The sequence below is a fragment of the Chelmon rostratus genome, chromosome 18 (assembly GCF_017976325.1).
Source record: "Chelmon rostratus isolate fCheRos1 chromosome 18, fCheRos1.pri, whole genome shotgun sequence".
Lineage (NCBI taxonomy): Eukaryota > Metazoa > Chordata > Actinopteri > Chaetodontiformes > Chaetodontidae > Chelmon > Chelmon rostratus.
In genome coordinates, this window is record NC_055675.1 from 21,863,899 (window position 1) to 21,935,293 (window position 71,395).

General features: G+C 42.8%; 4 protein-coding genes across 10 annotated transcripts in view; 2 read left to right on the top strand and 2 right to left on the bottom strand.

The window, feature by feature from the left end:
* The window catches only part of hivep2a (HIVEP zinc finger 2a), a 103,429-nt gene extending 96,804 nt beyond the window's left edge, over positions 1-6,625 (bottom strand). For 2 of the 3 annotated variants that reach the window (XM_041958051.1, XM_041958048.1), the window contains exon 1: positions 6,313-6,625. The gene's annotated coding sequence lies outside the window, so the exon portion shown is untranslated. Of the gene's footprint in view, positions 1-4,477; positions 4,585-6,312 lie in introns of those variants that run through there. The other variant, XM_041958049.1, reaches the window with a different exon arrangement.
* An 11,284-nt stretch (positions 6,626-17,909) lies between these two features.
* Positions 17,910-36,529, top strand: aig1 (androgen-induced 1 (H. sapiens)). Of its 2 annotated transcripts, XM_041958693.1 has the most exons (6): positions 17,910-18,199; positions 22,064-22,219; positions 26,725-26,826; positions 34,587-34,702; positions 35,005-35,171; positions 35,925-36,520. In XM_041958693.1, the coding sequence occupies exons 1-6, from the start codon at positions 18,059-18,061 to the stop codon at positions 35,942-35,944; spliced, it is 702 nt and encodes a 233-aa protein (XP_041814627.1). In that variant the 5' UTR covers positions 17,910-18,058; the 3' UTR covers positions 35,945-36,520. The 2 variants fall into 2 exon arrangements, with proteins under 2 accessions (XP_041814627.1, XP_041814625.1); XM_041958691.1 differs by having other exon boundaries at positions 35,005-36,529.
* Positions 36,530-39,581: 3,052 nt separating this feature from the next.
* Positions 39,582-41,336, bottom strand: adat2 (adenosine deaminase tRNA specific 2). Of its 4 annotated transcripts, XM_041958858.1 has the most exons (7): positions 41,304-41,335; positions 41,096-41,215; positions 40,689-40,793; positions 40,281-40,431; positions 40,104-40,210; positions 39,899-39,971; positions 39,582-39,695 (listed from the first exon to the last, which is right to left on the bottom strand). In XM_041958858.1, exons 2-7 carry the CDS (start codon positions 41,189-41,191, stop codon positions 39,667-39,669), a joined length of 561 nt encoding a protein of 186 aa, XP_041814792.1. In that variant the 5' UTR covers positions 41,192-41,215; positions 41,304-41,335; the 3' UTR covers positions 39,582-39,666. The 4 variants fall into 4 exon arrangements, 1 of the variants encoding a protein (XP_041814792.1); XR_006007673.1 differs by having other exon boundaries at positions 39,622-39,695; positions 39,899-40,210; positions 41,304-41,336; XR_006007671.1 differs by having other exon boundaries at positions 39,622-39,695; positions 39,899-40,431; positions 41,304-41,336.
* Positions 41,337-41,826: 490 nt separating this feature from the next.
* pex3 (peroxisomal biogenesis factor 3) lies at positions 41,827-48,823 on the top strand. Its single transcript, XM_041958579.1, has 12 exons — positions 41,827-42,019; positions 42,899-43,030; positions 43,249-43,330; positions 43,622-43,665; positions 43,785-43,906; positions 44,619-44,685; positions 44,843-44,897; positions 45,025-45,163; positions 45,246-45,316; positions 45,403-45,525; positions 45,638-45,734; positions 46,412-48,823. Exons 1-12 carry the CDS (start codon positions 41,947-41,949, stop codon positions 46,493-46,495), a joined length of 1,089 nt encoding a protein of 362 aa, XP_041814513.1. The 5' UTR covers positions 41,827-41,946; the 3' UTR covers positions 46,496-48,823.
* Positions 48,824-71,395: the final 22,572 nt, after the last annotated feature.

Consider the following 71,395-nt stretch of genomic DNA (forward strand, 5'->3'; position numbering starts at 1 on the left):
AAACAAAGACAAATAAGATAAGATAAGATGGGTTAACGTGTTCTGGACCACTGAATGAAAAAATGAACTGATATCAGGATTTTCATCTGAATCTGAGCCAGCAACAACAGCAACAAATGTTCTGTTAGTCCCAAAATGTCAGAGCATTCACCTTAAAGAGCTTCTGGAGGAGTGGGACTACAAAATAGAGCCGTGTATCAGAAAACAACCCTGAGCCTTTTTCCGTGCTCGGAGTTAAGCCCGCTGTATTTGCTCTGTTAATTTATTGCTAATGCAAACCAGAACGTTCCTGCTGCTGCTGCTGCTTCACATGTAAAGCTTTCTTCTGAAGCAGCTACTGGAAAAGCATTAGCCACTGAGATTAGGAAGCCTGCTTTGTTAGCAATAGCCTACCGTTGTTCGCTAAACGTTGGTTTACATAACAAAATGCAGACATGCTTGGTGTCATTAGGTCAGCAGATTAGCTTAAAGATTGCAGGAAGGGACAACAGAAGAAGAGACAGCCAGAGTGAGCTGATGAGATGAAGAGCTGCAGGCGAAAACAACACTTGTGTTATTCAAATGGTGCACAAGTCAAACGTCCCTGTCAGTGATTCTCTGTAATATCTGATGTTTGTGGATTAATATTCCTGCTGTAGATGTTTCAGGTTGAGCTCATTTGAACTATTTTATGTACTGTTGGCTTGTTTAATCTACAGCGATGCATCATATTCTATAAAATCATCATATGTTTGCAGCCGGGCTGTCCTGTGAGAACCTCGTATCTCAGATAAACAGCCTGTTTTCAGCTTTGTGGTGATGCATTTTCCATTTTTAAATATAGTTTGTTTAGTTTAAGCAGCACACAAAGGAACACTTCATCCTCCAGTTTATTTACAACCATTTACATTCAAAATCACCACATTGGGAGTTACGTGGTTTTCACTGGACAGGAAGTGAATGAAAAATTGCAATCTGAGCAGAAAGTAGTCACTAAAGCTGACAGACAAATGTAGTGGAGTAAAAAGTGCAATATTTGTAGTGGAATAGAAGTAGAAATGCATAAATGTAAATATTCAATTCCCTGAAATTTGTACTTAAGACAGAACTTAAGTAAATGTACTTAGTTACACCCTGCTGCCTGCAGGTTTGGTACTGTGTATGATTTCTAAGCCATTCACAGGCAGACAGTACAGTAAAGGGAGAGCCAAATGATGGTCGTGTCAGTTGGGATTTTCTGATTACAAAACACTGATTTAGTTCTACTGGCTGATGCATAAATGCATGAAGTGAGACTAATTACAAGCTGTTGAGAAAGTAGGCCAGTTTGGGTAAAGGTCTCTCTCTCTCTCTCTCCATCTCTCTATCATCTCCCGATCCATTTAAATAGCCAAACACACACACACACACAAACACACACATAAACAAAAACACACACGCAAGCATCTCACAGGTGGGAGCTGAGGGTGAGGAAAACGTATATTTCCCATCTCGTCAAAAAGCTGCCGTGCTATTGGCTGGTGAGGAGCAACAGACTCGCCAGTTAGCAGCAAAGCATTCACTGATTGGCCGGGGGACAAAAAAATGTCCTCATCTACGTGTTGCATGGGGTAAGAGAGGGAGTCTCCTTTTGTAAAGCTGAGGACAACACACACACACGCACGCACACACGCACACACACACACACACACTCCAAAGTCCTTCAAATGAAAAGTGTGTCAGCAGCTGACAGAATAGACACACTCCACCTCAGTGTAGCTTGGAAATCTTTCATCCTGTCTCCTCTCCTCTTTCTGATCTCTGTTACTCCTCATCCTTCTCCTCCTCCTTCATCGCCCTCTCTTGTCCACTTCCCTTGTTCTCCCTCCTCTCCTCTCATTGCCTCTCCTCTCTTTTCCATTTGTTTGCTCTCTTCTTCTCTCGTCTCCCCTCCTTTTTGTTTCTTCTCCTCTCCTCGTTTCCTTTCCTCACCTCCTCTCTCCACTCCTTTTTCTTCCTCTCGTCTCCTCTCCTCTCCTCGTTTCCTCCGCCTCACCTGTTTACTCCTGTCTGCCTGTTTTCTCTCCTCTCCTTTCTTCTTGTTTCCTCCCGTCTCCACTTGCCTCCTCTCCTCGATCAGCGTTTCACCCTCTCCCTCCTTCCTTGTTCTCCTCTTGCTCATTCTTTCTCCTCTTCTTTTCTGATCGCTCTTCCTTCTCTCCTATCACCTCCCCTCTCCTTCAGTTTTTCCTGTTTCTTCTTCTACCCTTCTCTCCTCCCTCCTCTTTTATTCCTTCCTCCTCTTTCATCTCCACTTATTCCCTCACCCCTTACGCCAATCTTCCTCCCCCCTATCCCCCCCTTCCTCTTCTGTTGTAGGTTACTCCCACTTTTCTTCCTCTCCCTCAGGTGTATATACTGCATATTCAACCAGGTATAACACCAAACCAAAGAGGAAGAATTTATCAGCAGAAACCAGTCAACCAACTCATTAACCCTATGTGTGTGTGTGTGTGTGTGTGTGTGTGTGTGTGTGTGTGTGTGTGTGTGTGAGTGTATGTGAGTGTGTATCTTAATAATTTAGCCATCGCTGTCAGGACCTCGGTCACCGGAGTGCTCTCAGGTTCCTCTACAGCTCTCAGGTGTACACACACACACACACACACCTGCATTCCTTGCATTCAAACATGGCACAATCCAGTGAGATAAACTGGATCAGTTCAGTGTGAAGCTTAAAATCCTCTTTTAATGCTCTCTCATCGCTCTCCGGAGGAAGCCCATTCACGTCACGCTGGAGAATCAGTGAGCTCAGTGTCGCCGTGTTGCAGGTGCGCTAGGTTGCGATGCAGCTGCCATTTGTTGGTAATAATCCACTCTGAGGTGTCTGACATGTCACAATAACTGTGACAGACCATGTGAGACAAAGAACAGCGCTATACAACATGCAGCGACGTTTCTCTGACTGAAATCACCAAAACTGTAGTTTAAAGGGTGAAAATAGCTGAAAGATACAGCTGACGGACTCTTTTTTACTTCATCACAGTCTATAAAACACGCCAGCAGATCAACCCAGGCTTTAAAATTACTTATTTTCTTTCAATATACTTATTTTCAAATGATTTTTCAAGTGGTCGCACACCGATTTTCATTGTTACTCGTTTCAACACTTGATGCGAGATATTAAAAGCTGACGGTGTTTATCGCCGTCTGTCCGGAGAGACGTTACAGATTTGGCAAACACTTCACGATGCACTCCAGCAACTCAAAGCTGTAACGAAAGAGTGTGTGTTACTTCATCGCACCATGCCACGCATCTACAGTCATTTCAAATTCTCCAGCTATGATGTGAGCGCCATGTTAATTGACAGCAAATGCAAACCTGACACACCTGCAGCAAGCTAACTGATACACGGCCACGGGGGGCGCAGATAGCTACGGTTAGCGACACACAGGAAGCAACAGACACAGGTACATCAAATGGATTTTAAAGCAATCTAATCAATCTAATAAACAATATATCAACACAAACTGCTGCACGTTTTACTAGACAGCAGCATTAGTCCAAAGAGACTTCCATTGAGTCAAAAGTGTCCACAACAATGTCACAGATCAAGAGCAGACGTGTTGTAATGTAGCTAATCAAGGAGGCCGTTCGCTATCTCCACCATCTTTAAATAGAGACAGACGTTAGCATGACCCTCTACATACAACCATCTGTTATCACCTGACAGCTGAGCTATCTGCATGACGGATGAGCAAACCGCACTCTGAGGAGCCCGAGACGTGTGATGGAAAGCGCTGTTAAAGTCAGTAAGTGGTCCTTGAGTTAAGACTTTTTTGGCCAACTGATGTAATGTAATATCTGAATGTTAATACATCATGTTCTGTCACTTCTGTAAGAGGAAACACTTCTCACACACAGGTGTCATTTCAAACACACTGTCACTCAGGTCAGTGGATCTCAGTCAGTGACACACTAAACATTAAGAATTTACTTTGGACCCCACAGGTTGATGATTGTACCACTTATCAGATTGTTTAAGACCCCGTTGCCGGGTTGGAAACCACTGACTTGGGCGAACACGTTTGTGCTAACTGAGCTAGCGGGCTAGCCGTGCTGTGGGATAATGCCAGCCCCGCACGGCCAGTGTGGCACAGCTGCTCACACAGCAGCTTCCACACTGAAATGTGTGCTGTTTTTCACTCTGTATCTGCTTTTTGCTCTTCCTCTTTTCTCTTTCCTCCATATTCAACCATGAATGTTCGCTTTCATCTCACACAAATCGACACACAGCGCAATGCAAGCCCTGCATGGTGCAACAGTGATTACTGTCTCCATGGCATAGAATCAAGGATTGTTAGCACTCAAATCACTTCAGTGATCGTTTCAGCCGTGCTGGACGCTGCTGTCCAACTGAAGTATGCTATGTATTGGTAGGCGCACCTCACGCACACACTGAGTTCCCACAAGGCCTACGTAATAAATTAATTGAGGGTTTAGTGCAGAATATCAACTCACACTTCACACACGTTCTCCGAACGCCTATCCAGCCTGGAAACAGTGTGTGTGTGTCTGCATGGACGCTCGCTCCTACGCAGTACACCCCGATGGCCATCTGAGGTGGCAGCGGGACAGACGGTACGTAGGTCGGTCTTTCCCTGTGCACGCTCTCACACACACATTCACCAGAGACACGTGCACGCCCAGCCGTGCACAGCACGTGCCCTGACGGCAGAATACATACTGTAATGATCTCTTCAGCGACACGCTTATGACCCTGCAAACACCAACGCACACATTCAGGACAGGTTTCTGTTCTTTTGCGGCTTCCATGAACAGCAACAAAGCATTCACCGGCGTGCTTCTCCCTGCAGCTCATTTGTTTCTGTCCACATCCAGCTTCCATTTGCTTTAATCGTTCTGCAGAGCACACAGCTTGTTGTCTCTAAAAATACCATTTTTTCAGTGTCAGCCCGAGTTTAAAATTAGCTGCTTTCGCTGCCAGTGAAGTGACAACACATGCATGAAAATAAAGCCAAAATAACCTTTGATTTTATACTTGTTTTTATTTCCTATAATTTATGATAAATATTTTGATTGATTGATTAATTGATTTACCAAATGCCTTCATACAAGTGTATGCTTGATCTTTGTTGTTCCTTAGTGTTAATATGTCCTTTATTTGTGATTCCCTTGGCACATTAAACATCTAAGACACGCTCTGAGAACCTATTAGTCATGCATGTTGCCACCCTGCTGTTGTGTCCTTCCAGCATACAGTAGTGCTGACCCTGACCTTTGACCTCTGCCCTCTCTGTGGATGGGAGGAGGCGCAGGGAAAAGAGTTTCCCTGCAGAAACGAACAGCGGATCACAGGATTATGACGCACAGAAACACACGACGTGTTTTTTATGACGGGGCTGTAAATCTCTCTAAAAATGCAGCGAAAAACGACTGAAATATCTGAGAGAGAGCAGGGCAGAGCAGGGCCGGGCCGTGCGTCGGAGTCTCCCCGGCCGGGGCCCCTCTCTAGACGGCAACACGTCATGGAACATTCCCGGAACCAGCCAGCGCACCACCCACCATTTCTCTCACTCTCTCGCTCCCTCTCTCTCAGACACACACACACACACACACACACACGCGCACACACACAAACAGAGGAAACAAACGATGAGCATATGAGATAAAGTCACTCCCTTCAGAAAAAGAACTGCAGCCTTTAACACAGTTTGTATTTCAGACACACTCAACAACAACACACAGTGTCCCAACAAGCCTCTGTCACACTCATACTGTAACAAGGAAATACCACGGGGAGTGCGCTAAGGTCACCGCTTTAACTCACTTCTCAACCAGCACGGCGCAGTGATTAGAAGCACCTCGTACGGATATTAAATGGATCTGCAAGTGAACTTCTATGAGCCACACCACCCAGATGCGGGCAGGGCTGGTTTGTTGCTACACAACGCATATATGCAGAAAATCGACCTTCCAGACGCAAAATCACACCATCACACCTATCCGAGCTTCCACTTTCACAGCTTCATGTCCACCAACACTCCCCCTCCCTCTCGATCTCCCTCTACATCTCTCCCCGGCCTTGCAGCCAGCCTGGCCGTGCAGGCTACTGCAAATTCCTCAGGATATTACGCAACCCGGGTAATCTGCATGCAATGCAATGCGTGCCCGGGGTATTCCCCCTGCGTAGCCTTGCCCTTATAAGCTAAACAAAAGATCAAGTGCCGTTAAAACAGCACATAAGGTCCGTCATGGCGCAGAAAACCCCGCTGTCACTGTTTAATGTGTGATAACATGCCCGGTAAGGTTTCGTTTTTCATCCCCGCGCTTACCCTCTGTCTGCGCTCCGGCTGCGCGTCTCCGTCTCCGTGCGAAAATGACAACAAGCAACCCCGGTGACAGGAGATCCGATTCCGGGCGGGCTTGACACCTCGCTGATTGTCCGATAAAATGAGCCGGGAGGCGGTTGTTAGAAATCCACAACAGTCGAGGGGGAGCGGTGGAAACGTCGCGGCGAGGCGGCCGACGGAGGAAAAGTTGCGCGTAAAAATGGAAGGAATCCTTTCCGACCGGATTTCTGCTGCCGGAGCTCCACTACTGCAGTCAGACAGACAGTAAATGTGTGCGTCTGACTGTGTTATGAGTGTGTATGTGTGCGTGTGTGAGGGTGAAATCAGGAGACACATACACACGCGCACACACACTCATAGGCACACGGGGGTTATTCCAAACGCCACTTCCCAGAATAGCAGCATAGAGGAGAGGGAGAGAGAGAGAGAGTGAGAGAGAGACGGAGCGGCAGAGAGAGAGAGAGAGGGCGTGTGTATGTATGTATGTGTGTGTGTGTGTGTGTGTGTGTGTGTGTGTGTGTGTGTGTGTGTGCTTGTGTGACGTCGTCGGATCCCCCAGCGCGCAACCAGGGCAGAGGGAGGGGAGGGGAGGAGGAGCAGTGGCCGAGGAGGAGGCTCTGTCTGCCGGCACAGAGAGAGCAGGATTCCCCGGTCACCTCTGGAGCGACCTGTCTGTCTGACTGTCTGCCTGCCTGGTTTTTGCTGTATACTCAGCTATGGGTTAAGACTGAAACTGAAAACACGGATGTGCAGTTTGCAGTACAAACTGCTCACATCATAGATCAACATTACAAGTATACTAAATACTATAAATATACAGATATTCCTGTAGCACAAATACATTCCTTAGCCTGCTGTAGTCACAGTCCTCAGCATCATCCTCACTGCAGTTATTAGTTAGTTAAATATGTAGATGAGTGCCTAACTCGCCACTACAATGTTAAAATCCACATAATGATTCACCCACCCATGAACAATTTCTGATCATTATACAGTTAATTAGGACTGAAAGTATTGAAGGGTTCGTTCTGCTGTCTGGCTGCTCTGGCAGCAGGAACATGGCCAGATAAACCTGCTGCTGGGCCGCCATTAACTGCCCTTCAGATGGATTCTTCCATCCATTCTTCCTCCCACCCTCTCCCCATGTTCTCTGTGTGTCCGTTTGATTTAACGGATTAATTTAGGAGTATGAAACCAAGTAATGAAAGTGTCTGACGGCGACTTCCTCTGGTTGCCTGGCAACCTCACAGTGACATCACAACTCTGGGAAGTCACTGCGCCTGGCTGCTGGTCACTTAGAAATAGTCCAGCGTGTAACATCTCCTTCAGTTGTGCTAATTAGCGAGGTTTAGAGCTGCTGGAAGGTGGATTTTTTACCTTTGGACATAGTCAGGCTCACTGTTTCCCTTTCTTGCGTCTTCATGCTAAGCTAAGCTAAGCTAAGCTCTTGGCTGCATGCTTATATTTACTGTACAGCTGTTGGAGTGGCATCAGTCTTCTCTTCCAACTCTCAACAAGGGAGCAAAAAAAAAAAATTTAACCATTCCTTTAAAGCCCTGATCATGTCGGTTGATATCGAGGTTGCATATTCCCAAATATTTTTTTAATGAGAGTCGCACATTGACACACAGTAATCCCAAAGCTTTCAGGGCCCCTGGAGTCCCACATATACCACATATTTTAAAAGTTTTAGTTCATATTCACGTAGCTTCTCAAAGCACAAGAAGACCAAGAAAATTCTACATGAGCATCCAGCTGGCAGGAAAATGAGTGATATTAGCCAAATATGTTGCATATCTCTCCATGGAACTTACTTATTCACTCAGATGGGTAGTGGCTGCATCTTTCTGCAGCCAGCATTACACGTACAAGAACAAGAAGCCATCTTAATCACCTCTTGCCAGATTTAAGGTAAATCCTCAGTATTCAGACAACGAACCCACTCCAGCTCGGAGTCCTTTCATCTGTAAAACACATTTAGGAATACAGAGGAGCTCATTTAGGCAGCCCTCCTGTTAATAAATTAAATCAGGCTTGATAAAGTCCTTTTTTCCCCTTTGGATAGGTTCAGATGCAGCTGCCCCTTTGTGCTAATAAACTACATTAGCTTTTGTAAGCGCCTTTTAGCAACAGGTGGCGGGCTTGATAAATCACTAGAGACAAAGCACCCTGTACCTAGAGCTTCACAGGTTTGATCACTGTGACGGACAGAGCATCAGCCAAACGCCTGAAACACGAAATGCAGGTTCTGACGTAACCAACCACTGTGATAATAAACCAGTCAGACTCTTGCATGGCCCTCAGATGTTGGCCTTCTCCAAATTGCTCTCATTGCACCTGGGAACAGATAATGATGCATAATGGTCGGATAAATGTCTCGGTGGCATCCGTCAATTCATAGCGCCATGAGAAGTTATCCAAGATGAGAGTGAACGCGGCGGAGGAAAAGATGTTGCTTTGCAGGGGCGGAGTCATCATTGGAGCAGTTAGAAAAGCAGTGATATGTTGTTCTTGTTTGTTGTCACAGGTTTTATGTGGCATTAATCCTTTTATTTTGCAGTGAAGGGAAGCAGAAAAGCAGTGGCGTGTCTAATGTCTAAGTGGTAAAGATATATATCATATAACCAAAATGTTCCTGGTGCATGATTCCTCTCTCTGTGCCTGTGTTTCCTGTCTATCCACATTTTACGCTGTCAAAAACAGGCATTAAATCCAGCAAACGTCCTGGGCCAGGTTCCAACCACATGACCTGAGCTAACAGAGCTGCATTAAACGTGGAGTTATTTCTTCTTGATTCCTTGATCTTCGTTTCAAGAAGTGCAAGGAGTGGTGTGAGTCTGCAGGGTGTGAATGTCACCTTCTGCTAACAGTTCTGATGCTGGTTCATCTGCCAGCCTCGCTTCGATTCCAGCTCTTTAAAAACACCACAGCCTGTGAATGCTGTCTCTGCACTGGTTCAACAGTCACTGCTGTTAGGATAAACACATTCAGGCTGAAAAAGACCAGAACTTTCTTTCAAGATACATTTATTTCAAGTCACTTACAGCATCCTGCCCTGCTGTGTATTTCTTATTCACGCGGTCGCCATTTCTCTGTTGTTATTGTTCATGGATGTATAGGGAGGTAGAGATAAGATCATGCATGTGTGTATCAGAAGATCTGGATATCAGACTACAAAACGGCACCTAATGATTTAACTGACAATTGCTCACCCAGTGCGTAAAAAAAGTTTTTACACTTCCTGGTTTGCTTCAGCATTGTGCAGCCTGGTGCACATATGCATGAGGTCTGTCCCTGGTCCCACCTGCATGGCCCTGCAAGGCCCATACACTTCACACTGGGATGATGTCATGAACAAAAAGTCACGTTTCTAGGCTTTGGGAAAGTTTTGCAAATGTAAAACCTTCATGGTTGAAAAATGTGTATTACAAACAGTAGAAATTAGCCTTGTTTGAAAATGATGTTGTCCTGTCAACCGTTACACAGATGTCATTTTTAGAATGGAGGTCTATGGGGAAAACACATCTTTGGATGCAGAGGATTTTTTCATTGCAATACCACAAGGGGCCACTGGAACAAATTATCAGCCAGGCTGCGTTGTGGTGCTGTTGCGGTCCCCGTCCTTAATCCAGCCTGCCAAACTCTGATTGGTTCAATTATTTCTCTACGTTTGTGAAAGTTCAATTAGTTTGAACTTTGCATGCTGTGACAAGGTGTATGACTGCAAACACACCTGTAAAATATATTGTCAATAAATACTGATTAAGGATTTAGGACATGATTGGAGGAATTGTGGACTTTATGTGGTTGTTTTTCAAGGTAATCACTTGACTTGACAGGTCAGAAATGAATAGAAAGAGAGAGAGAGAGAGACAGCGAGAGAGAGAGACATAAGATAAGATAAGATAAGATAAGATAAGATAAAAGAAAGTGGTCAGATTTCCGAGTCTCAGTGAAAGTCTTAGCCCATAGGCCTGCTTATCCTTGGTGTGTGTGTGTCTGTTTGTGTGTGTTGGCCAGTGATAAGTGGATTAACGGCCGCCATTTCCCATAAGAGGCTCATCGGGATGTGACCTCATCACTGGTGACCCCGGAGTCCCCATGGCGACGCCGTGGCAACACAGCACCATGGTGACAGAGAGCTGCAGCAGCTTCTGATGCTGCAATTTGCATCTGCTTTTCATATGAAGCCCAGGAGGAAGGTGTATGCAGTCCAAAGCTCTCTCTGCTGTTAGATGTATACTGTGTAGAGACTGTGTGTTTGGTAGTACAAGTCCAGGTTCCATTCAGAAAGCTGTACAGCCGTTAAACAGCCTCCCGAATGTCATCAGCCAAACTCTGAAAAAAAAATCTTCAACAACAGAACTAGTTTGCCAGCAAATGCCTTCAGATGACTCATTACTTTAATAATCTGCTCTGCAGCTGCCATTTAGATGAAGTAGGTGTGAGTTTTTCCACATATGCCATTTCACTTCAAATTCAATCACTTTCTTCTCGTTATATGTGGTTCCAGGATGTCATTAATGGTAAAGTGTCTCTCTGGATAGTTTAGAGAAAAATGACTGCAGCAGAAAAAACACATCACTTATAACAAAAAAACACTTCACTTATAATTTAAAGGGAAATAAGATGGACTGAACATAATTTCTACAGCAGGATGACACTGCAGCAGTGGTTTTATGCTGTTAGCCAATGTCTCATTGAAGTTAGCCTGCCTGCTTTAACTAACTTTAAAGCTAGAATCCCCAACCGTTCCAGCGGCCCACCTGTGGGCTGTAGGTGAATTTAGTGTTTGTTATTCTTCACTTCCTGTTCATATTTCTAATCATATTACACGCTGTTAGAAACAGACAAACAACCATTTAAAACTGACAAAAAATTAAGGCAACTCACCGACTGTCTGTCACTGATCCACAGATCATTAACACTCAGACGAAAAGGTCCAGAAGATCCACTGCAGTAAGGATATTTAGTCCAAAACATGATAATAATCCACAGAAAGACGTTTCTCCTTTCAAATTAGCAGGTGCTGAGCTCGCCTTCTGCTTGTCTTCTGTGTTCCCCCACTTCCGCAAAAACATTTACTGACGGGCGCCATCTTGTCTCCACTTAAACTCTGTGGACCTAACTGACACCCAGTTCGACCAATCAGATCTGCCAAATGAAGCCTAGCAGCCACAGAAGCCAATAACAGTCTCAATTGAACAGAAGGGCTGCCTTCTCTTCTTCCATGAGAAGATTGAGCCAATCACAACCAATTTTGCAGATGACTGACACTTCGAATAGCCAATGAAATTCTGAACATGCCGATATGCCGCCCCAGCTACTTACTTTAAGGTCCGGCAGCTCAAATCAAGGATTTCAGTGTTAAAAGGGATATTACACACAATTTGTTGTGATGAATATAGTAAATGCCCTGAATCTTAAGATGTATAGCTAGAATATAGCCTTAAATATGACTATAGATGGCCAAAAATGTTGATTTCATGAACATATGTACATAAATACATGATAAATTGCTAATTTGATTGGTGAACGTATAGTTTGGGCTCCACCAACTCCTGAGAGCTGCTACGTGTTCCACTTTACTCACCAGCTTGTTGCTAACTGTGTCTGCCTGCTGATTGGTGCTGGGCAGGTAGCGTGAAAAAGCTGCCTGCAGCTGCTGGAAACAGGCTAACACCCTCTGTAGAGCAGCCGAGTGGGTGATCACTCTCTGTGGTTTGTCACTTTGAGCCATTTCACGTTGCACATTGTCATTATTTTAAAGATAATACAAGAAATACTGAGTGCAGCTGTACAAAGACTGAGCTCATTATGGGGGTGACTCAAAGATAATACTAATTGTCTACAGCGACTTAGCGTTAGCATGCACAGAGCAGTCTGTGACACAGAGATGATTTTGATGCCAATCCTCTCATCCGACAGAGCATCGGCTAAAGTAACGAGTGTGGCCACAATCCCAGGAAGTGAGTCATGTGTCGCACTTTAATATAGTGAAGTCCCAGCCTGGAACTCTAAATCCTCCCTATTCAGTGATTGCATTCACCGCACAGTTTAAAGAAAAACAACCATGAACGAGGAACCTGCTGAGTAGCTACGGGAAGTTCTGAATAATCCATTACATCAGAGAGGTGGACACGCACGCACACACACACACACACACACACACACACAAACAGCAAGTCGCCTCAGGCTCTTGTCCTGGAGTCGAACTGTAACGCTCTGCAAGACAAAGCACTTCTGTGACAGCTGACTGATTACTAATGCTTACTCATACACTGTAAGAGAAACACACACACACACACACACACACACACACACAGCAAGGCCGCTCCCCTCGCTACCACACCTAGTTTCTCACAGATTGACAGCAGTGAGCAAGCTGTGTGTACCTGGCACACACTCTTTTACATGCACATACATGCACGCACGCACACACACACACACACACGCACGCACACACGCACACACATGCATACACACACACATTGCAATCATCAGTGTGTATTGAGGTGTGGCCCAAATCTTATGTAAAAGCTCAGAGGGTAAAGGTCAAACTACCTGAGAGATAACAGTTTCAGGAGGATCATCAGAGGGTGTGTGACTTTACAGAGATAGATCGATGGATGAAAGAGAACACACACACACACGCACGCACGCACACACACACACACACACACACACACACACACACACACACACACACACACACACACACAATGACTGGCAGCCTCGTCACCCTACCAGCTGTTTTGGGCTCAACAGCACCCCTTACTGGTCAGTACCAGTACTGACGCGAATAACCAGGGTTCATTATTAAATCTGTTGTTTCATTTGCAAAGATTTTAGGTAATTATTCTTAAAAATGATTGAAATTTATGTGAAGAATGTAAAAAATGACATTTAATCTCATCTTTGCATGTTGACCTATTTTCCTTTTCACAGTAGCTTCAGTATTACTTCTCATACTGTCATAAATTGCCATACTGTGGCTACAGGAGGGACAGTGTAATTTGAATGGAGATGATCATAATTGTCATGACTTTTTTCAAATCTATCCTGTAAATGCTTTCAGGGCTATAGTTCACCAAAATCAGCATAAACAAAATATATTCTCTCACACTGTTTTTGGTTTTATTTGGGCAGATTTAGAGACATTTATCTATAGCATTTCTGCCTACATCCCAATTTAAAAAGAATAAACAGAATTTAATCTGTGGTGCTGTGCTAAAAGCATTAAAACTCATCAGCAGTGTCTTTCCACAAATGTGTCCGGGTAACTTTGGATAACCCACTTCACTGTGAACAGTAGTTAGGAGCTACTTTATTACAAAATAAATTATGAAAATGAATTTCTGTAAAGATAAGCTGCTGCTGAATTTGTCAAAAGCAGTATTTTTCAGCACAAATTGTTGGGTTTGAAATGTGTTTTTTTTGGGTGGTTTGAGCGAGCGTCTTTTAATCCTCTGGCAGGTTTTCCGCAGACGAGCTCTGTTTAAACCCACATAATGTAAAAGTAAATGGAATTTTGTAAAAGTTGATGCAAAACGCAGCTACAATAAATTTGATGTCAGCCTAATGGTAAAGCATTGATTATGATTATCAGACTGAAAAGCGTTTTGTTTTTCTCCTCAATGCATTTTAATGGAATTTATTCTGTGAGCTGCTGAAATGATCTACGATGTGTTTGGTGATTCAGGAGCTGGTGAAGCAGGCAGATAAAAATGTTCTGCTTAAACTCGGTGCTGTCCTGATTTTAATTCTGCTGAGTGAAGGTGTGAACAACCAGGTGGAAAATACGTTACTCACTGATTCGATGCCCTCCAGCTTGTCTGATCTCGTGGCTTTAACTCACTTCACTGATGCTCATTTGACTCTGAGATAATGTCCTGTTTCCCTAAATCAATAGAGGCAACAATTTATAACATGCTATAACTCTGTCTCACTCTCTCATTCTGTCTCTCGACCAGCTAGAAAAGTTTCCACAATGGAACATTTTGGAGAATGTAGGAGGAAGACGAGGAGGAGGAGGAGGAAGAGGGAAAGAGGAAACATGTTGCTGCCAACTCTTCAGAGACCCCACAGAGCTGGCATAGTGTGTGTGTGTGTGTGTGTGTGTGTGTGTGTGTGTGAAGTGGGAAACTGATGTACTGGCTGGTACAGAGTGGCTTATTTCCACAATGGGAAACTTTTCACACATACCCTCTCTCTCTCTCTCTCTCTCTCTCTCTCACACACACACACACACACACACACACACACACACACACACACACACACACACACACTCCAGCTTCTCCAGGATTCTCATGGATCTATGAGGGAAAATATTCCATCCAATCATTCTGGCATTTTCCACAAAACTCTTCCAAACCCCAAACAAGCAGCATTAAGATCTTTCTCCCACAACAACAAGGTTACTGGTTTGAATCCCTGGTCTGAACAAGTCACTGTTTCTGCTCAGCAAGGGAGGTGCCCTTTGGCAAGGCCTCCAATCCCTGAAGCCTGTGCAGCAGAGCCGCTCAATGGACTATTGAATATCCTCGTCAGTTTTGTTGGATATTTCCCAGTTAAATGTGGGAATGTACATTTCAGTTAGCAATTGCGTGCATTTGAAGTGTATTTGATTTAATGACTCTCTCTGTCTCCACAAGCTTTACTGCTGTGGCTTAACACACTGATGACAGGTTTAAGTCCCACATCTGGATCATCACTATAACCAGGTAAGAGTTTCCCCTTCTGCTAATGGACACTCGGTCGAAATGGCAGAGGTGAATAAATGACTTGATATTTTAAAGGGGCACTCCTCTGAGTTGACTTTGAGACTAAACATTTCTCAGGCATTAAATATCTTATAAAGTACACAGTTTAGTTGCATTGTGGAATCTGTGTAAAGTGGCGATCTTGACAATTTTTCTAGACTAAGGTCTGATCATCCATGTACTGATTTTGATATGTCTCTTGTGGCTTCCCCAACTGAATGGAGGTGCAAAACTAAATCGCTGAAGTACTCTTCTGAATTAAGACGTTCCAGACTGACTGAAAACCCTTTCCTCTTCCTGCGCCTGTGAACAGGAACTGGCTGCTGCAGCGGCTGCTCTTTGTGCAAAGCTGCTGGTGCAGATATCGATCAGTAAAAGACAGACAGAGCAGCGAAAGGGAAAGGACTAGCGCCACTTCCATATATAAATGACTTTCCACTCACACCGAGTTTGTTCATTCCTCCAAAGTGGAAGAATTTGGGAAAAAACTAAAATGTGCTACCCACGCAAATATGTTGCTGATTGACATAAATGTTTGTGATAACTGCTAATTAAGTATAAATGTCATAACAGTTAGCCTTGGCTTTGGTTACTTGTGCAGTAGTTGATGTGCCAGCGCCTATCATAATTTTGAGACTGTTGAGCAGAAAAACTTTCTTTTTGCTCTGTTTTTGGTCTCCACCGACTCCTGAAGGAAACGTCTGGCACTTTAGCGGCTAAATGCTCCACTGTGTTCACCAGCTAGTCTCCAGCTGTGTCTGGCTGCTGTGTGGTGCTGAGCAGGTCGCACACAGACGGGTTTCAGAGCTTTCCTGCTGAAAACAGCTGCCTGCTGCGGATGAAAAAGCTGCTACAGTATGTACAGTATGAGTGGCTGGAATGATGGCGTGTCTACACGGCGCATTTCCATCTCACGTGCTATCTATTTTTAATCAGTCTGTTTACAAAAGGCGTGTTTCAGTTGTGCTATATGCACACAAACTCAACCCGATGCATATTTTTACACCTCACACCATGTATACATGGGAGGCTACAGCAGCATGTTAGCTTCAGGCCTGTGTGGGCTGCTGTATTCAAACGTGGGACAGAAAAATGTGGCTGAAACACTTTGTGTAAACACACCGTCATGTCTGTTTTCTTCTATTTTACACCAGCAACTACAGTCATTATGTATTGAGCCGCCCTGAGGGCTGCTGAAACGTGGGTGGCCTACACTCGAGACTGTGCCTGAATGCATCCTGTACAGACACAATGTGAACCAAAATAGTAAAGTTGTCAGCCGCACAGATGAACAATGAGCTGAAGCTGGATATAAAGCTCTGTCAAGCTGAGGGGAGATCCAGGTGATAATTAACTGCTGGATCATCACTACTGGCAACCCCTTTCACATCCTCACATTGTTATTTGATACAAAGGTGACAAAGGTGAAAATATTGATTATAACCGCTTTAAATAAATTAATCCTTCCTTTTAAACAAACTGTGCAACAGAAGCAATAATATTGCAAGTATACGATCTCCCCTGTATGCTGTACTTCACAGTCACAGGCTGATTCCTGCAGTGGATAGTGTGATGAAAAAATTATTTCTGTGGCAAGTACATGAAGGCTGAGTACACGGTTTGTCATGTTAACATTCACAACAGGCTTGTGTAATTTAGATCTGTGTCCATCCATCCATAAACCAGCACTGCAGTCTTTCCTGAGTAGCGGTTCAGCGTCGCCGTGGCAACAGCATCACCTCTTTCCTCGCCTGCTGGGGATCTTTTTTTTTTTTTCATCATCATCCTCTCTTTCTCTCCTTCACTTCAGATCAGTTAATTTTTATTTCAGCGGCTGCTTTATCGACATACCGCTGGCTTTCCCCCGCATGGCTAAAACACAGACATGATGAATTTTCACTCATTCTGTGGTAATGAGCCGAGCTTTGCTTCATTCAGTGTTGTCAGCCCAGTACATGGCAAACATTCAAAATCAGTCCAGCATCAAAAAGACAAAACTAGGAAAATAAAAATGAGAAAGAAACATGAACGATCATTTACTATTCAGCAACCATTAACACCAATTACCCCATTTACAGCTAAAACAGCTGACACACTTATTTAAATAACATGCATAAGTACTAACAAGCCATGTTTAATGACTGCTGTTACAACTGTTCTGTTAACGTTCGTACTAAAATGTACCGTCTGCATGTTACTGTCTGAAAGGTGCAGCGACAGCAACACAGTCATGACATCATGTGACATCATCAAATGTGTCATTTTGGAAAATAAAAATAAAAATGTTTATAATTAAATAAAATTGAGTTGAGTTTTGATAATTTACTGAATGTAATAATTTATTTGTAAAATGCACACGTATCTTTTAGTCTATCTAATAATGTGATCAGTTCATAACAAATATTTATTACTTAACAGTTTGGGGATCCACCGTTTCTACACTGTTTGTTGTTTATTTATCTAACTATTCTTATTTAATTCTGCTGTTGTTGCCAGCGTCTATTCAAAAATTGTCAATTTTATTTCATTTCATTTCAGTCTGACTCAGTGTTACGTTGTGCACAAGACACATAACGTTTATTTGTTTATTATAAGCATGAAATCACACTTACATCATTTACATCGTCTAACACGTGTGAGGCCAGAAATTAAAATAAAAAAACGAATAATTAAACTGAATGAACTGAGCTAAATTTAACACCTGGCATAATTATAAAACATCTATATGACAAGTTGCATTGAATAAAACATGCAGATGAGCGATCTGAGCCTCCCCCCTCCCCCCCCTGCATCGTCATCATAACACGGAAGCAGTATTCCGACAGTGGGGAGCAGGAGAGGCGCAGACACAGGGAGGGAGGTGAAGACAGGTAAAAATAGGATTAAAGACAAACAGGGAAAAGGTAGGAGCAGGTGCAGAGACACAAAGGGACACGAGTGAACAACGACAGAGAGCGAGCATCATGGCGCTGATCCCCTCGCAGGTTCTCCGGGTCGCCATCCTGCTGTCTTATTTCTCCATCCTCTGCCACTACAAAGCTTTAGACATGCCGGCACACCAGACCTATGGAGGCAGCTGGAAGTTCCTGACCTTCATCGACCTGGTAGGACTTAACGTTTTATCTCCATTTCAGCCCAAACAGCCGCTAAGCTAGCTGAATGAGCTGCAGAGTCGGTGCTTCGTGTTGCGATCAGATTCAACAGCGATTGTTCGGCGTTTCCGCCTCCCTCAGCTGCTTGTTCCGGTCTTTAATTCGTCGTTAACGGGAACGGAAGTCGTAACATTTCAATAATTTTTTACACTAAATTGTGTCTGGAGTCGCTTTGGAAACCCCCCAACGTGGTTGACTGCTGAGCTCGCTCTGTATGCGGAACCGGAACAGGTGTTGCGGTGCAGAACGCATCGGTGTCATAAGCGGTGCCCCCTGCGCGGGAGCGCGCTGCGCGTGCTCTACCCACTGTAAAAGCTTCCCAGTATTATGGATAAAATATGACACACATAACACAAAATACTTAGGACTGCAACTACAAGTGTTTTGATAATCTGTCAATTATTGCTTTGATTAAGCCATTATTAATCAGATAATATATATATATATAACTTCTAGCATTTCAAAAAGCAAAACTTATTCCTCCTCCTATTGTGCGGTTCCCTTTTCGAACAACTTGGGAAGGCAAGTACAGCGAGGGCCACTACAATAAAAAGAAGTGAAATAAATGAACGTTGGGGATGCAGCCACACACTGAGAATAAAAGGGAAACGTAACTAAGATATATTTGATTTGATCAGATATCATTCAGTTTTGTTTTGATGAAATAAAGGATTCACTTCAGACTGTTTCTGACTAATGGCACGAAATATTCCAGAAACTCTTAAATTTATGTTTCCTCAGCATCTCTTTAAACTAATTTCAGGTTGCTGGTCCTGATAGGCTGCAGATTCTTGGTTTGTTACTGGGCCTAATAGCAAGTTTCCTTCCAGCTGATTTATATTTGGAAAGTTACAGGTCTTGTTTTGAGGGTTTGATTTATATTTTACTAAAATGTATAAGTAGTTTATTTAACAAGGACAATATAGATACATTTTATTAAATATGAAAAAGAAATGCAACAAATATAATGTGCATCGCTCACGTCAAGGTCAAGCTAATTTGCAAGCACTTATCCAGATTACTATGTTGACTTTTTGTTTTATCAGTGCTTTTTATTCTACTTGTCAAAGCTTCTGTATGAAACAGCTGAGGGTCGGAACACATTACGCTTCATAACCACTGTTATGGACTCTGGCCTGAAATGAAATGAAGGACTTTTAATGCTATAATGACCAGTAGAATTGGAAGAGGACACAAACACACAGCTCCCAGTCATCCCAAACAATGCAGGCACACATTCACAAACAGGCAGTTCTGTCAGAGACTAATTCTATCAGCCATTCATTCACAAACATAGCATGGTGACTTTAGCGGGAGCGTCACCAGCGATGTTTGCCCCGTGTTAGCAGTGCATCGTCTTCATCCTGTAATAGTGTTATTAGGCTTAAAAGGATGATAAACATTATACGTAGTTAATTGTGTGTGTGTGTGTGTGTGTGTGTGTGCGTGTGTGTGTGTGTGTGTGTGTGTGTGTGTGTGTGTGTGTGTGTGTGTATGAGTGAGAAATAGCTGTGTCATATTTTCCACATTAGACCTCTCCTCCTGGTTAACAGTGTTGTTAATGACCTGTACACACCAGCAGCCAGGAAACAACACACCACTACATCTGGCTCTTAATCATAGTCTCTGTGTGTGTGTGTGTGTGTGTGTGTGTGTGTGTGTGTGTGTGTGTGTGTGTGTCAGTTCATGTTACTGTATGAACATGTGCAACATGAAGCCCGTCAAACGAGCGCTACACTGTCACTTAAACGCAGACATGATGACTACAAGCTTCACAAATGCAGGCACTTTGTGTGTGCGCGTTGAGCTTCACCGCTAGCTGAGTTCTCATAGAAACCCATTATTTATGTAGCAGCCAAGCTAATTTATGCAGGGTATTGGACTGACACACATTTCAGTTAATAGACACACACAAGCATGCACAGAGGTTAGCAAACAACACACACACATCAAGTAAGGTACTATTTTTAGACAAAAGGATGATGTGCATGCACACATAAACTGAAGGAGAATTAGCATCAGATAGCTTTAAAGCTAAAATGTCTTCAAAACCAGCTGTCCCCACATGCAGCCAGTGACATGTGATACACACAATGGGAGATCAGAGGAGAGGCGGCGAGATGGCTGCATCCATTTTCTCCATCTTTCTGTGGTCCAGAGGGTCACATCCATCACTGTGAACTTATTGATGGGAGTGTTTCATGACACAGCGAAGGCGGTAAAAATACAGAGCTGGTAACGTCAAACAGCTCCTTCTGAATGTCAGTGTTTGAAATCATACTGTATATATGTTACTGTAGAGCTGCAACCATCAGTCGACTGAAATAAAATTAAATTCCAACTATTTTGACAATTGATTAATCGTTTAGGTCATTTTTCAAGCAAAAACAAGCTTCTTAAATGTAAGAATTTGCTCCCCTTTACTGTTTGTGTAGCTTTTTTATGGTTTCATGGATTTTATGAATTCCTTTCTGTTTTATTCAAATATGGACGTTGTTAAATCAGCTACAGCTGCAGTATGTGCTTCCTTTTAAATGGAGCTGGTGAGGTTGAGTTTTCAATATTGGAAGTCAAGTACAGGATATATTTGGCCCTCAAGTAGCTTAAGTTTGAGAGCACTGTTGCTGGGTGACTGGCAGTAAAATGGAAATTGCTTTGCTCTGTTTGAAAGACAGCACATGATTTTGTTTTCATAGGATTTCTGCACTGAGGTCCACTGTTGACACTGTGATGAAAGAGGTGAGAAATCTACCTGTGAAGTGTGTTAAACGTTGGTTATGAGTGTGCTGGTGTCAGATTTCCGTGCTACAGTTACTCTGACCAGAAATATCGCAGCAAACGGTGTTATCATGATAATCATCAAACTCTCCTGAAATACTATTACTCCTAAAATATAATTAAATTATTATTAGCAATAATAATAAACTTAATTCGTACAGCAGGAATTGTAGCTCATATTGTTTTCCAAGAAATAAATCACGATTTACATAGAAAAGTCAGAATGAAAAAAAAAAATTTAAAAAGGGATGGGGAATAAAACTCATTTGATAATGTTAATAAGGATGAAAATAAAAATAAAGAAAATGCATAAAACCTCAGAATAATATATTAAAATCTAGGTAAAAATAGAATAGAACAAGGATGAAAATAAAAACAGGTTTAACTGCAAAGCAAATGTGAGTAAGCAGCGTGACTTTAAGTCAATGCAGTGCAAATAAATTCACTGTGAAGGACAAGAAGAAAATGTCTCAACTTGACAGAGAATTAGAGAACTTGCACTTATCCCATGACGCCATGTTAACAATAACAAAGGAGCAAAACATCCGAAAACCGGAGGAGTTCCTGGTAAGTCGCAGCGCAGGCACGCTTAGCACATTGCCAGCTAGCGGCAGCTAACGTGTGCACAGTTTGGCTGTTGGTGGTGAATAGACACAGACCACACAAACACTCTGGCGGTCATGTTTCCTGCGTGTGTTCTGACATGCTCGTCTCAGATGGAAGCCGCCGTTTCCTGCCCGCTCCTCTGCTGAGGGTGTTGAAATGGCTTTGGGGTAATGTTTGAAACTACTGACTGAAGGAGACGAAGGCGAGGCAGGTTAAGGAAAAGTGCGTGCACCACAAACTGCGACGATTGCTTTGATTGCAGCGCAGCTTTCATGTCTCCTCCTCTCCGAACTCTTCCTCTTTTGCTCCTCTCTTTCTTCCTCTGAAAAATTTACCATCTAAGCTCTGTGCGTCTCCCCCTCCTCTGCCTGTGTTTGTCAGGTGAAACTGTGTAAGATGTGCTTACTGAGCTCCCCCCGTCTCTCTCTGCAGGTGATCCAGGCGGTGTTTTTCGGAGTGTGTGTCCTGATCGATGTGTCCAGTCTCCTGACCAAGGGAGGCGACAGCAGGGAGCAGGAGCGACAGCTGAGGAAGCTGATTGGCTTGAGGGACTGGATGATGGCTGTGCTGGCCTTCCCTGTCGGAGCGGTGAGGGGATGGATGCATGCAACCACACACACACACACACACACACACACACACACACACACACACACACAAACACACAATAGCCTGAGGACGGATCAGCCTGGCTTGCAGCAATCAAAGGTTTGACTTATGCATTTGCAGTATAATCAGCTCTCCCTTGCTCTCCCTTTTCCCTCGCTCTCCCTTGGTCCCTCTGAAGTGAGGCCAAAACGTCGACTCAGGAGGCTTTTCCTCAAAAAACATTTGTGAAATCAGCATGTGGATGTCACAAGTGTCAACTGTGAAGCATTTACACCTAACCAGTGAAAATCCCACTTGTTTTTGGTCAGGTTTGGACATCACAGTGACTGTATGTTTATTGTCTGTTGTCCAAGCTTGATGTCCACACTCACAGACTGACAAACTTTGAGGCTAAGCTAAATCAGCTCTGGCCTAGAACCATAGTTGTAAGTGAGGAAATAGAAAACACCTTGTTAAGCACCTAAAGATCGGTGAAGCAAGTATCTCATCGCTTAGCGAGTATATAAGCGATGAGGGGTGGTGCCGCCGGTATTAAAAATTCAAAAATGCTCCTCCAATACGAGGCATGAACTCTCTGAACTCAGCCGGGAGATTTGATGGAGTGGGCGAGTTGTAAAACATGAAAGTCTTTGTGTGAGCGGAACAGCGTTGTGGTTTGAGGTCTGTTCAACCTCTCAAAAACGAATAAAAACAATGAATAATTATCCATAATCAACGAGGGAAGCGGCGAGTTCATGAATCAAATAGGAAGTGGAAAATTAAGCAGTTGAGAAAACAATCTCACTGAAAGGTGGAGCCTGTTCTGGAGCTTTCAGTCATATCACATGGTCTTCATCAGCGAATGGAGCTTTAAGTTACAGTGGATGTAAAAAGTCTACACACCCCTTGCAGCACTGTTGGCTTTTATTACAGCACATCTTGATGTGGCCATATTTGCCCACTCTTCTTCGCAAAACCGCTCCAAATCTGACAGATTGCGAGGGCATCACCTGTGCACAGCCTTCTTCAGATCACCCCACAGATGTTCGATCGGATTCAGGTCTGGACTCTGGCTGGGCCATTCCAAAACCTCAGTCTTATTCTGATGAAGCCATCCTTTTGTTGATTTGGACGTGTGCTTTGGGTCATTGTCGTGCTGAAAGATGAAGTTCCTCTTCGTCTTCATCTTTCTAACAGAAGCCCGAAGGTTCTGTGCCAACACTAGCTGCGTTTCCATTACAGTTGGTCGCTAAATAAAAGCAATATTTCTGAAATTTCGGCAAAGTTCGAATGCGAATTGCAGGTGTTTCCATTGAACAGTGTTTTGCGAACCAGCCGAACTTCTCGTAAGTTCTCGGACGTCCCGCAAGATGTGTGTGCGTGCTGTGCGTCAGTAAAACTTAACACAAAGCCCTATAATTAAAAAGCACATGCATGCTCCTGGTCTTGTAGGATTGCGCATACTCTAATGCACAAATGCATCACATCATCACTTTTTTATTACGCGAGGCTCGCTCTGACAGCGTCAGCTCGCTCTGACAGCGTCAGCTCGCGCCGGCGGAGCAGCAGCAGAATACAGGACTGTGAATTACTGAAGTGTCCTTTGAACATATTTTCTATCAGCAATTATGTGTAAATATTAAAGTTAATGGCGTGCACGCGTGTCTCCCACATAGTTGAGGTGCACACACTCATCACAAGTTCATCTCACGATTAATGAAAACTAACTGATTAGATTGAAGATAGATAGATAGAAGTGCGCACAGGACAAGATCACAGCATTTTCCCACATGCGTTTGGGAGATTTCAAATGTGTTTTTGCGAAATGAAGCCGGGCTTGGATGTTTCTCTTGGTAAGATCAGGCTTCCGTCTTGCCACCCCGCCCCAGAGCCCAGACATATGAAGAAGACGGGAGGTTGTTGTCACATGTACTACACAGCCAGCACTTGCCAGAAATTCCTGCAGCTCCCTCAGTGTCGCTGTCGGCCTCTTCGCAGCCTCCCTGACCAGTTTTCTTCTCGTCTCATCATCAATTTTGGACGGACGTCCTGTTCTTGGTAATGCCGCTGTTCTGCCAAATTTTCTCCACTTGAGGATGACTGTCTTCACTGTGTTCATGGTATATTTAATTCCTTGGAAATTCTTTTGTACCCTTCACCTGACTGATATCTGTGAACAATGAGCTCCCTCTGATGCTTCGGAAGCTCTCTGTGGATGATGGTTTGTGCTGGAAGATGGGCCACAAAAGTGTCAGGAAAAGCCTACAAGAACATCTGAACTTTGTTTGTGGTCAATCAGAGGCACTTTAAATGGTGACAGGTGTGTGCTGACTCCAATTTAACACAAGTTTGAATGTAATTGATTAAATCTGAACACAGTCACATCCCCAGTTATAAGCGGGTGTGCACACTTGTGCAACCTCATTATCTCAGTTGTTTATTTTTACCGCACCTCCCTGAAAGGTTTCAGTTTGTTTTTCAGTTGCGTTGTACAGGTTGTAGGTCACATTAAAGGTGGAAAAAGTTGTGAAATTTTTTATCTTGGTGTCATTTTTTTGCATCACAAAAACCTGGCATATATCAGCTGTAACTGCTTCGAGGTTGAGGATGAACTTTGACCTTCAGTTTTGAAATCTAAACAAAAGCTGCCACAACAGCTCCTCATTCAGACTTTGCAAGTATGAGGTGCTTTTCTCTGTTTAAATATCTTGACGTCACCCAAAGCAAAGCAAACAAATAGTCAATGATGAACACAGCTAGTTGTATGTGAAGGCGTGACATGTCAGCACGGTGATCAGTGGACCGTCAGCAGCTCTTATCAGCGGAGCATCAGTTAAATCTGGCTGTGAATAAACACAACAAACAGTGTCGTCCTCTGTAGCTTCAGACAGTCAGACGGTGACCTCTGTCTGATCCTCGGGCTGTTCTCACAACGCTGGCAGGCTCTGCTCACATGGTACTGCCTCTCTCTGTCCCACACAAACACACACACACACACACACACTTTTATTCAAGATTTCAGTTGGCAAGGTGCCCTGTAGCTGCCGCACTGAGCCACTTGTACTGCTGTCTGACCACAAGCACATCCTAGGTTTCCACACACATGCACACACACATGTTTGTGCTTCTACCCAGAGTGCCCGTGAGGTAACTGCCACACATCCAGGCTCTCTGACACAAACACACACACACACACACACACACCTATAGAAGCAGTCAGCTGGCATGGTGCCGTGTGTGTGTGAGTTGGGCACAGAGTTCAGTTTACACACAGTACAATAGACATGATTATCACCGCAGCTAATGTCTGGAAACCTAGCCTAGCTGATATGGAAAGAGTGTGTGTGTCTGTGTGTGTGTGTGCCTGCGTATGTGTATGGAGCTCCGGTTATATGTGTTGTGGACATGCATGAGTGTGCAGCAGCATATATTACATGTGTATGTGCATGTATGTCGATATGGGCATCTCTTTTTGTGCAAGGTGGCGTGGGTAAGTGACGCACACGGACAACGTGTGTGCATGTGTGTGCGTGTCGTCTCCACCAGCCCGTTGAAAGCAGAGAACTTGTCGGTCAGGGTACAATGGTGGGGGGGTTGGTTCAGATGCCTCTAACTGGAACCCAGATGACGGTCAGGTAATTCCACCCCCGTCCTGCAGAACATGGTCTGGCCCGAGGCCAAACAGTCTGCTGGAGATACATTAGACCGAGGGTTTGTTAGCTTACGGTGCATTCATGACATGTGGGATGAAAGGTGACAACAGCCGGGTCTGCCATTGGGATGTTCTGGATGTTCGGGATGCCAGCTGTCCCGTGTATGTACAAAGAGAAATAACAAGAGTTAACATCTGTAGCCATGCTAGTGAGGCTATGATGCCCTTTAGCCACTCAAAAATGACATTATTAGATGGATGCAAGATGGAGGGACAGTGTAGATCTTCACCAGTAGTTGGCCTCAGAAGGTGGTGTCAGAGGAGAGGCCATGCTGTTACCTAATCAGGTATATTTTGACTTTACTCCAGCTCAGCTTTACCTCTGGTAACATTAGCATGCTAGCATCTAACACCACAATACAAGCGTATAAGCAGGATAACATGCTAACACGATGTACACGTTGCACGCTAAATATTAGCATGTTAACATTCTAACTTTATGCATGCAACATTTAGCATGCTAATATTTTTAAAATGTAGCATTTTAGCATGCTAGCATGATATTTTATCAAGTGTAGCTATCCTCAAGTAGAAGCTCCGGTGTGGGTGGACGTCAGTTATTGTCTTACACCATCAGTCCTGAGAGCTGCTGTAACACCACAGTCTCACCTGCTCATGAGTTTTTACCTGCCAGGCCAGGACTGATGTGTTAGCCTCCTTGTCACCTGGCTTCTCTGAACATTGAATGTAGAAAGCATCAGAACACAGTATCGTTTACTGTCAGTCGCCGAGTAGAAAACAATCCTACACAGCAATCCTGTTTGCTAACCGTGTTTTCTCTGCCTCTCTCTAGTTTGTGGTGTTCACGTTCTGGACTCTCTACCTGTACGACAGAGACCTGGTCTATCCCAGACTACTGGACAACTTCATCCCTCAGTGGCTCAACCACGGCATGGTGAGTCAAATGTTCTTTGCTGATATCATTGTTTAATTCACTGATTTTAACAGAGACGTTGCTTCTGTTGGAGTTACCAGTTAATAGATGATTATAATTAGATGCAGCTTCAGGTTTAGTTCACTTTCCAGCATGACAGTACAGTTCAATGCTGCGTTGCTGCCGGTGCTGCACCCACCTGCCTGTTGCACAGATGTTTTCTTAGTGACCGCAGCAATTGGATTTACTGTTCAGTGTGAGTTGCAACCAATGAGGTGACAGAAGGAATTCAACTGCAAATGCAATGATGATCAATTTAGCCAAGAAACTGCCTCACTGAGATTAAAAATGTCTTTCACATGAACGTCCAAGCAAAGATTCAGGTAGCATGTGGAAAAAAATCCATTAGCTATAAATGTATTTAAAAACTCAAGACCCCAGGGCCGAGGCAGCGGAGGGATTATATCAGAGTCCTGCACTAGCCCAGTTTCGCAAAACCATACCTGCTTGACAGTACAGGGACTGACTCATTACCAGCAATTATTTCTGAATGGATTCCAGATGCGACTCGACCCAATAATGCACGACAAGCGCTTTACGCCGTGAAAAAATGCTCACGTCCACCTCTGACATGTAATTCTGAGTGGTGGATGTCAGGACGGTGTCTCCCGCCTGAGAGTCAGCAGTCGTTTGAATGCAGAGCGTCTACAAGTTATTAACAATCCATTCAGATGATATTACAGGAGCTCTACACTCTGTCTGTATCTGCTTTTACTTTGAAATTTACTCTAATTGTAATTAGAAAAAAGTCATTGATAAAATTACATTGGTTTCTTAGTATTATGCTTTTATTTTTACCCATGCACATAAAATATATCTACATATTCTTACCTGTTACATGCATTTTGTATCTCCCCCTCTGACCTGTGATGACCCCAGGACCCCCAGAGGGAGCTGGATCATGTTTCTGGGGATCCTGCTGAGGGATATTTGATACTAAATTGATTGATTGATGTGAGAATACTATGTGGCAGGGCATGTAAAATTTATTCTTCTATCAGAGGATCTTGAAGTACTTGGTGAATCTTATCGGTGGTCAAAGCTGCTGCTGGTGAACCTCTGGATTTGAATGTAGTCAGCTGCGGGTCGTTGGCTTTGATTTACCATCAGGAGGAAGTGGGTTTAATCTAATGTTTAGACAGCGACTAACACGCAGCACACGCCGACTGACTGATAACACCGTCAGCTGTGTGTGTGTGTAAATCAGCTGAGCGATAACCAGAAAATGTTCCAGCACTTTGTCTGTAATATGCAAAACCTCCTCATGATGCTTCCGTCTGTCAGAGCGGCGTCCGCAGAGCCGTGTGAGACGAGGAGGAGTGTTTAAAAACTGATCGTTCCCATAACTAACTCCTGTGACAGTGTGTGTGTGTGTGTGTGTGTGTGTGTGTGTGTGTGTGTGTGTGTGTTCCTGTACTCCAAAAGATGATGTAATAGCTGAGTGGTTGCTATGGCGGCATCACCAAGGACCAAAACAACCAGAACACCACCAACGGGCGTGTGTGTGTGTGTGTGTGTGTGTATGTGGGTGTGTGCGCGCACACGTGTGTGTGTGTGTGTGTGTGTGTGTGTGTGTGTGTGTGTGTGTGTGTGTGTGAGAGAGAGAGACAGAAAACGTGAGAACGTCTGTATGTGTGTGTGCCTTTGTGAAACCTGTGTGTGTGAGTCCTGTCTTGTTGTAAATATTTTGCGGTATTCCATGGTATCGCTGTTGTTTGTCTACACTGGCTGCCACGGCAACCGTGTTGCCATTCCCATTGGAGGAGGGAGGGGTCGAGTGATGTAGAGCAACGGAGGGAAGAGGATGGAGTGTAAATCTGTTCCACATTCACGCCAATAAAGTCATTGAAAGTGAGCAAATGGTGGTGGAACAGACTTCTCAGATTAGTTCTGGATTTATTATTTTCTATGATATTGAAGTGAAGAACTTGTTATTTGGGTTTATGGTTAATATTAGAAATGATTTGCGTGGAGATGGACAGCTACTGTAGCTCTGCAGAGAGTTAAAGACACTTCCTGTTGATGCTGGTGGATAAATTCAATCAGCGTGATCACAAATCAGAAAAACATATCAGAAACAAGATTCAGGGGTTAGAAGTTTAAAGGTGGGCGACAGGCCAGAAACAAAGGCCTATTGTATCGTACTGTATTGTTTTATCTTGTAATGTTAAGATGCTAAATGGTCCTGGGGTCCTAAACTCCCTTAACTGACTGATTCCTGCACAAAGTGTCCTCCTGCTGTGCTCAGATTTTGAAAAATAATCGATAATCAAGAATTCTACATATTTGAATAGTATTTACGTCACAAAGATAAATGAATAAACAGCAATTTATATAATATGTTTTTATATTATTTGAATTGTGTGAAATGTGTGGCGGGCCAAATCAAATCCTATGACGGGCCGACTGTGGCCCGCAGGCCCCAGTTTGGGCAACCTTGAATTGGACCAAACTGGTATAAACCAGCAGTGAAGTTAGAGACATTGTCCTTCATGGAAAAAACAGTTATCACCAGTGAAAAGTCAATGTTGGGTCCCCACAGACAGAACAACACAGTGATTAATAAAGCAAACACAAAACAACCGTAGACAATCAAAGTTAGCATTAGCTCAACAGCGCGAGCCGTCAGACTTTAACACAGCTGGATTTATTATGTCTAAACGTTGGGCTCATTGTTGGTGCTTCGACTTAAACCAAAGGAAAAACAAGTCTGCTGTTGCTCTCTCCTTTAAATACTGTGTGTCAGGGTGGGTTCCCCGTCTGCTCAGTGTCGGTTACTAAGAGAACAACTCCAATCAAAACAGAACCTGGACTATAACCTGATTCAGCCCTCAGTCAGGACCAGTGCCTGTGAATGTAATCCAGAACTGTGTGTGTGTGTGTGTGTGTGCGTGTGCGTGTGCGTGCATGCACGCATGCGTGTGTGTGTGTGCGTGCGTGCGTGCATGTGTGCGTGCGTGCATGCGTGCGATTCATGTGATGTGTCAGTGTGGCAGCTTCTGTTATTTTTATCTTTCAGGCGTTTTGTGACTCATGCGCTTTGAAGCAGCAGAATAATTATTATTCATCTTCCAAACAGCCAATAGTAAACAGATACCGAAGGTTCTCCATGATGCTTTTTAATATAACGTCAGTGTAGCTTTCGGATGATGTCATTGTCGCACTGCAGGTTAATGTATTCAGTGTAAACAAATGAGGTCACAGTGGACATTCAGAGTTTCTGCTGCGGCTTTGAAGATGAAGCTGTTTTTTTTTTAAGCTCAGGACTGATCATTGTTGAGAATCGCTCAGTGTGATAGCGTTCATTGGCTGCCATTTTTATACACGAACACTTAACGTAACATTTTTGGAAAAATCCCTCAGATCTGTTCACTTAAAATGATTTTACGACTAGAAATAAGCTCGCTGCTGCTCTCTGGTGCATCAGGTGTTTCACGGAGACACAAATATACTGATGTCTCTGCAGTGAGCTCAAAGACACAAGTGCAGGATTGTAAAGCTTTAATCGCGCGTTAATATTGTCTCTCTTTGCTAAACGCTGACATTAAAAGGCTTCGTGTCGCTGCAGATCCACGCACAGCTTCACCGAGTGTGTTCTTCGATAGGAAGCGGAGCAGGATTGTCCTCCTGTGACACAATAAGCTCCTTAAGTTAGAAAAGTGTTGAGAAAAATGTCAACAGGAGACTTTTCATTTGATTTTCAGGGTTCGAGTGGAGTTCAGTTAAAAAAAAAAAGCTTTATCAGCTCAGGGACTCTGGACGGAGCAACGAGCTCTGCATCAGCTGCTGCACTCTGACCCGTTCAACTCTGAGGAACCCGCCGGTGGAGTCGTCTTCACGAGCTCATGCTATGAGCTTTATTCCAAACCCGCAGAAGGTTATTCCAAATTCTTCTGAGGATACAAACGTTTCCAAAGATACCAAGTGTGACTTCATAGAATATTCCCATTTCATGTTATGGTGCAGCTATGAAAATAAGGCGTCCTGGGCTTGAGTGTCGCTCAGCACCAGACGCAGACACACAGCTGGAAAAGTGTTGGTTTAAATTTAAATGAAGTTAAGGGTGAATTTAAGGGGAATTTAACTCAAAAAGGGACTAAGATTTTGACCAAGTTGTGCTCACTTTCAATCATGGATTAATCTTTTTGATCAGTCATTTCGTTTCTATGACGACAGACAGGACTGAAAAATGTAAATCACATCAAACAGTGTTGCTTTGTTCATCCGTGTTCTCAAACTGCCCCGGCTGAGTTTACAGGCCTGATTTCCTGTTATACGGTTCAACTCTAATGCCTTGCTCAGGGGCAGCTCCACAGCTCGTACTGTCAGATTTCCCGGGGGGTGTTTTTGGTGCTCAGCCCTCGACGTTCAGGTCGCATCCTCTGCATCTAATTTCCGATGCAACAGTTTCAGTTGTCGGCCGACTATGAAAGATGTTTGACCCCGCGGACCTGCCCTCAACCACGTGACCCCGCCCGCCCCCCCAGCTGCGTATCTCTGCGTGAAGTGGTTTGTCCCGTTTTTAGCCCCGGACCGCAGGATCGAACCACCGCTGTTTGCCGAAGAGGGGGGATTTTCCACCGAGGCAGAAAGCTGGCTGCTGGAGCGAAACCGCAAACCTCGGGGGGGCAGACAGACACAGAGAGAGAGAGAGGACAACAAAGAGAGAGAGACCTAGAAACAAAAATAGAGAGAAAGAGGGACAGCGAGGATAAAGGGAGTATTATTTACGAGTGGCAAGTCCTCTCAACTGAGACTAAACTTAAACACGACCAAGAGACTGGAATTCCACTGAGGCACACTGGGTAAAAGTGCAGCGTCAGGACATGTGTGTGTGTGTCTACGAGTCTGTGTGTGTGTGTGTGTGTGTGTGTGTGTGTGTCTGCGAGTCTGCATGTGTGTGTGTGTGTGTGTGTGTGTGTGTGTGTGTGTGTGCGTGCAGTATAATGATGGGAGGGAAACCTAGAATTTAAGACCCCAGGAGAGACAGAGCTATTCTGTCCCGTTGTTCCTCTTGTTAGTTTGCACAGACTTGGCATCTTTAGTCTGACCTTTTGAAATCTCTGAGGGAAGCCTGAGAAGCTGATTGGCCAAAGGCAGCACAGTAAAGCACTGTGCGTTACACAAAGCGCTCTGCTGTATCGAGTACGCACACGTTTGATTTTCCTGTTAAATCCACTTGAACATCTGTGAACTGTCACCGAATGTCTTCAAACTTGGCGTCTGTGGCGCCAAACTCCGTGAGTGTTCAGTGTTTCCCTTCAGATTTGTGCTCGCTGAACTATCACACCTGTTCAGTGGCAGAGAAACACTGATTATTATTCTTTAGCTACACATGAATGATTGCTCCACAAAGTAGGTTATGCTTTCAGCCTCTAACATCCAGGTTTCCCTCCAGTTTATCGTGGCGGTGCCTCACCTGCTGGCCTGCTATCCCAAGCCTTGTTTTTGTGTCCTCAATACCTCTTAAGGTGGATTTATAATTGTGCAAGTAGCTGCCATATCAACGCTGCACCTCCTCTGTAGGTAGATGTAACCACGCCGAGGCTGCAGAGGCAACAGAGTGACTGAAAGAGCGTCGACAGGGTTCCTGCAGGGAGTGAAATTAAACCACAATAAGACCTGATCATGAGCGACGCGTGTGTGCAGAGCTGCAGCGGTGAAATCGAATGCAGAACCATTGTGTGAATCAGATCTTTAGTATCTGTTAACGGCTTGTGTCGAGCACAGATCCAGCTTTAAGGAGTACATGCATGCAAATCCAATGTCGAAACGTTTTAAATGATTAACATAACAAATTGGCTCTGGCCTGAAGTCTCTGGTTGTATTTCAAACTAGACCTCAGTGGACTCTGAAGGAGATATTTGCTGCATCAAAGAATCAGCTCCATGTTAAATGTTATTGATGTTATAAAACCAACACGTAGCCCGACGTGTGTTAATACTGCAGCAGCGTTTACACCTCCTGTAGCCCAGCAGCACCAAACCAAACACTTCTCCATCATTTCTAACCGTCAGTCTGGGAATAATTAACAAATGGAAGAATCCCAGTTGTTGTTTTTCTCATCGTAACATAACGAGGCCGACCGGCTCGTCTGCTGGAGACAAAAGAGCTCAGCAGCCTGACTTCGCCCATGGTGAACAGTCTGACACACACACACACACACACACACACACACACACACACACACTCTGATCTACAGCTGTGCTCCTGAGAGTGCAAATGAGGTAAGAGGCCTAAAATCTGCTGAGACAATTACCTCTGTGTGTGTGTGTGTGTGTGTGTGTGTGTGTGTGTGTACGCAGTTTGTGTGTGAGTGCCCCCTGCTGGACAGAGTGTGTAACTCACACAGGCTGAGTATACCGTACATTAGCAGCACCACAGCTTGAGGATATTGATTGATTTAATTTCTGATATTTGATTGGAAACAAGAACGCTGCTGACTGCAGGTAGAGCTGCGCAGGTGTGTATGGTTGTGTACTGCTGTCTGACGGTGAGTCACGGCAGCACCGATTAAACACTGCTCTCATGTGAGGTGGTGAGAAACAGCTTCACAGAAAATAGCAGCACATGTCATGACCTCCATTAAATGTTTGTGTGTTCAGATAGATTACACAGGTGTCTAAACACACACACACACACACTGTATATAGAGATGAATGAATAATTAAAAGAGAACAAACAGAGTGTGTAACCACTGAGGTTAAGTTGAGGCCAAAGTGGTCACATTTTTCTATAATTATTTTTTGTTTATGTATCAGTCATAGTCAGATATAATACCACAGATGTATAGATCAGATATTGCAACATAGATATTTACCGTTAATGCAACTCGAGGGTAAACAAGCTTTTCATGCAGGCAGCTCACACTGTGGCTGAAAGCTGGACGGCTTGCAGGTGCAGTACTACGACTGGCCACTAGATGGTGCTCAAAGAAAATCTTGGGCTCCTTTTGTTGATTGATCCAAAAAGTGCACAGACATGGTGTCAGTAGTCAGCTTCTGTTCTTTTAATGTTTATTGTGGTGGCTGTAGACAGTTTTATTTCAAATATATGAAGGATTTGTGCAGTGAACAGTACTAATATCACACTGTAAAATGCTCTACTGCAAGTAAAACTCCTGTATTCAAAACCTTACTGAAGTAAAAGTATGTAAGAATTACCAGCTAAAAGTATTTAAAGTAAAAGAGTTCATGTAGCAGTAAAATGTTCCTGTCAGTGTTTTTCTGTTATATCTGACGTTTGTGGATTAATATTCCTGCTGTAGATGTTTCAGGTTGAGCTCATTTGAACTAATTTATATACTGTTGACTGGTTTAATCTACAGCGATGCATCATATCCTATAAGATCATCATGTGTTTGCAGTGTGTGAGAACCTCGTATCTGCCTGTTTTCAGCTTTGTGATGATGCATTTTCTGCTGATCCAGGAGGCTTTTTAAACAGTTTATTTAGCTGAAGAAGGACAAGAATTTTCTCAAGACATGAAGGAAAACTTCATCCTTCAGTTCATCACGTTCACGATCGGCACATCTGGAGATACGTGGTTTTCACTGAACAGGAAGGGCAGTCAGAATGGTGGCTTCTAGTAAACCCAAAATCCAGATAAATAAACTTGTGTCTGTTTTCATATTTATCCAGAAGTTTCAGGCTCACCAAACACAAATGTACCCCCCCCCCCCCCCCCCCCCGCCCCTCACCTCCTCTGTCCGTCTCTCTCAGCACACCACTGTTCTTCCTTTCATCATCATCGAGATGCGGACCACCCACCATCGGTACCCCAGCAGGTCGTGGGGTCTGGCTGCCGTGTGCTGCTTCGGCGTGGGATACATCCTCTGGTACCAAATGTTTCCTCCTTCCAGCTCTCAGCAAACACACATCGGGGGGGGGGGGGGGGTAGTTTAGTAGGTGGTGCATTTAGTGATGTGGGATAATGGAGGTGTAGGTTAGTGTTGTTTAGATTAGGTTTAGTTTAAGTGTGTTTGTGTTGTATTTGGTTTATAAAGGCCAGGCAAGCTCACTTAGACTAAGTTTATTTAATTTCAGCCTTGGTTAGTAGAGTGTGTTTGATATTTTATCTAAATTTAGTTTAAAGTTTGTTTAGAAGCTAAAGCCTCTGTCTGTGTCCCCGCCCCCCCAGGACGTGTTGGGTGCACCAGGTGACGGGTGTGTGGGTGTACCCGGTGCTGGAGCGCATCGCTCCGCTGGCCCGGGTCGTCTTCTTCAGCGTGATGACCCTGGTCATTTGTGTTTTCTACATACTCGGAGAAATCCTCAACAGCTACATCTGGGACCAGCCTCAAACAGGTCCACAACACACACACACACACACTGTGTCCATCCACCCGCAGACATGTAGCCAAAAGCCGCCATAGAAACCAAGACGATAAGGCGACATGTAGGCAGCTTCAGGGCTGAAGCTCACAAATGAATCTGAGAGAGCAGAATCATTTGTGGCTGCTGGGAGGGAAGTGAGAGGAAACCTGATCTGAGTGAGAAGCGACGCCTGTTTTTGTCTTTCGATAAAATTCTCGCTGACATGATATAAACATGTCGTCCTCAAGGTGACGTCTGCTCTCATTCTCCAGAGCTCAGAGGCTGCCAAAACATCTGGAGAAACTGGCGTGGGCAGATTTCAAACAGACGTGTACAGAATCAGGATCTGCGCTTAAAAATGATGGAAGAAAAGCTTGAATCTGCTTAAATTCTGCCGTTAATGAACTTTTCATTTGTCAAAGCGGAAAGAGACAAGAAGAAACAGATGAAGCATATGCCGTCCAGCCGCCTCTCTATTTCCCAGCCTCACACACACACACACACACACACACACACACGCTCACACGCTCACACACTCCCACATCCATCTGCTCAGCAGGTCAGCAGGTAGCACTCCACCCACACCAGAGAGGAAATCTGTGTGAGTGACTTTCTAGACAAGAAGTCTGCAGCCTTGATTTCTAGTTATACCGCCTTAAAATACCTCACACACACACACACACACACACACACTTCACAGTCTGCTGACTTTACACACTTCACTCTCGTTTCTCTTCCTCTCAGAAAAGGTCAAAGGTGAGTGATCCCGTCTCGACTGTGCGGGCAGGAAGTCGGCCTCAGTCGGACGGAAGAGGACGAGTCGTGCCCCGCCCGCCCAGGACGGCACAGGAGCGGAAAACAAGCGACCTCTCCGGAAGTGGAAAAGACGGCCTGCGAACTGTACTCATAACATTAACATGGAAAAAGACAGAAAAATCATCCGTTAACTGTAAATAGAGGAAGAAATTGACGAATGAAAAAGAAACTCATCTTTTGTGCTTTTGTTTTTTTCTGTTTTCTTGTTTTTTTTTCTGTTTTTCGGTGACAAACACTAAGCAACCGAGCTGCATCTGGCTTTGTTATGTGAAGGACTGTGGACAAAACGCACAAACATCTACACAAAACACACGCACACACACGACGCACTCATACCGGGACAGAAACACACACGTGAACAGTGTGTGTCGTCTGCTTCCACTATGAGCCACAAACAAAGTGAATGAATAAGCTACCATGAAACTTCTGAACATCCTTATTATTCATCTTACGAGTCGCACTGTATGTATGGAACAAACTAGATGTCGGTACAGAATCAATAAAGTTTGATTGGAAAATTTGCACTGCATCTTCACCTGTTTCACTCACGTTACACGATGTCGCTGCTGGATGAAACGACGTTCATGCGACGCTCGCGTGAAAACAGCCGACAAAGTCAAATACCAGAGGAGGAACAGCAGCAGCTGCTCGATGTTAAAGTGACGGGTGTGTCGGATAGTGTGACCAATGAGAGGAGAGAGCAGGTACGCAGGAGAGCGTCCTCACCAGAAGACAACAGGAGGAACACAGCAAGAGAGGAAGGAGTGGAGGGCGGTCGAACACGGGTGAGGCAAGGCAAGAGGCAGGAAGGGAAGTTGTAGAAGGAAATAAACAATATGAAGGAAACAAGGAGGAAGGAAAGGAAAGGTGTGCTGGTTAGTGAGACAGGTGAGAGGACAGGTTGACAGGAGGTGGAAAACAACACCTTGTGATCAGGACGGTCGGACATATGAAGTGTGTGACCGAGGATGCAGTTTGGTCCTCTGCATCACTTTCTTTTAACAGGAAGCAGGTTTTATTTGTGTTAACGGTCGAGGTGGCGGATCATCAGCGCTCACATGGGTCATTTTAGGTGAGGATAAGAGACGAAATGAGACTCAGTTTCACTCTCATTGGGTCGAAGTGTTGAACATGAGGAGAAATTATTAAATAGATTTTAGCCAATCCTCCGAACTGCTTTTCCAGCTCTTCATCGCCATGGCAACCACAACTTCAAACAACATTTAGCACATGAAGTGAACGCTCGCATGTTCACCACTTTATCTATTAGCTCTCTCTGGCTAAATAAACCAGGGCAGACCCGAGTCATCCAGGTGTGACGGCTGCCGGATCGAACGCATTTCACTCCCTCGAAGTTTAAAGCGAAGAAAGAAAGAAAGAAGAAGCTGATGCAGTCAGTAAATGACGGAAAAGAACTGAAAAGAGACATAAAACAGACGACAGTGGACGCAAACAGACGAAGCGGCTAACAAAAGGTAGCCGAAAGCTAACAGTGGATTTCTCAAGGTGGAAATTACTTAAAAGAGGAGTAAAAAAAAAAAAAGAACTATGAAATAAAGAAGAACAAAGAAGTAAAAGACAGACAAACTGAGGCACTAGTGTGCGCTTCATTCCTCCCCCAGCGCTGAGCAGACGGGTGGAGCGAGACCAAGATCATTTCAGTTTCTTTCTGTTTTCTTCAGGTGAAACCACAAAACACATCAACGCGATGGTTTGACAACTTCCTGTCAAACCAAACTCCCCCCGTCTGCTTCGCCCTAATACAAAAACAAACGCCCCTCCTCTCCCCTCAGGTCATTTAGTGAGATAGTAAAATATAAAGTCCTTAATTTTTGCTGGCAGTGTTGTTCTTTCACCTTTACACGATATGACACCTCGTGTTACATCGCTTTGTGTGTGTGTGTGTGTGTGTGTGTGTGTGACTCCTCACGTCAGTTTGGAAAGGAGGTTTTGACACAACACACTCTGTTCATTAGCGCCTAACAGCTAGCTCTGCACTGCTGTGTGTGTGTGTGTGTGTCGTCTCTTCAGTAACACGTCAGCTCCTCCACTCTGAGGTGACACATTAAAACATTCTGGAATATTCTGCTCTGCATTAATTAGCATAGATTTACATGCTAACGAGCAGAGAGGAGCTGGACGCCGGCCCACATGATTTAACTGTATTACATTCATGTGAAATGTATTATGGACTGTGCCTTTATGACACGTCTGTGTGAAGAGGAAGTAGAACAAGGGTTAAGGAAAGAAACATATGATGAAACATTATAAAAAAGGGAAAGAGGAAGCAGGAGAGGAGAGGAGAGGAAAAAAACTGCTGTTGAACCACTGATGTAAGAAACAAAACAGGAAAGAGGGAAGGAAATAACATGAGAAAGGAAGGATGACAGGAGGGAAGGAGACAGGGTAAAAAGGGTGGAAAAAGTAAGAAACATGACGAGCCATGAAAGCAAGGAAAGATGGCGAGGAAGCAAGTAAAACAGGATGGAAGGAAGTATGAAAAGAGGATGAGAAACGAAGGAAGACGGGGGAAGGAAGGAAATAAGCAGAAACAAGGAAGGAGGAGAGAGGGAAGACGTAAAAGAATAATAATGACAGTGAAAGGAAGGCAAAAGAAGTAGAAAATAGGTGAACGAAAGAATGGATTTGGAAAATGCAAAAGCAAAACAAAATGAAAGACTAAACCACTGAAGGAAGAAAACATGTGGAAAGAAAGAAAGGTGGAAGCAAGGGAAGGAAGCAAGACAGGAAGGAAAGAAGCAGGGAGGGAAGTTGTAAAAGAATAACAATAGAAATGAACAAAGACAGAAGGAAGGAAGCAGGAAGGAAGGAAGGAAGGAAGCACGTGAGGAAGGAAGTTGTCAGCCACTAAAAGAAGGAAGGAAGAAGAGAGGAAGGAAGTGGTGAAGAGCAAAACTAACGCTGAAACTAAAAAGAGAGACAGAGTGTGAAAGACAAAATGTCTCCTTCGCTTCGTTGGACTCAGTGGGAGTTAAAAAAAAACAGCAGGAGACCTGACACACACACACACACACACACACACACACACACACACTCCTGCAGTGTTTCAACTCCTCCCAGCTGCTGATACTGCGAATACACACACACACACACAAACACTGTGACATGCAACAGTATACACTGGTGTGTGTGTGTGTGTGTGTGTGTCTGAGAGGAAGTAAAACAACAGAAGTCTGAATTCTGTCATTGTGTGTGCGTGTGTGTGTGTTATGAGCAGTTGTGAAGGTCACTCCTGTTGAGAAGTGTTGCTACACACCCACACACACACACACTTTCTGTCTCGTCCTCAGAAAAATAACACAGGAAGTGTTTCGCATTTACACGACTGCGTGGTTACGAACGGTAAAAGTCAAAATGGCCGACTAAGCAAACGTCAGCAACGGAAAATTAAATTGTGCCTGCTGATGTTCAGGAGATACGAGGTTTATCATTCAAAGTGACCACAATGTCATTCCTCATTCAAGTTTCCTTCACGGGACACTAGCTGGTCTACTGCGCCCCCTGCTGGCAGACTGACTGAAAAGCAACTTGTGTTGGAGGAAAGTCTGTAAGCGACACAAAAAATATTTAGAATGTCATTTATTCAATTTAAAAAAAGATACAATGAGGTAAATACAAACAAGATAATGATGTAATGTACAGCTGATGCTCAGTCCTTCCTTGTTTTGGGTTTCGGAGCTGAAACAGACGGAAAGTAAATAATTCTGTTAGCGAAAAGAAAAAAAGGCGAAGATGAAGGAAGAAAACAAAGAAATGTAGTGAACGAATGGCAGCAAAACTGAGAGAATGTTGAAGAGAAGGTGAAAGAAGAGAGGAGAAAGGGAGGACATGAAGGAGGAAGAAAGGGGAGAAAAAAGAGGAACAGGAGAGTTTCTGATCACCGTTTGGATTCTCCTGTTTGTAGAAAGTCTTCAGCATCTCTACAGCTTCTTCTGCTCTGTGACCTGAAACACACTGAACACACACACAAGACACACGGTCCTATACACACTTTGAATCTGGCTGCAGGGAAACACCACAAACATCAACACACAAGCACAGTGAACAAGAACACACAAATAAAAACCACCAGGGACGAACACGGACCTTGAATGTGGTCCCAGTCTGAGGTAAGTCTGCAGAGGAAACGTCCACGACTGAACCACAGCCTCCAAAGCGCTCGTTCCTGCAGCCGTACACGACCACAGGGATACCTGACAGCTGGTGAAGGAACAACAGCTGCACACATATACACACACACATGCAGAGGTTGGTGCAGGATACTGAGCAGGCGCAGCGCTGCAGCACACATGATGCACGGCTCCACGGTGACATACAGGGCCGTTCGCTCGCACACGATGCTCACATCCAGGTTGCCACGCCGACACCAGTCCAGGAGCTGGTCCAGGGCCACCATCTCAGCGTGGCGAGTGGCCTAAAACACACACATAGAAATGCACGCAGAACAACATACGTTGCGGTTTGCATAGCTCAGGGGTCATGTTCTCTTTGAGCTGGATAAACCTAATGCCAAACTCCCTTTCAAATATTAAGGTTTTAAGAGGTGAAGGTTTTGGCTCCAGCAAGCACTGTATTTTCTGTGGTCAAGAAAAGCACAATTAGATTAGATACTTTGAGTTTGCCTGTATTTAATTGTGCTTCATAGACAGCACATTCTCTCAACTTCCCTACATTTTTGGTCTCGTTGACTTCATTCCGTCCTTTGCCCACGACTTCATCGTTGTAGACCATCAGACATCCAACCGGCACCTCTCCATTCTCCAGAGCGTCTTTGGCCTGCAGCAACACATTTACAGCAGGTCAACATGTGGAGGCAGAAAATACTAAACACAAAGATCATCAGACGAATTGAACGTCTATTTATTTCATGTGAAAACAAATTTTCTGGCTATACCTGTGATGCATTTTTAGACCTGTTATGAGACAAATTAAGGGAAGCTCAAAGTTCAATATCATGACAAAATCGTTAGCTCAAACGCCCTGAAGCACTCCAGAAAAATAATAAATGTATATTATGTATGTGTAAAAGAATGTATGTTAAGTGAAGGGCTGATATATTGCGAACATTTATCACTCACCATGTCAAAAGCGCTGTCCATCCATTTCTCAATTTCCTCATCACTCGGATAAAAACACCCCGACGAATCCGCCCTACTGCCCTCTTCTGTTCCCATGGCAACTGTTCCTACGTAACTTTACTAAACAAAAGCATGTGATATGATCGCATACGATCTGTGTTTCTTGGGTATCTTTTAGTTTTAATTTCGTCAGTTGTAGTTTACGTACCATGTAACTGCACCGGCAGGGGAAGATAATACTGTACGGACCAGTTCCAGACATGACCAATCGAATCGACCAATGATGCACCGCGTAGCTGCACGCTCATGCCGATTTTTTTCGATGCGTCAAGGTGACTACAGTTGGCTAGATGTAAACCGGAAATTGTGGGATTTTTATACAAAATAAAGACTTGATTAATTACGTCTATTTTTCCAGCATGGCGGACATGTCTCCATGTGTTAGTGTTTGGATGTAGGATGTAAAATGAGTGTCTCAGGAACAATATTTAATTTTAACATCCCTCAGTTTCCATAGGTTGTAGTGTGAATAATGCATTTGTTTACCATTTTTTCTTTGTTTTTATAAACAACAGTTTGTCTTCAGTTTTATCACCGGTACATGTAGTAATGAGACCAACTTTAAGTCTTTAAGATCAAATCGTGTTTTATTTTGAAATCGGAAACAAGAAGTTTTAATGTTTACTTTTCCTACCTTTACAGACATACTTCGGCACTTTTTGACAGTTAGCATGGCAGGAAGGAGTTGCTAGCTAGCCGAAACTCTTCAAACGACATGTTATTAAAATAGTCAGCACAAAGTTAAGGACCGTGTTTTGAGTTTTAGTTTCTGAACCCCTCACTGTCAAAAGATGTTTTCATCGGTCTGGAATTTTATTAAACGCCACAAAAGGAAATTTATTTTCACCGGAGCTGTAGTTGGAGGTAACTGGTCTTCTGTTAGCTTCTGAGATAGCAACACGCCTGAATGCACTGAAATGTCCCGATGTTTCATATTTTCTTACTTACCGACAAAAGTCATGCTACTAAAAACATGTTTCAAGAACTTTTAAGAATCTAGCAGTAACGTTATGTCTTTTCTCTTCGGCATGTATATAGTCTTCATGAAGTAGCATAATTTCCATCGTTAAAGTAAGTTACAGTTCAAACCACTACGAACCACCAGGTGTGCTTAAATTGGAAAGAACTATGGCAAGACTAGACGACAAATGATAGATTTTCCCGAAATTAACTTCGCTCAGTGATTTCGTTGAATATCGCGTTTTTAAAATGACTTGTAACGATTCATTGAAGGTATTTGATTACATTTTACTCGAGGCTTTGCAAATGAGGGACACATCCTTAAATTGCCAGAAATTTGAATGAAGTCTGGGTTGACGTTCTGTGCATGAGAGCAGCACTTGTGGATGCTAAATGTTAGCATATTAACTTAGCTAAGCCTCATCGCCTTTAATGCGAGCCTTTAACTGCTGAGCACTTCATTTATATTATATATTGTGATTTATCTTGCGTGGATCTGCAGGTTGGCTCATCGTGTTGTCTTGTTAAATAGTGAATTATTTTGTAGTAATTATTGATAGTTAATAAATGGCATCTGTAGCGTTTAGTGGGCATTGAGAACCATTGAAAGTTGGTGGATTTGCTCAATATTAATAAGCTTTCTTACATACAAATACATACATATAAACTTGTGCTAATTGCTGGTGACTCTACGTGCTGTTTTAAGTGCGATTGATGGTTGAGGGATATTTCCTGTGCATGATATTAGTTAGTACTACTTCTTATTTGTTGGCAATCCTTCAGGGGTGTACTTCCTGGGTAAATATGCCCAGAAGAAGATCAGGGAGATCCAGGAGAAGGAGGCGACAGAGTACATCGCTCAGGCCAGACGACAGTTCCACTTTGAAGTCAACCAGAGGACCTGCAACATGACTGGTAATGATTTTACACTTGTCCTTCTGAATAACAATCCTTTAGGGTGCTACTTAGGTCAGGATCAGCAGTACAAAAGTGAAATGAAGACTTTGTCTTTGCTGAACACAGCAAAAAAACATTTTTGATTTGACTGTACTCTGTGTGTGTGTGTGTGTGTGTGTGTGTGTGTGTGTGTGTGTGTGTGTGTGTGTGTGTGTGTGTGTGTGTGTGTGTTGCAGTGCTGTCCATGCTCCCTCCACTGAAAGAAGCCATTATCAATCAACTGAATTCAGAAAGCCTAACTACACTACTCAAGACCAAGTGAGTACAATCGTGTGTTCAAAAGATCAAACAATTCCTCAACTACTTGTAAATACAATTACACACATGTTTAAGGCTCAAATGGTGTAGATTTGTTTCTGTATTCCTTATTTTCTGCAAATGTGCCAGTTTGTCACCATTTTTACATGGTTATTTTACTTAACATTCATATTTAAGTGTCACTTCACTGTATGTGGTGAAGGTGCTGTAAAGTCTAATGTGAGTCGCAGTCGTCGTGATGCTGAAATAAAACAGTAATGCTGCTTTTCCTTCTTTCACATCGTCTCACAGACCGGCCAATAAGCTGGAAATCTGGGAAGATTTAAAGATCATCAGTAAGTTCTGTTCTTCATGTCAGACATCGTCCTACACACTCTGACGTCTCACTGCCAGTTAGTTGGAGATAATCCACTTGAGATTGGAGCGTGTGATCACAAACACGTGTCTTGTTCAGGTTTCACTCGCACCATCGTGGGCGTGTACAGCACCTGCATGCTGGTGGTTCTACTGAGAGTCCAGTTGAACATCATCGGAGGATACCTGTACCTGGACAACTCTGCAGGCAAGAACACAAAGGTGAGGAACGGCATCTTCTCCAGCTTCTTCCACTTCTAGAACCAGAGAGAACACAGTGGGGACTGATGCAGCTCTGTTAGTTTCTGCTGTTCACGTTATGAGTTCCTGTCAGGTGACTTTCAGCTGTTTGAGGTTCATGAAGAAAAATAAGTTTTAGACACATATTTCAGGTCTAACTCAGGTTGAAGCTAATTATTATTTTCATTGTTGATTAATCTGACGATAATTAATCGTTTCATCTATAAAATGTCTCAAAAATATTTGTGTTTTTCCAGAGTGACAGGTGACATCTTTAAATGTCTTGTTTTAAGCCCAAACCTTCATCTTATAAAGATATAAAACTATTGAAGTTGGCTAATCTTCACATTTGAGAAGCTGGACCAAAACAATGTTTAGAATATGACTTCAGTGAATAATCGATGATCAAAATATTTGCAGATTAATCTTCTTGAGGTTGACTAACTGAGCAATCAGCTCAAATTTCAGCAACAAATCATTTCGGTGTTTGCAGAGGAGTTTCGGTGGCGTTTGACAGGAGATGAAGGCTGAAAACTTTTAAAAAGCCTGGCTTTAGTTTTGAGTTGACGAGTTGAGTCTCACTGAGATTTCTGGACTGCGATCCAGAAGAAGAACAAACCGGAGAGGAAAACAGCAGCTGGACATATTATAGATCCATTTACACCTGTGTGTTATTGTGTTTTTTTTCTCCCAGACTCCTCTGGCTCCTCCAGACGTCCAGCAGCAGTACCTGTCCAGTATCCAGTATCTACTGGGAGATGGTAGGATGGACACACACACACACACACACACACACACACACACACACACTAAAACCTTATAAGAGCACAGTATTGTTTAGTCCTGTTCATCCCTCTGTCAACACAATCTTCATGTCCTTCACGCCTGTCTCCGGTCTGTCTGTCTCTCTGTCTCCAGGTTTGACAGAGTTGATGACAGTAGTTAAGAAAGCAGTGCAGAGTTCACTGGGAGGGTGAGTTTCTCTAACTAATGATTATTGCATGTTTACATCACTACATGATTTTTTTTTTTAACAGGTGACTTAACGTTCTCGGTGGACGATGAAAACAGTTGTTGATTGACTCTCTGTTGGCTTCCAGCATGTCTCTGAAGCAGAGCCTGTCCCTGCTGGAGCTGGAGCAGCAGTTGAGCTGGATCAGAGCGGAGGTGGAGGCCGGCTCGGAGCGGCCGCTGTCCCGGTACATGCTGGCCGACGACGAGAACGCGCTCGCCGACCAGGTGGCAGCACTCGCAGGATGCCGCGCCGCAGTGATCACAGGTAAAGCCTCTGCACGTTTAACGGCTCTTCTCTTCTCTCCAGGCATGTGGGCTGACGGAAAGCGATGCCGTGACCATCAAACTGCTAAACGAGACCAGAGACATGTTGGACAGGTAAACACCACACCTGTGCGTTTGTTCACCAGTCGGTTGAACACCTGTAGACTCTGTGATTGTGACGTGTGTGTTTGTGACTCCAGTCCAGACTTCAGCACTGTCCTGAACGCCTGTTTGAACCGAGGCTTCTCTCGGCTTCTCGACAACCTGGCCGAGTTCTTCCGCCCACCTCCGGGTGACTCCGCCCCCAGCTCTGCACCTGATAGGTCAGCTGTTTGACTGACTTTTTTTTTTTCTTTTCTGCATAAGCATTGTGTTCGTTTTTCGTTTTTGTGGTCATAAGAACCACTAATACTTTGTGTGTGTGTGTGTATTCAGTCTGTCTGCAGTCAGTCTGCCGCTGGCGAAGATCATCCCCATCGTCAACGGTCAGATCAACACCATCTGCAGTGAGACTCCCAGCCACTTCGTTCAGGTGAAGCCAGACTGTTACTGTTTGCTGTGCTCAGACACACAAACATGACAGAAACTGAGAAACCAACCTTATGAATAGAACTAATGTTTTGACAAAAGACCAACAAACAGTGAAACCCACATCAGACAGAAGTACCTCAGAACGGGATGCTGGCTTTCACTTACTCATATTTCCATTGTTGTTTTTGCTTTCAAAGATGGTGAAATACTCAACAAGCCAACTTATAAAGCCAAGTACGCTTGTTGTTAATGATCCACTGGTCAGTCGGCCTCCAAATGTAGACAAACAAATCCCATCAGGATCTGCAAAGGTTCATTCACCTGTAAACAGAAAGTGAATCACAGTGGTAGAATGTAACTAAGTACATTTACTCAGGTGTGGTACTGAAGTACACATAAGTGGTTCTTTCCACTTGATGCAGCTGTATACTTCTACTCCATTTAATCTCAGAGGCAAATATTGGACTTTTACTCCACTTCAGGAGGCATGATGCTTTGCAGTAAATTATTTAAATGAGTAAATGATTTTAAAGTTATCAGTGGATGACTGCCACCTTTGTACAGTATGATTTTCACTCAGGAATTATTACCTCGAACACAACATACCAAAAAAATGTCAGATTAAAAGCAGAGAACCAGCAAAAGCAGAATAAGTATTTCTCTGTCGGACTCTCTCAGGACTTGCTGATGAACGACCAGGTCAAGGAGTTCTCGGCCAACGTCTACGAGACCTTCAGCATGCCCCTGGAGCTGCAGAAGTAACCAACCAGGAGCGAGGAGGAGGAGGAGACTTCCAGAGGAAGACAAGAGGGATGAAAACTGATGATACAAGCTGTGGACTGTTAATCCCTCCTTCCTTTTTCTACTTCTATCCTCCAAATCCTGCAGACTTTTCACTCTGTGACGGTGGACGGTAAAAATGTCCGCGATGAAGCGGCAGTGGGGGCGTCGGTGTCACCTCAGTGAACAGCCGTTATGGATTATTGAACTGGTGGAGGACGAAGAGACTTGCACTGGGTTTTTGGTCACAGCGGAGTCTGTGATTAACCCTGGGACCACTGCATCTTGGGAAATGGAGTCTTATTTAACCCAGTAATGTGGTCTTAATTATACCGAGAGGTGGAAGACACACGCTGAGGAGAAAAGCGCGGTGAAGGATCGGTCACGACCGAGCTGACGATCCTGAAACATCAGTTCGTGATGTTGATATTGCCGATTTCCTCCTCTTCCATCAGCAGCGGTGAGTGTTTCATGTCGAGCAGGGTTTACAATGTGTACGGTTTTCTTTTTCCCTCCTCTTCATCACAGCGTAATCCATATAGTAAAGGGATGTGTGTCGTTGCACCGATGAGGGCTGATGTGTTTATGGAGGTGATTTTTTTTTGTGCTAATATTCAGTATTTTTAAATTAGATCATTTTGCATTTTCTAGTCAAATCTGCAGCAGCTTTGTGGGTAATTTGGGGATATTACAACTTCTAAAATCCTGATTATGAGAGAGTGAGAAGATAAAGAAGATGATCAAAGTGTTACAATAGCACAGCCAGTGTCACTGATTCATTCCAAGTTAAACATGTAGTCAAACATGGATCAGAGATAGACGACTTTCAGTGGTCTCACTTTAATAAAACACCATTATTAACAAACTCACACCAGTCCAGCTGCAGTTATATGTAGTATTTGTACCAGTAAATAAAACTGTGGTTTCTTTTTCCATCTGAAAGACAGCAGTTCACTTCAGTCATAAAATAAAATCATCCGTAAGTCTGAAAACAGGACAGACAGACATGAATATGTTCTGAGTTTTGCTGTCTGCAGTATAAATCTGTGTTTTTTGGCGTTTAAACGTGTCCAAGAACCTGCTTTTTCCCCCCAGTGTAGTTCCTTTTCTGTCCAGAAGGCGTCACTCTTCTTCAGCTGGTGTGAGAATCCCTTTGCTCTGACATCCTTTGGCTGATTACATTAAACACAGTCTTCTATTTGTGATTTGGTCCTGGTTGGTACTGTTATTACACAACTAAAATGAATAATAACATCCCAAGTTTTATTTTAATGGCTACGATCACCTTGAAAGAACAAGCGCTGTTACTTTTCTCACACCTGGCAGGTCATATTGTTTTGGAAGGAAATCACTCTGTACAACAGTGTTTTCTCCCCATTTCTTTCTGTTGTAGCTTGTTTTTTCTCTAAGTTTGTATGTATGTGACTTATTGAAAAGTTTACCATCTTCTGTGTGGAAATAAGATTTTTATCCAAGAAGCCGAGAAATCCGGGACAGCTCCATCCCACTCTGACCAGGTCTGATTAGCTATGTAAGCCAGGTGTGTTAAGCCAATTGAGAGCTGGCAACAAACCTGATCCAACTAATCGTGCAGTGGCAGAGCAGGGAGCTAGAGAACATGCAGCACTTGGGGTCCTCAGGTGCAGCACTGGTTTCAGTGACAGGTCTAAGTGAGTGAGATGAGGTGAAGGTGGTTTTTACTGTATCACAGCTCCCAGCAGACTGATTTGTCAGTGATGGGTTTCACTTAGGAAATCTGTACCTTCATTTACTCCAAATCATGTCAATCATTTACTGGATTACAGGTACTTGATATCATCCAGGTAACTGTAACCACAGTAAGAATACTGCTCACAGCATTACTTTATTACTCTCACAGATCAAACACTGCATGAACTTTGATTTATTCCAACCTCAGGGCCACACAGTTTTCGCTTGAAAGGAAAAAACTCCCAGCTCCTGAAATCCTCTGATTGGTCATGAAAGTCCAACGATAAATGAATGAAAGAAGCAAAGGTGAAAAAATGCTTCGGTGGATGTTGGGATTTCCAGAAACTGACTTGTGGGGAGAGAAAGTGAGTCTGTCTGTCTTTGTCTGTGGGGGATGCACCTTAGCCCGTCTCAGGAGAGGAGAAAACATCAGGTGACAGTTCACTTCCTGATCCCTGGATTACATAATAGAGTCAGTCAGGTGGGAATGTAAATCTCTATGTAATCAACCATGTTATGCCCTTTGAAGCATAATATCTGAACGACAGCTGAAATGTATGTTTGTAGTAATTTACCGAAAGATAATAAACATAAAATGTGATTTCATATACATTCCTCATTGTGTTTCATTGAGAAAAGTCCAAACTACAAAATATTATGTGAAAGGGTTCCCTCAAGCCTTCTACAGAAAGCAGGAAACGATTGCACCAACAGGGGGCGCTGTGCTGCAGCAGGAAACGGTTTCATCATAAGAGCGGCATACTGGAAAATACTGGTGTTGGAAAATACCCCAGTGTTGTTAAAGCTGTGACTTGGAGGGTGACGCCATCTCTTAATTAATGATTAATGAGTTTAGGAAAGAAAGTCTTTTCCACAGTGGAGATACAGCATTTCATAATCAAAGTCAGGCGGGGTGAGAAATCCCAAAGACTATCATCTGTTTCCATCCTGGCTCTCATAGAGAAGAGGAGGAGATGAAGGTGAGCTGCAGCTGAAACTCAGTCCTTTATTTTATTGGCTCATGGATCACCAGGGATGACAGCTTTCTATATTTAAGAGTTTATTTTTGTGTTTTGACGAGAACTATTGAACATGTTTTTAGCCAGGTGATGCACATGACTTAATGTTGACTGTAATGCAGCACCTGTTTAACCAGTGGAACACATCTGTTTTTCACATTCGAGCTTCATTGAGACACGTTGCTGCTATAAGACTAAATGTAATAGTTCAAACCACTGTGGGAAAGGATGAGATTAAACAGTCTGGCTAAGTTATGAGTGTTTTCCCTTGTTTTGCTGGACGGCTGTTGGAAGATACAGTTAAAGTGTGTTGGATGCTACATGCTAATCATCATGGCACTCTGTTTTAGCAGCTAGTTTTAAAAGAAAATGAGCATATTTTACACAAACAGGAAACGATACAATATATGCAGCGTCAGATGTCCGTCAAACTGCGACTTTGGGATGGCACTGCCAATTAAACCTCATCAAGACACATCAAATGGTCTAAAAGTTCATATTTTTTCTGGAGCCCAGACTGAAACTGTTCCTCCTTCCCACGAAATGACGCAGTTTACATTCAAACTGGAAAGTCAAACATTTCCAAGGAGATCAAGGAAACTGCAGTTAAAACTCCACAGTTTGCTTCAAACACTTAATTTAAGTCTAAACTGTCACATGAGACATTTTCCCCAAATGTTACAGAGAGAAAATGAGTTGAGTTCTCCTCTTAAAAGGATTGATGGGAACTTCCTGTACTGAATGTTATTGTATCTTCTGTTCCTGTGGGCCACAAAAAAACTTTCCTTTAAGCCAAAACATCCCACAGATTTTCCTTTGGATCGACCGGAGTTGCTGTGGTGACACAGCAGCCTCGGCGCGGCTTTCATGAAGTCAGTTATGAAGGTTCTCGAAGAGGAAAACGCCGTCAGACAAAATATCAGCAGAGACGAAAACAAACGAGACGTCACACACGAGCCCGAGAGTCAAAACTCCAACTAACCATCTAATATTATCAGAAATCATCAAAGTGTGTGTGTGTGTGTGTGTGTCAGACACATAATGACATTCATGTACTTCCTGGTTGAGGGTGACTCAAACGATGACTTCATCTCCTTCACTGACCCTCTCTGATATTTTACCTTATAAGGAGGAGAGATGTTTTTCTTGGTGGGAGGATTTAATGGTTCAAAGGATGAAATATTATGTTACACTGAACTGAGCTGCTGCCAGACGTATATTTTTGCCTTTTTTTTTAGGACCTTCACTTATTAAAAAACTCCATTTATTAAGAGGTTTACTCAGTGAGAATCTGTAAATGATCCATCTGATGGCTGATGTTGCAGTGATGTGACCTGCTGAAGGATCCTTCAACATGAAATTGTCTCTAATGTGATGAATGATTGAAAAAGTATTATTTATTTGAAGACAGTAACAAACATATTGTTTCTGCTTCTTGCAACACTGTGCTAAGTGCCTGTAGTAAGCATTTATGAGCAGTATATACTCATTTAATGCCTAGTTTCTAAAACACTGTGATGTTGTTGTGACTCCTGTTCTTGAAGGGACTTTTCAGCAAATGAAAAAGCAGTAATAACCAAAACAATAATGTAAAACTTTGTAGGTAAATAAATCGAATTAAACTGAACAGAGGAGCAAGTAAATTCAAGTAAAAAATGACCTTCAACCCTAAGAGAGACCAAAAAAAGCTCTGCAAGATAATTACAGTCTGTGTACACGCTCATGTGGATAAAAACAGAAATATCACTGTAGTCAGACAGACTTAACAATTCAATTCTAATCAAGTTTTGAATATGCTTTTACTGTGCTTTTACTTTGTAATCCTTTGTAATAAAAGTGAAGCCAAGTCCCCTCAATGTCCCCTTTTGAACATACTTAACGAGGAGCCTTGTTGAAATGATCCACTCCCCAGCCTCTTAACCTTCAAGCTCAACCCTTAACCCAAACCTAAGCCTGACTTTAACCCTAAAACCACGTCCAAACCCCTCAAACAGCTCTTTGAAAGAGTACGAACTGAACAAAATGTCCTCACGTCACAAAAAAGTCCTGTCAAGGCCGAAAAGTGCAGCTGGTCCTCACAAAGATGACAACGGCAGCACAGATACACACTTTGTCTGGCAGATGGCTAACAAACCACATGATAAGAAAAAAAAATCCATGTGGTCTGTGATACTGTGAGTGAGTGTGAGTTGTTTGACCTCAACACAGAGCTGCCAGTCAGCTGCAGCCTCGTAACCTCATGATCTGCTCGACAGACGCCGAAAAACTGACAGCGCTCCTCTGCTGATTGTCCCACGCTCGGTTATGAAACGCGTCACCGGCCTGAACTGCTGATGAAATAATTTTTTGCGTCCCAAAATAGAGCCGGAGCCCCGCGTAAACACGCCGAATCATGCAGAGTGGCAGAATGGAGGCTTTGTTCCATAAAAAAAGGCCTTTATTTGCTGAGTAACCGAGTGCGGTCAGGCAGCTTTCAGTGGAAGCGCTGCTGGACGGAGTCACGTTCAACGCTGCAAAAACAGGCTCGTCTGAAATTAGCCGGCACCAGATGACTGCGTGTCACGGTTGTGACACGGTCACAGTGTCGTGGTACAGTTTGTTCTTGCTTCACAGTGGCTGATTGTCTTTGCCCAGTTTGTGGCACAGAGCTGGAATTCCCCCTGTTGTTGAGCTGAAAGTCTGAGTCGCGGCTGGTTTTGAACACCGTCTGGCTGCATGATGCCACGCACGTCTGAGCCACTGACCCATATTGCAAAGTGGAGATACATAAGGAATGGGAACAGGTACTTCCTGTCTGTTTGTCATTGACTTGTCAATCATCTTGACAAGATGTTCCGGTGTTCACATATAACAGAGGAAACAGGTTTTTCTGCTCAGACTTGTCGAAAGAATGACTGTTTCTGTCTAAAAATAAAGAGGAACAAAGCAAATTCTGACTATGAATAACAACATCAGGGCTTCATCTGTGGGATATGATTACGCAACCCAATATCATGCTAAAGTGCGTAACAGACGAGCCGGTCTACTGTGTCAGTGTCACGTTTTACCTCGACAAGGCGTGAAAAGAACACGTTCTCATTCCGCGGTCAAGTTAGAAATAAGAAATACGCAACGTCCAGTTAGATTTTCAAAATAAATGTTGCTTTGACTCCAAAACTGCCTGGTTAGATTGAGGAAATGAGCATGTTTTAGGTTAAAATAACTACCTCCTTAAAACGGCAAACACTGACTATTGTCATGACCCGTGCTGTACACGCTGGCTTTTTGTTAAGTTTCCCCTCGTGTGTTGTCTTTGTCTGGTTTTTGTCACATCCTGTTTTATTTTGAAGGTTTATGTTATGTTGCTTTGTGTACTTTACTTCCTGTGTTTTCCCGCCCTTGTGATTGTCTGATGTGTTTCACCTGTGTGTCATTAGTGCTCCTGCCCTGTGTATATAAGTCCGTGTCTTCCCCCCAGTCTTTGTCGGGTCGTTGTCTGCGTCACCTTGCTGTCTGTGTTTCCCTTACTGATTTGAGAATCCCTCGCCATAGCCATAGCCGTAGTACCATAGTGAGTGTTTCGTTGCATCATCCTGGTCCATGTCCGTGTCTCTGTTCATGTCTGTGTTATCCCTTGGTTTGTCTGTGTTCATGTCCGTGCCGTGTTCCCTGTGAGTTTTCCTTTTATTGTAATTTCTACAGTCTAGTTTTGTTATTTTGGTTTCCTCTAGTTATAGCCGATTTTCAGTTCTTTGTTAGATTGTTCTTTGGTTTTGTTTTTATTTCTTAGTAGTGTTATTTTCCTCCGTGTTTCAGGAGTGATTTTTGTTTCTGTTGTTCTGTTAGTTAAGTTCTGAAGGTCTTTCATAGCCGTTTGTTTCTTCCTCCTTCGGGAGTGTTTTCTGTTCTTTATTTTATACATTGATAGTCGTCTTAGTATTATCCCTTGATCCGTTGTGTTGCGTGTGTGTGTTAATTCAATGTTTCCCGGTGTTGTCTTCTGTGTGACCCCTTTTTCCCTAGTGTGTCTTTTTTGTTTTGGTTTTCGTTGGTTTATTTGAATCTGCGCCCCCCGAGTGTCTGCATCTGGGTTCAACCCATAGTTTCCCCCTTAGATCCACACCTTCCTGACAACCATTGGTTCCACAGTGGGGTTCCACAGTGGATCTGAACCCTTTCCACCCCCCTACATGGACCTGTCATTGTTGCCCCCTGCTGGTGCTTCTCCTTCATACATGTGGGTACTTTTCACACCTGAGAGAAACAAAAAACACGACACTCACACTCTCCTCCAGTGGATCGGCGGCTGACATCAAAACACTGTTGGGAACACCCAGCTCTGTCACAGCAGAACTGTACAAAGGGGGGAGGTGAAGGGGCGAAAGGAGTTCATAGCCGGAACCACAGAAGAAGAAATGAAGGAGGCGGGGCTTTGAACTTGAACTAAATACATAGTGTACAAATACAAGGTGTAGAGGCTTTTCTAGTCAGGTATTAACTATAATCTGATATATACGGGTTACTGTACATAAACCCGCTAATATACGCTGTAATTTCCAAACCTTGACAAATGGTAGCTAATGAGTCTAAAAAAATTCAAGAAACAGCTTTCAAAAACCCACCATGTGAAATTTGTGTGCATTTGTGGAATTTAAACTCCTTATGATGTGTTAAAACCCCCAATTTCCCAGAGACAGTACAGAGCCCATGACCTTGGTGTCCCCGGACAGATGCAGCATCTAGAGCCTGGATCATATGAGATATCATTACAACCACAATTTGTTTTTTTAAATGCTAATCCTGCGGTTGTTGTAGCTCTGGATCCACTGGGCTCCCATGTACAGTCAGGAAAGTCTCAGCTCAAGCTTTGAGGAATCTAAAATTAATATATATTCATTTTGTATTATTTGTCTTTTCCAAAAATAAGTAGCAGGGCTGAAATTCATGTGTAGTTTGGAAAAAAAAACACTCAGGTCTTATTCCTGTTTCACTCTGACAAAGTGTAGACCTCCCTGATCAATACAATAAATAATTTGACTTACAGTAAATCATGACCTGTATGTGATTCAGCGAAATATTCAAACTTTTACCGCCTCATAACCCACAAGAACGATGTTGGCTGCTGTATTTAAGACTTTTGCCCTTTAGATCTCATTTAAAGAAATCTCCCCACCCCCTCACTTGCTCAGCAGAGGCAGGAAGTTGGTCCAAGTGGGCGACAAAACAACAAAGACTCGCTCTCATGTTCAAAACAGGACAAAACAAGGAGGTTTCACTGGGCTGTTGAGGGATTGGGCTCTTTGCTGGGAGGGGTGGATTTAGTCTGAAACTCATCAGTCATGAGTCAGGTTATATAATTCTGGTTAAATTGCTTAAATATCAACTGTACATTTTTCTTCATGTGTGTAATAACAGCTTCAGTCAAAACTGTTGTAAAATCTGATGTAAAACAGAACAAACACAATCTGGTCATGTAAACTGTTGCGGTAAACCTGTGATTTACAGAATTACAACAGACTTTTTAACAAATCAAAGAACAATGAATAACAAGCTCACACATGATGCATCCAGTGCATCCATGAGGCACCCAGTCGGAGGATCTCATGTAGACCTCATCATGTGTCATTCAGTTATTTTACCACTGTCAGTGTAGAAATCGGTCTCTTAGGCGCCCATGTGGCCTCGTGATTGAGCAGGTTGCATTCAGATCGACATCAGCACTGCGTCGAGACCCCCTCACCTGGCAAAAACGTTGAAGCGGACTCATCGAGAAACACACTGTCGGTGTGCAACTGCACATTTGTGGTAGATTACTTTGAAATGTTTAACTTTAAGAGGATTTTTCCATTGTTTTAAGTCCAGATGAAACAGCATTTTGAGAGGATCTATCATCCACATCGTGACGTCTTTCTGAGTGAAACAGGGTAACATTTGGGGGAATTCAATTCTGTTGAATTCAGTTCATTTATTTAGCGCCAATCACAACAAAAAATGTCTAATGACACTTTCCATATAGAGCAGATCTGCAGACCTTGCTGCACCGAGACGCAACAAATCCCCCATCAGCAAGTGTTTGGTGACGGCAGCAAGGAAAATCTTCCTTTTAACAGGCGGAAACCTCGAGCAGAACCACGCAGCGTTGAAAAGTGGGTCAGTCTTGATGGGACAGCAGTAAGGATAGCCGTCCACTGCGAAAGTGAACCAGTTGTAGCCAGTGGGGGGCATAATATCTGTATACCCAAAGACTTACCGACGTACCCTGCTCTTTGCTAGCAAGCTCTGTGATGCTAAAAAGTGAAGTGGTGGTATTATTGGTTGAAACTGGCTGGTTCAAGCTTTCATTTTGACTTTCAGCACCTGTTTATCTTCCAACATGAAACAAGAACATCCACAGAGCGACACATAAAGCCTTTTCTGATGTGTTGTCACCAAATCACTGTCGGAAAAATGATCATTTTATCTGTGGTTGAGGTTTGGGTGCAGAAATGACTCGGAAGTTATTTGTTAAAGTTAGGGTACCAACAGGAAACAAACCGGTGCCTCATGCTTTGTTGATTCATCCATTCACCTTGACCTGGACTGGATTTTGCTGCTCTAGAACGCCGTCACCTTTCTACGTCCTTGTTTACTTGTGTATCACGACTTTGGCTGGAGATTGTCAGTCACACAGTTTGGGTTGATGTGGAACATCAAAGCAGTTCTTTCAGGTAATACTGTGTCCCAGTACGTGTGTGTTGTACCAGTACTTTAATCAGTAGGACAATCAAAACTTGAATTCCTCTCTGTGAAACCTGCTGAGTGACATGATGACTCAGGTCATGTGACCTCTGAGCTGGCATCAGGTTCTGACATAACCCCTGTGGTACGTGACCGACATTACAAACCAGTGTTTAAATCTTCCCCTCAGAGGGACATTTCCGACAGAAAGATGAGGATCTGCAGCGATCGAGTCAGGTGTGCGGGTTGTTCCAAAACTTTCCGCCATTGTTCCGTGACTCAGCAGGTTTACCTTCATGTTCACTTCAGCTCTTCAGCTCTGTTTGATGAGGAGCAAACAAATACAAGTCTTCCACAAGGGATCATGTGATTATCTCAGGTTTATTTTACACTATTTAAGCCTAAAGATACTTTTAGTCATAGTACTTCTGCCCCATATATCTACCTCTGGTACTACACCTGATACTGTTAACTGTTACCTTTTATAGAACCACAACTGACAAATCTATAGCTAGCTACTAATATCACTACTGCTTATACTTTTACTACTGCTATCACTATTAGTACTGCTTGTCACTACAGCTATTACCACTACACTACTACACTAACGTCTGATACCTGCTACTATAACACATCTCACTTTAGTACTACTCTCCTTTCTGTTACTACTACAACAACATGCAGTAGACCACATATTACTACTGCCTCTGTTGCTACAACTTGTACTATAGTGTCAGTTTTAATAAAGCAACTAACACCAAAGTAGTTACTGCTAAACTTGTACTACTACAACATCTGCTGTTACTACTGCTACATGTATGACAAATACTCTCACTACCACTACTTTTGTTACTGCTCTTGCCATCCCTGTTACCACTACTAGTGCCGCAACACACTTAATATTACATCAAGTGTTTGGAAACTGCTTGTTGTACTACTTCCTCTTCTTCTTGCATGACAGTTGCTTCCACTTTCATTACTTTTTCTACAACTATTACTACTGCCATTGATGGACTGTAACTACTAATACTGCAATTAGCACTACTACTCTTACTTACTCTGATTGCTGCCCCTGGCTGTATGAGTACTGCACCTCATGCCTTACTGAACACTGAATTTACAAGTAAGTACAACCATGGTGGTGTCGTGAGTATATCTATGAGTAGACGAGCATTCAAAAACATAACGAAGAGCAGAGATTATCATTGGTTAAAAACTAATTAACGGCTTCAGTTTACACGAAGGTTGCTGCTACAACTTTAGCACCAAAACAACAAATGCTAGCTCATATGCTCCTGCTACCTCGATGGTCCTATAATTTCTACCGGCAGCATTACTACAAGCTTTTATATTATTATTGCTCATTCTCCTTTGTACAATAGAGCTACTTCTTCTTCTGCTTCTGCTATTGCAAGCAAAAACAAATCCTTAGAGGTATGTGAAAAGCTATTTGGCCTCCTGAAAAAAGAAAAACAGCAGCAGACACTCAATAATCAGTGTGAGAACTGAGGCAGCGGTTCAGGTTGTCAACAAAGCCGAACGCACACAGCAACAGTGAGTGTCAGGTGAACAGTAGCTGCGTGTTAATCTGCGACGGTCACTCTGGTTTTAAATTGCTTTTATAGAGGTGACTCACGACTACTGGCAGTGAATCACACACAAAACGCTGAGATCATCCTCTCCACTCTCACTTTTCTCTCCTTCTTTCTGTCTCTGTTCTCTGGTACACTATCTGCCTCTGGGCTTCGTCATTTACTGTAACGGTAGTGAGCATGGGCTCAGGATAACGGTGTGTGTGTGTGTGTGTGTGTCTACATTATTGATTCCCTCTGAGCCCCACCAGGCAGTAATCTGTGTCCTGAAATGTGATTGGCTGCGTGCCGTCAGGCTTCATTACCTGATAATCCAGGCCTGTGCTGATTGGATGTTGTCAGATCCCTCGTTAGGAATTCATGATGATGCAGGCTGAGGTCACACTACTGATCAGGGGGGTGATATCATCTCACCTGAGCCTTCTGATTGGTCCAAACAGACCCACAAACACACACATATGTACAGTAATAATAGATAGATCATTAGACAGATAGGTATCTTTGGAAATATATGTGGTCTTTACAAAACAGTTAATTTCTAATGTGTCACTGCTCTGAAACCTTTAGTAACTATCATGATGTTCATGATCTGGAATTCCTTCACTGCTGCGATTCAATAATGGAAACAAGGCAAAAATAATTGACATGAGCTGAGATGATGTGACTGGAGTTCAAATCACACCGGACATTCATACATTTAAAAATATAAATTCAAGTTAAAATGAAGAAAGATGGAGATTGAAAGATGAGAGCAGCTGAGATGAACAATGAGATGAGATAAGGTGGCGCAAAAGGAGATGAATATTTTGAAAAACGTTGAAAAAAGCCATTAATTGAGATGATATGAGGAGGTATGAGATGACATGACATGTGAAAATGAGATTAACAAAGAAACTAGACATGTTGAGCAATGAGATGAGATATGAGATGAGATATGAGATGAGATGAGGTGATGCCAGGTGAGATCAAATGAAATGTGTTGAAACGCAGCCGGAAACAGTGATATAAACGAGATGAAATGAGACGAGATGAATAAATAAAGACGACATGAAACTTTCAGGGGAGGTGAAAAAAAACTTGAGAGATGAGATGATTCGAGATGCTCCAACAGCGAGATGAGATGAAAGATAAGACCGCAGCAGGTGGTTGGCGGGTTGAGATCATGTGATGTGACAATAGGATGAGCTGAAGTTAACGTAGAGATGAGGTAATATAAGATAAAAGCGATGTGTCTACATGAGATACATGATGAGATGAGAATATCTGTGGACTAATATGAAACTGATGAGAAGAGGTGAGAAAAGGTTAGTTAAAAATATATGAGATTAGTTTAAATATGCTTATATGAGGTGAGGCGAGATGCGGTAAAGTCTGTGGGATTAATGAAACAAGATAAACTAACAAGCTGGTTTGATGAAATGAGAAAGTGACATGAGAAGATGACACGATCACATGAGGAGATTCATGGTTATATGTGAGACATTAAAGGGGAAATCTGTGAGTTCAAAACACAAAACTGAAACATGGTTTTCAGCCCAAAACCAAGACAACTGAATGTGAATGACTGTAAAACTGTTTGTTTGTTGACATCAGCGATTTCTGTTCTTACATTATATTTTTTAGTAGAGCATAAAACGAGTATAAAATGACTATAAACCGTTCAATTAATTGAACCGAAGCACAGAAACGACTGATTTAACTTCAGTTCCTCAGTCGTCTGTTCACCTGACAAACTGAAATTACATGAAGTGAGGTCAGATTTCACGAGCTGTGACGAGACAATAAACCTGAACTGAAACAACACGTCAACACAAAACAAGCTGAGCTGTGATGACACTGCTCACGCTCGAGATGAACACATGATGAAACGAGATTGAAGACGGCGTAACGCGGCGTCACACGCCAGCTCGCCGAGGGGCCCGAGATCTGCTGTGTCACGCAGCCTGAGAACATACGAGCGAAGGAGGAACGAAGGCGACGCTGCCGGGAAAGAATCAACAGCAGCAGGCAAACAAGCTGAGTCACGACTGGCAGAGTGAAACAGAGGGTTTCAAACGAAAACAGTCTTCTCTGTGTGTGTGTGTGTGTGTGTGTGTGTGTTTGATCTGATATGGAGGCTGGAATCAGGAAGCAGATATGAGTGGAAGCCTGAAGTTAAAGTTTAACTTTAATGAGGCGTCACAAGTGATTCCCCTACGAATTTGCTTTGGTAACCGGTCACACCTGACGTCAGGTGTGGTGCAAAGATTAAACTTTATGTTGAACATCAGTCAACCTTTGATGGAAATTAGCTCGTCATATCTTTAGCTTCCGCGTACGTCTTCGGGTTTCGAGTCACTTTCTTGATAATTTTTTTCTTCGAATGAAATATGAAGGCATAAATGTAAAATATAGAGATGCTAATATTAGCCAGGAGCTCACAAATGTCACCTATGACTACGAGTCTATTTAGACTGTACAGATCTTCCTGCTTATTAATATCAACACAGTGATGTAATGTCTTTTTACATCACTGCTCTTGTACGAGACAAATAAAGATCTTCAGTGTTTTAATGTGACTGATACTTAAAACAGGGCGTGTGTGTGTGTGTGTGTGTGTGTGTTGCAGCTGCCAAGGCCATATAACCCAGTTTACACATGATCTAAAAAAAACAGCAAGGATGTGACGCCATGTCGAGCCCAGAGAGCCGAGGCCTCTGGAGCCTGGGAATCCTGGGACGCGTCCCATTCCAAAACACAGCGTCCTTTTAAAATCGCTGAGATCATTAGTGAAAGAGAGGGAGAGGAACCTTATTTGGACTTGAAAGTAAAGGTGATTTTTGCCATATTAAAATAATTGTATGTGATTTTAATGTAAATAAATCTAGTTAGATAAGTAAAATTATTAGGACACTGTTATCCACAGTCATAGTAAACAACGATGAAATCATAGCTGTATTAATTTAGTTTTAATAATACAGTTACAACATTACCTTCACAACAGGATCAAAACCAAACAAATAACATACAAAACATTAAACAGAACAGTGACACAGAAAAGTGAAACATTTAAAAAAATCTTAATTAAAGACATTTTTTAGTAAACAATAACATTAATAACTAAAAACTTCATAATGCACTTTTGTTACATCAAAAAGGAAAGAAAAAATCAAGATTACTGACTCATTTAGGAAACTAATGATTCAGAATGGAACACGGCCCTGGCTGAGGTTTCCCTTCCCTCCCTCCCTCCCTCCCTCTCTCTCTCTCTCTCTCTCTGTGTCTCTACCTCGCTCGCCCGCCCGTCTGTCTGCATGCCAGGACTCGATGTCCGTAGGGCGTGAGGGTGTTGTCGCCGTGGTAACAGCCATGTAAACATAAACAGAGGGGTTAGTAGAGCAGAGCGAGAGGAATGGAGCTGCAGCCTAAAGCCTCTGTGATCCACTTACACACAATTAATGATGAATGAGCAGGGTCAGCTGGCAGGGGGCTCATGGGAAATCAGTTTGAACACAGCTGACGAGTTTCTCCTTGAATAATGAGCTCTGTGTAAACTCCACGTTACACAGAAATCCCTTTTTCTGCTGCTCAGATGTTTTCTCTTTTCACCAATAAATGATCAATACTGTAAAAGTTTATTAAGCTATTTCAAGAGCCTTAAGTAAGTAAATAAATTATTACTATTATTAAATTAATAAATCCTGGCCTTCATGAAGAAGGCTTAGAAACACCATCCTGTATATTACAGGTCTGTCATTTCCTGACAGTTTTCTAGTCAGTTTCCTGGAAAGACCTCTTGAATTTGGCACAAATCAAAGGGAAAGTAGTGAATGTTGTTGTTTGGTTTCAGCCTGCTTTGCTTCGTGCACGAGACATGGAGGAAAAATAAGGCTGAGACAGAAAAAAAGACTAAAAACATAGGCTCATTTGTTCGCGAGGCAGTGATGCACTTTCATGCTTCAGGGTGACATTTTTTTTCTACTTGTGTTTAGGTAACACAAGAAAAAAACTAAAAAACAACAGACATGTCAGGCTGGACTGTCGGTGAACCACGGCTGTAACATCAATCACAAAACTGATCATTATTAGGCCCCAGGTTCACTGGGTAAAGAAGAAAACTTTATTAACACAACATCTCTCAACAACAGAGTGACGGGATGCTCCACAGGCTCACAGAAAACACAACAACATACAGCCAGAACATGAAGAAACACTTCAGGTTGTGATTATATCTAATCACTGCTATGATTATGTTCTGTAACGAAGCCCTGTATCAAAATGTATTCGATTTGTTTTTTGTTTGACTTTTTGTGAATGTATTCAATTTGTTTTTTGTTTCAGTTTTAATTGTAGTGTAATTCCCTCTGGCTGCTAAAGCTCACATATTCCAGAAACCAGAAATACTGAGGACATGACCCGTCAGAGGCCATGACTCTGTTTAGTATTTTGAGCTCCTCATTAAATAAAAAAAAGCTGCCATGTGAAGTCTGCTGGTGGCCAAGTGACTGAAAAATGAATGAATGCGTTCATACAATGAATATAAAGTGTTCAAGTAAGATAAAGGTTGTACAAATGTTGTTATAAAATGTTGTTTTGGTAGCTACAGCTGACAAAGTGATTGACGGCATGAAAATAATTCACATACATGGTTTCATTTATGACTCACCTTCAGCCTTTTGCTTGCATAATAACCCACCGTCACCTTTTGTAGTGCTGACACCTACAGTAGCACAAACTGCCAGTTGCCTGCCAAACATTCGTGGTATGTAACCCTACCTGGCTTCCTTCGCAGCTCAACAACAACCTGCCAAAAGGTGCAGAGTCGGAGGGAACTCAGAGGGGAGTTCCACTTGAACATGACATGGAAATGCCCGATGTTCCCACTGAAACCCAGAGCTCACTGTTGCACCAGTGCATTTTATTACACTGAAACAGACAGACGACAGCTGAAAGCCACAGCGGAGACAAATCAGTGGGCTTTTCTGCTTTTTTCCTGCAGGTGTTCTGCAGGAATGTTTAAATGCGTCTAACCTGCAGCCGTGTCAAAGCGCCGGTGAGCGAGGCAAACGCAGCCAGCACTATGAAATCCTGCAAAAAGTGCTGCCGTGCATAATTTTTCTATTTTCCCCAAATAATACCCAAAATTCTGCTCCACGTGTTTTATATGACACTTTTGTGAGGTTTCACTTCAGTTATTTTTATTATTTTCTGATCATTCCTGAACTAATTATGATGTAGTCATTTTAAGCATGAGAGTATTTTCAATTAGAGCTTCTCTCATGAGACATATTTTATATTATTACGTCTGTGTTTCATTATCTTGTCATTCGTCAGCAGCTGAACAGTTAAAGTTGTTGACAACTGCATCAACAAACACATTATAATTCCTACAGTGACATTATATACAGACTATTAGTTATATGATCTTTACTTGGGTATTCATGCTGAATTGCTTTAAAACAAAAAACAATTAAAACTGCTTCACATTTACATGAAACAAGTTTTAAAAGGAAACGTGAAGTTAAATTAAGAAAATAAAATATATAATAGTAATAGAAACATGGCAGATAAAACGAAGGAGTGGGAGAAGGAAGGCAAAGGAAGGAGTGATGGGAGGAAGGAATAAACAAAGTTAAGGGGGAAGTAAAGAATGAAGAATGTAAGAAAGATGGAAGTGAGAAGTCAAATTAGGAAGTGAAGGAAACGAGGAACAACTGGTGGAGGAAAGGAAGAGAGAAGAAAGGAAATGAATAGGAGAGGAAATAAAGGAGGCAGCTCTGGACAGTTTTTCCTGGCTCGGTGTCATCAGTCTGCGCTGCGTTCTCACGCTGTGAGGTCGACCGGCCGAGTTTAGAGTCCCAAACCCACGACGTCACTGACGGCGTCACCGGCGGACTATATTTACACCGCGGGACTGACAGCTACACAGAGATCCTATCAAAACACACAATGACAGACAATCATGCGTGAACATGCCAGAGACTTCCACTCATGTAAGATCATTAATGAGGACAGAAATAAAGTTTGACACTTTTTGGATTTGCACAAAGTTGAAATCTTGATCTCAAAGTCTTATAAACTTCCAAAATATTCTATTATCAACTTTCCACCAACAGACGATTTTTATCTCCTTTATTAATAACAACTATGATTATTTTAGTTCCCTCTTTGTGATTCAGCCACATCATCGTGCACTGATTTAACCGCGTTATGAGATGTTTGCTCTTACTTCCTCTTTTTACTTGAAACAGTGAAAAAAAGCCCTCAGCAGGTTTAAGCTGTCATTGTCTTGGTTTAGTTAATCTTCCATTTCACAGGCAGGTGAAGCAGGTGCGGCAGGTGTTTTCTGTTTGTTTATCTGTTGATTTGTGGCTGGATCTCAGGAGGAAGTGATTTTGCCCTCAGATGACACAAACATTCATATAAGAGCAGCTGAAAAACAAAACTAAAGGCTCCTGCTGCCGCTTGTATTCACGGCACAGTGACGCTAAATGATCAGTTTGGCTGATCAAAGATATTTTGGAGTAATTATGAAAAGTCAGACCTGTAGGCTTTTTCTCTATAACGTCACTTTATTAAAGCACTTCCATGTCTATTCATCAGTTTCATTACTAACAAATTCATGTTTCGCCCTCCAGAGGGCTTTTATTTTTTTCGGATGGGAACTTTTTAAATTCCACATGTCAGCAATGCCGGAACAAAGCAAACAAGCAACATTTATCTCTGTAATTTGACACCAAACCACAGAAGAGTAAAAACTTTGCAAATCTTACCAGGAAGCTGCTACAGCATCAGTGCATGTCTCTGCAACATCTCGCTCTTCATCTGTTGCATCATCCCAGGCTTTACTGTCAGAATCTGCTGCGTTCATAAATCAAAGGAACCATCTGCGGTAAATACGCTTGGCACTTCTCATCAGTGACACCGTGCCAGAAAATGCCAGAAGCGGCTTCCTCGAAGAGCAAACTGTGCTTAAAGTATTATAGTACAAGTACATGTTGGGCAGAAATATATTATACTGATGCTTTGACACATAAGCAGCATCTAAAGGCACATTTCAGTTTAACCTGCAGCTCAGCCTCAAATGTTCTGATCTCATATTTAGTTTAATATTGTTTAAAGTAAGTAAAGTAACTCCAGCTACCAGCTAAATGCTACGCCTGCTACAACATACACAGTTGAGCCAATGAGACCTAATTTCCTAAATTTGCTGATGTAACGGCCACAAACCTCACAGTCGCACAAAACGACGTTCTCGACGTTAATCAACAAAACCACAGACGACTGTGAAGTCCAGCAGCGTGTCCATGTGATGCTGGTTCCCGTCTCTGCTACTGCCCACACACACACACACACACACACACACTAAACAGGAGCATTTACGTTATGAAACTTCCATGAATTTACTTAGTTGCACAATTATATTTATCAACATGTAAGTGTGGTGCATGTCTGTCTGCAGGAAAACAGCAAAGAGACAGAACAAAAGAACAGAATGAGAACAAACTGGACGTACTGATTTCACTCTGTTACACTGCAGCTTTGTGGGAAACAGGCACATTATTGGGCAACTAAGAAAAACCTTTTAAATAAAAAAGCTTTTAAATTAATTTCATGATAGTGTGGTATTTGACTGGAATCTCCCAATTCAAAAAACTCCATATATCCTTTTTTTTAGTCCTGAAAATCTTAATATCTTCAAAACGTCCTCAGACATAAACTGTGTGTGTGAGTTGCCAGTGACTCCCAAACATATGACTGGTTCAAAAGCAACATATATTACCGTTTAAAAAACACGACCGTACCAAATCCTTCGTCGTCATGTGGTTAATGTTGTGAAATGGTCACATTTTCATAGGGTCAGGCACAAAACAATAAACATAAATATGGGTATGGGAACTCTACACTGAAATGTCATTTCTAAAACAAACTTTTTTTGTGACTTGATGGCCTGATTGGCTCCTGTGATCAGTGTCTCCTCCTGGATGAACGACATTCAGTATTCACACTTCTAAACAAACCTGTCGCACGGAAATAAACTCATCTGCAAGTTCACGCTCAGTATTTAAAATAACTTGTTGTGTGTGTTTAAACGACATGGCTACAGATGGCAGAGCTACCTACTTTTCAAACCTTCAATCTGAAAGTTAATGTCTTGCTTGGCACCATCTTTAACACTCCTGCATCATCTGCTGTTCTAGTTTTCCAATTGATGTGTGCAGAAACTTTCTCTGCTTCTTGTTGCTAAGATAAATTATATACGAGCATCGTTTTCTCTTGTGGAGTTCCCCAAGGTTCTGCCCTGGGTCCGATGAGATTTGCATAGGGCAGACTGTCCAAGACAAATAATAAGCAATTTTAAAGATGTTTCCTACCTTTGCTTCGCAGCCGATATTTACTTACATGTCTGTCTTACTGTCTCTTCTTTAAAATTGACTCAACTCTATGAAAACTGGACGCAAGACGATTTTCCACAGCTAAATGCTAACAAACAAGAAGTTAATAATTCTGTCCCAGCTGGCTTTGACCAAAGGTGATAGAACATTTGTTCCCTTCTGCTGTTCAACCTAGCTTTCATAGTTTGTCTGAGAATCTGAGGAACGTTGCTAAAGTCATCCCTCGCTAAGATGGAGATCATTATTGCCTTAACACGACTTCCCTGGATCACTTATAAGTGGTTCAAAATGCTGCTGCCAAGCTTTTGACGAAGGTCTGGCTTCCTATCAAATTGATCATGTTCACAGCCTTGGATGGTCACACACCTGCATATATCAAAGAGCTACTGCAGCCCTGGACCACCAGTAGGAACCAGAGGTCCTCTGGGTTTTTGGTTGTTCCTCGATCCAGCCTCAAGGCAAAAGGAGACTGTGGAACTCACTGGACTTATGGTTTGTGGAAACCTTTAAAAAGCAGCTCAAGACCTGTTTGTTTGAACATGATTTTTATCAGTTTTTATCATATTTCTTTATGTTCTCATTTCATGTCTGTAATTTGGTGTTGGTGTACAACTACACAAAACAAACATTATCTGAATTCAAGTATGAACACTGGAAAGCAGTGGGAGCCCCACCATGACTGCATTTTGATGCACTTGGACATCAAAACAGAGTTGCACTAAAACTAAAGACTTGTTGCTTCCACATGGGACAACTTTCACCCAAATTATGGTATGCTGGCATTTGTAAGGAGTTTTTTAAACATGCTGCTGACACTATAACATCAGAAAGGGACAGAAGCAGGATGGGATTGAGTGAGAAAACAGCAGAAAACCAGCGGAGGTGAACCAGGTGAAAGCTGTGATGCCTCGTTAATTTCACCTGCCAGCTTAACTTCTGTCATGCAGAAGCAGGAACAAGTCAAACGAGAAGTTTTCATTCTGCAGCTTGAGAGCAGGAATTTGATTAATGCAGTGTTTCCTTTCTGTGAAATGTCACACAGTTTGAGCATAAAGAACTTCCTGTTCGGAGTTTTTTTTTTTTTTTTGCTCTAAATCAAACGGAATGAAGCAGAGTCCGGGCTGCAGCTCGAAAGCAGTGTGTGAGAGATGAAACTTCAATAAAAGTTTAATAAGACCGGAGGGGAAACTGGGTCACTGCAGCAGAATATGACTCAAACTACAACAAACAAGAACAGATTCAGATTCAGGCTTCAGCTGCTTCACAACTTTGCTTTTGTTTCAATTCTGCATATAAAACAAGAAAGAAATAACGTATTTAAGATATTTTAAAAGAGTAGAGTTATTAAATTTAATTAAAAAGTTACTTATTTGGCTGTTTTAACATTTTAGTAGCTATATTTAAATGTGAAGCAGATTCTAAGTTGAAATATAGCCATTAAAATACTGTTATATGTAACTCAAAACCTGTTACCTTTCACCCAAATTCAGTCCAGATTTAACCTTCACCTCTACACATCTGTCTTTTGACCTACAAATCACCACATCACTGCCTACTGGGAAGTCATTGCAACATGTTTCCATGTTGTTCGTCTTCTGACTGTTGCTCTTGATTTCCACCACAGATTTAAAATAAAGTTACGACATTCCCATTTCAATGTGAGCCTAAAAATCACAGCAACCCTTTAACCTGATAAACAGTCCCACTGTGTTCTCAGAACTGAATCACATGATATCAGAATCTTGAAATCAAAATGTCAATGATATTAATTCAATTTCACGTGTAAAAAAAACGTCACACTGATGTTCACCTCTGAGCCAAAAAGCTTTTTTAGTGTTTCACCAGAATAAAATACTGGATAAAAACTAAACGTTCTTCAGTGCTTTCAGTCTCTCTCTGTGACTGAAGTTTTATTCGTTTTGGCCACAATCACAAATTTAAGATGCTTCACAATCTGTTCAGGATAAAACAGTTTTTATCCTTTGACCTTCAATTTGTTTTCCTTTCAACAGAGAAAAAATGGAAGAAACCTCCGGGTCAGCGAGACCAGGACAGACATGCAGTCGATGCTACAGACTGTGACAATATTATAGATGCAAACAGAATGTATATGAAGAAAATGGAAATAATAATGGTAACGATACACAGCTGGGGGGTGACCAACCTATGATAAGACTCTATCACAACCACAGTGTGTGTCCCATGACCTCTGACACACACACACGGTTTAGTCACCAGCTTTTTAATGAAAGCACGTATGTCTGATCTATGACTGCAGAGCTGAAGCTAACTGGAATGAGGAACAGCGATGGAGGGAGGGAAGAGGTGGACAGGGTGAGCGGAAAGAGGGGAAAGGGTCGAGGAGCGAGGGGAGGTCACGGAGGCACGAGGTGATGGGTGGGTTGGGCAGGAATGAATTGAGGAATGTTGGAAAGAAGTGAATGAAAGGAGGGATGTTTGCATCAATCGATCAATCGGGAAGCCACAACATCTCCCAGAAAACAACACTTTTATACGTTCACTATACTAAAACATCGCAACGCTGCCTTTCATTTGAAAAATCACCCGTAACTCCTGCATGATGACGCCATCCTCACATAGAAAACAGGTTGGTATCAGGTTCACTGAGCTACTGTGTCAACTGGCTTTCAACCAGTTTAGGTGCTTTACAGCAGTGGGACCAGTTTGGGCAGTGAACTGGTGCACAAGCAAAAACACTGAATCACATTGTTTATTGTCCTCTATGACCTTCAGCTCACATTATTTGGCACAATGCAGTTCCTTTATAAACAATCATGGTCTGTACCTGTTCACAGTCCACTTCTATTGCACCATTACACCCAGCAGTGGTTTTAAAAGCCCACAAATAACACCCACGCGTCCACAACCACACACTGTTTTCAGCTCAGGAGCCGGATTATCAACTTCAACATGAAAAGCTTATTTTTAAGCATTTTTTTTCAGGCAGCTGGAGCTTATTTACTGCACGAAAAAAAAAGCCTTCAGGCAGCAGACATTGTTTTTCACCGAGGAGAAACAAATAAATTCATCACAAAGATCAAACACGTGCTGTAAGTAGAGATCTAATAGATCTCATGTCACATAAGAGTCCAGCGGTGGGGCCAGAGCACCACACCCGGTGTCCCCGTTACCAGAGCCCGACGGCTGAAACTCGTTAGTGTCGTGGATGGATGAGGAAACAGGCCTGCTGGGGGCAGGTCCAGGGGTCCCAGGACCAGAACCTTTGAATCAAATGACTGTTAACATTTCTTGTTGGAAAGTCTAATGCAAACTGACAACAAAGAGACGCAAAACTATTACTAAGAGACCCACAAAGACCACAAAGAAGTGCAGGATGACCATAAAGAGACTCAAAATGATTATAAAGAAGTGCAAAATGACCAAGGATAGGCAAAACAATGACAGAGAGACACAAAGTAACCACTAAAAGACATGTTTGTAGTCATTGTTTCATAATCTGTCCACAGCTGTAGACAAAAAAACAGCTACTTATTGATATTACTTCATATGAAAATATTCAATGTTGTTTATTTTGCTTTCATTTGTTACAATTAATAAAGAATATAACTGTTAATAAAGACCAGCCAGGGATTCAAATGTGAGCCTCAACACATTTTGACTAATTTTACAAACGTGCCGCCATCTTTAAAGCTGTGTCCCAGTTCAAAGGTTTCCATCCCTGCACGAGTCAAACAGAGAAGACAGTTCAGTATCTGTGTGGCGAGTCAACATTTCCACATCAAAGCTGTGAATTACACAAAAAAGCCTTTCTGTTCCAAGTCAGAAACGAGCCCACAAACTCGTCGGGATCAAAGTTCACCGAGTCCTGCTTCTCATATCTCAGACGGCGTCACGTGCAGCTGCCGGCTTCATTAGCTCACAACCTTCAGCCTGTTGTAAACACTGAATCATCCCTTCAACATTAAACCAGTCAAGTTGTGATGAATCATGATCACGTCAATCTAGTTTCACATCGATCTTTATCTCTGCTCTCTGTTGCTGTTGGTGTCTCTGATGTAAAGCCATGAGTCAAAAAAAGTGAGTGAAAAAGCACATTTGTGCTCTTCAAAGCAGTCTGGGCAGAATGATCATTGAAGGAAACTTCAATCCTCACTGTGAGATTATGTCAAGAACAAAATGCAACAAAATGAAAGTAAAAGTCGAGCAATCGAAAGAAAGAAGGTGCAAAGTACAAATGAGGGTGCGACTACAGGATGCTTTGTTTGAAATGAAATGAATAAACGGGCAGCAGTGATGAGTCTGGAGCACGATGTGTGCACGTGATTGTTCTGACCGGCATTTAAAATGTAAATAAAAATCTATAATCTCACGGCAACTGGGCGACCTCCACCTGCAGAGGGAAGATCATGTGATGCACTCGAAAGCTCCAGACAGCCAGAACCCATTAAATGGAGCTGATTTTTTTTAATCATTAAAGATATTTAATTTAGAATTTTAAAAACATAAATGAAATAAATAGAATCGAATGAAATGCGTTGATTGATCTTATATCAACTGAAAAATGTATTAACTGACTATTTTCAGCACAACTGTAAATTAATAACGACAAGTATTAATTCAGATAAATAAAAATTATTAAACTGCTGTAGCTTAACGTGTATGACGATGGAATTATTTTGAGTTTTCCAGAAGAAAAGTCATAATTTTACGAAAACATTGTGGTAATATTTGAAGGAAAAAGTGCTAAAATAATCAGTTGCTTTTGTAACAAACGTTAGAATCACTGGATGAGATGTTTTCGCATTTTCTGAGTCTCCAGGCTTCCGTAGTTTACAGTTATTTCGCATGTTTGGCTCAAATTAACATTTTTCTCCTCTAAGATTACAGCAGTTGAGTGTATTTGCTATTAGTGTGTTTGTGTGTTTTCAGAGTTCCGGTCGGTCAGCAGGTCGCCTTGCAGATCCGTTTCAGCAGAGATTTACCGGAATGCGACGAATCACTCAGACCGAAAGTACAAACGATCCCCGCCGGCTGCCGTAACCTTTAAAACCCTTTTAGCACATTAACATGTACAGTAAGACCTGCATTACCCGTCCATCAGTCCGCCGTGATTCACACCCCGCCCAGCTTCTCATCAGTGGCGTGATGGAGGAGGAGGAGGAGGAGGAGGGGAGGAGGAGGAGGAGGAGGGGAGGATTTCCCGGATACCCCGTGAAGAAGAAGAGCTAAAGGAGGCGAGGAGGAGGAGGAGGAAGAGCCCCAGCTTCCCGGAAAGGATGACGCAACCTGGACCAGCACGGAATGAAGAAGTAGGAAAAGAGGAGGAGGAGGAGGAGGAGGAGGAGGAGCAGTGGACAATGACAAAACGAATATATAATGATAACATTTAAATAACAAGAAAAGAAAAGTGAAATAAAATAACCGCCAGTGTGAGTGTTCGTGTTTTTGATTCTCCTCCAAATTATAAAATATAATAAACTCAAATACTAATATTTACACTTTCATTTT

What these genes read in the sequence shown, in the direction of transcription:
- aig1 (XM_041958691.1), top strand. Translation starts at nt 18,059, where the DNA reads ATGGCGCTGATCCCCTCGCAGGTTCTCCGGGTCGCCATCCTGCTGTCT. An exon ending in TGGCCTTCCCTGTCGGAGCG is followed by an intron (nt 22,220 to 26,724) that starts GTGAGGGGATGG and finishes GCCTCTCTCTAG; the next exon opens with TTTGTGGTGTTCACGTTCTG. An exon ending in AGTGGCTCAACCACGGCATG is followed by an intron (nt 26,827 to 34,586) that starts GTGAGTCAAATG and finishes CGTCTCTCTCAG; the next exon opens with CACACCACTGTTCTTCCTTT.
- adat2 (XM_041958858.1), bottom strand. Translation starts at nt 41,191, where the DNA reads ATGGGAACAGAAGAGGGCAGTAGGGCGGATTCGTCGGGGTGTTTTTAT. An exon ending in TGGACAGCGCTTTTGACATG is followed by an intron (nt 40,794 to 41,095) that starts GTGAGTGATAAA and finishes GTGTTGCTGCAG; the next exon opens with GCCAAAGACGCTCTGGAGAA. An exon ending in AAGTCAACGAGACCAAAAAT is followed by an intron (nt 40,432 to 40,688) that starts GTAGGGAAGTTG and finishes TGTGTGTTTTAG; the next exon opens with GCCACTCGCCACGCTGAGAT.
- pex3 (XM_041958579.1), top strand. Translation starts at nt 41,947, where the DNA reads ATGTTTTCATCGGTCTGGAATTTTATTAAACGCCACAAAAGGAAATTT. An exon ending in CTGCAGGCAAGAACACAAAG is followed by an intron (nt 43,907 to 44,618) that starts GTGAGGAACGGC and finishes TTTTTCTCCCAG; the next exon opens with ACTCCTCTGGCTCCTCCAGA. An exon ending in AGAACGCGCTCGCCGACCAG is followed by an intron (nt 45,164 to 45,245) that starts GTGGCAGCACTC and finishes TCTTCTCTCCAG; the next exon opens with GCATGTGGGCTGACGGAAAG.